Genomic DNA, 72,089 nt, shown 5'->3' with positions numbered 1-72,089 from the left:
TCTTTATCAAATTTACTGTGACCTATTTTCAATCTTATATTCGTTCAGATGTACAAAAAGTTACCAAAAGCCCAGAAGAAATATAGCCTTAATATTACATTAGCCATCCATCACTTACTTTTATGTCAAAGAGAAATCATAACCTATGCCAATCTTTGAATTTGTTCTATATTTTGAGAGGTCAGATATATTTAGATGTTATGATTCTTTTAATATATACCCATGATTGTCAATTTTGCTGATTTTCTATAATAATAAAATAATTCAATAATTGTAAATAATAAATATATAATAAATTATATTAGAATTGATTATAATATATTATTTTAATATATTTTAAAGAGATATTTTTCTTTGATTGGACTAACTCCTAAATAAATGATAGAAACTATAATTTTTATCTAATCAAGATATACACAAGAATGGCTGGGCAGGTATTAATATATTCTAATCCTTCAAACTAATCTGGCTAACCCCCTGCCAAAATCACCAATATACTTTCATTTTAGTATTGACTTTCTCTTCACCACATATGTTTCCATAATGTTGCTTGGACAGTTTCATCATGGTGAATCCTTATTTCATCCTCTCTCTATCCCACCTCTGGCTGGGATCGTAAGGCTAGTTCTACTCTGTCTGCTCTTCAGCCATTGGCTAATTAGCTTTTATTAACAATTCAGAGAATAAATGGGGAGCAGTTTTTATATAACATTGAGGTAAGAGATTCTTAAACTAAGCTTTAAAAAGCCATGTCCTAATTGCATGGAGATATAGGAACGGAAAAATCAGTATTTGAATAACATAAAGATAATTGTTTCAGAATGCACATATCATTATGACTACAGTTCCCCCCTTTTAGTTTATTAAAGTTCTTCTTCTTGCAATAATAAGATATACAATAACATCAATTATAAAACTGTACCTTAAGACTCACATTATAATGTTCAGTCAATTTGTATTTGGCATATTTGGAGAATATATTACACTATATATTCTATATTGTTGAGTTTGCTTAAATCATTTTCTATCGAAAATTACATTTATAAATGTAAGAATGGCTATTCCTATCTGAAAACATTTTATTTTTTTATTGGATATTATATTTCTTTACATTTCAAATGGTATCCTGTTTGCCAGCTTCCCCTCTGCAAATACCCTATCCCATTTCCCTTCCCACTGCTGCTAAGAGGGGACTGCCCCATGAACCAGACCCACCTTCTCCTACCTCACTGCCCCAGCATTCCCTTACACTGGGCATCAAGCCTTCACAGGACCAAGGGATTCTCTTCCCATTGACGACAGATAAGGCCATTCTCTGCTACATATGCAGCTGGAGCCATGGGTCTGTCCATGTTTACTCTTTGGTGGCTTATTTAGTCCTTAGAGTTATGGAAGTTCTGCTTTATTAATATTGTTGTTGTTCTTAAGGTGTTGCAAACACCTTTAGCTTCTTCAGTCCTTTCCATAGCCCTACTTTAGGGTATCTGTGCTCAGTCCATTCGTTAGCTGCAAGCATCCACATCTGTATTTGTCAGGCTCTGGATGAGTCTCTCTGGAGACAGGTATATGTATATCAGACTCCTGTCAGCAAGCATTTCTTGACCTCCACAAGACTTAGAGCATTTGTTGGTTGAGAGCATTTGCCTCTGTAATTGTCAGGCAATGGCAAAGCCTCTCAGGTGACAGCTACATCAGGCTCCTGTCAGCATGCACTTCCTGGAATCTGCAATAGTGTCTGGGTTTGGTGTTTGTATATGGGATCGATCCCTAGGTGGGGCAGTCTCTGGATGGCCTTTCCTCAGTCTCCACACTTTAGCTCCATATTTCCTTTAGATAGAAGCAATTCTGGATTAAAAATTTGGAGATGAGTGGGTGGCCCCATCCCTCAATTGGGAGCTTGGCCTAAACTTTGGATATGGTCTCTACAGGTTCTCCCTCCCCGTCTTGGGCATTTCAGCTATTCTCATTCCCCTTGGAACTTGGGAGGCTCTTGATTTCTGGGTATCTGGAACTTTCTGGTTGCTACCCCCAGTTCCCCATCCCCTATTGCTATGCACCTTTTTTCAATCTCCTGATGCTCTGTATATCATCCCTGTCTCCTCCCATACCTGATCATTCACCATTTTCCCCTCCCTATTCTCTCTTCCTCCCAAGTCCCGCCTGCCCTCTACCTCCTGTGCATATTTTTTCTACCTTCTAAGAAGAACTGAAGCATCCACCCTTTGGTCTTCCTTCTTCTTGAGCTTCATATGGTCTGTGAGTTGCATCATGGTTATGCTGAATTTTTGCCTAATAGCCACTTATCAGTTAGTACATAACATGTGTGTTCTTTTGTGACTGGGCTATGTCACTCAGGATGATATTTTCTTGTTCTGCCCATTTGCCTGAGAATTTCATGAAGTCATTGTTTTAATTGATGAATAGTACTCCATTGCATAAATGCATCGCATTTTCTGATCCTAAGTAACATACGCTTACGTAAGACTATAACTATTTAATGTTAAACTTGATGAGAGACTTGAGAAAGAATAAACACTACCAGAATATCCAAAAAGTACAGGCAAACAGCTTCCAAACCAATAGAAATAAGAGAGAAAGCTGGCTCCATGGGGCATTCCCCTCAAATTCCTCTATAATGTTGGAGTATCAACCATCTTCAGTCATCTAGCCCACAATTTCTGGCAGACCTTTTTTTTTGAAAAGCAGGAATTATGAAGGACTGGTTACCTTCTCTTGTCAAATCTAAGGATTTGACTTCCATGGATCCAGATTGTGCATTTTGGAAAGCATACTGCCAAAAGTTGAAGCAATAGCAGCTTTTTCCCAGTGGCAGCTTACCGTATGTTAAAGCAAACTCCATGTAAAGGTCGTTCTATATTATCACCTTCTTTGAGGTAGAATGGAAGTGCTCCAAGAATAAGATCTGTCTCATTGCTAAAAAAATGTTATATTAGGGCTGGAGAGATGGCTCAGTGGTTAAGAGCACTGACTGCTCTTCCCGAGGTCCTGAGTTCAATTCCCAGCAACCACATGGTGGCTCACAACCATCTATAATGGGATCCGATGCCCTCTTCTGCTGTGTCTGAAGACAGCTACCGTGTACTCGTATATAATAAATAAATCTTAAAAAAAATGTTATATTAATAAAACATATTTAAATGTCATATTCATAGGTCTAAGGTTTTTGAAGACTATGATCTATCTAATCTGTCTATCTATCTATCATCTATCTATCATCTATCACCTATTTATGCAAATGCTGTGTGTTTGTTAGCTATTACTCTATCTTCAAATAACGAAGCATATTTCTGTAATTTCCTTAGGTAGTAACTAACATGACTAGAAGTTTGATTAACTTGCATTACTTAATTATTCAAAACATTTTGTAATAGTAGCCTTTAAAAGGACTGGAACCTAATATTGTGTTTTTTGTTGTTGTTCTTTTTTTTCGGAGCTGGGGACCGAACCAAGGGCCTTGCGCTTCCTAGGCAAGCGCGCTACCACTGAGCTAAATCCCCAACCCCTAATATTGTGTTTTTTAAAATCCTCTAGATACAATCCCTCAAGTAAGAGTTAGAAACACATACAAGTATGTTTTTGTAAAATATAACCTTGGTTTTGCATTATTATATAAAGTTTCATACCAATATAACCCTTAATTTTGTATCAGCATACAGAGATCCAAATATCGAGGTATCCAAATATAACCATAATTTGTGTCAATATACAAAGATCTACATCAAGGTAAGGGTTTTTTATTTCTTAATGCTCTTTAGTTTAAAGGTAGATTCATTAATCTACTCTTTATTCTATTTACTCCTTAGTTATTCCAATATCCTCCCTTTTTCTTTTCATTCTATCTCCCCCATTTCCCCCAACACTGAGAAGAGTGAAAAAAGGAGAGAACAAAGAGGAGATAAATCCTTGTGTCTTACATTCTATGTCTTGTTTTTCTTTTTCCCTGATATAAGTTAGTTGAAATGTGTAGCCACCCCCATCCCCCCAAACGATGACAAACATACTCATCCAATGAATGACCAAAATCCATCCACTCCACCTCATTGGTTCCTGCTGATTTGGGGCATTGCTTTTCTTTGGGAAGTTCCCTAAAATTGGGATATTTGTCAGTCATAAGAAAGGTAACTCTAACATTTGTTGTACATTCTAGGTGCTATGAAAATCCAGGTTTAAATGAAGTCCTGATTGAAACAGTCTAAAAGGCTGGACCAACTGGGGTCAATAACTTTCTCTCAAGCTGTCCAGAAACACATTTTGATAAAACTACTGTTAAGGCAGTCTGAGAAGGCAGGATTTTGGAATAAGCATGTCACAGTGTCTCGGCATCTTTAAGGGTCAATCTCGTCAAACAGCTTTTCTTATTATTTTTCTCTGTGAACACATATACTTTCAAAAGAAATTAATGCAAAACATTTATGAATTAATATAAATATAGAATGTACAATATTCACAGCCCAATGAAGCTTTTGCTCTCTTGTCTTTCCCTTTATGCTAGTTTGGATTGTATATTCAAAGTATCATTTACTTTTCTGTCTATGATATTTGAAAGGATAACTTGACAGGTCTTTCAAATTTTATAGGTAAAGAGTTATAGGCCAAGGGTAACAGGTTCTGGATAGACTTTTTAATATTTTAGTCAATCTCAGAGTTGCCCCCATGTGGAGAGATGTTACTTGTCCAGTTTTGTCTTCTTGACTTCTTCCTAATTGTCAAGATTTTTAGGGGTAATCCTCAGTTGTTTTTGATTTTTCAATTTGGAAGGAATCATTAGGTTCCCTTTTCTTGTGGAAATCCTCTTCCACAGCATATCACATTTCCTGACTTTCATTCTGAGATTAGGGCATTCTTACTATAAATGGGCCAATTTAATTCATCAGTGTCCCCCCCCCATAATCCAATGTCTCTCAGCATCAATTGTTTACTTTCTGTTCATTTGCATTCAAAAAATTAAAATCATCAAAGTACTATGTAATCTACCTCTAGGAGACTTTGTGTCCTGTATTTTTATAAAAGTACAAATATATTTTGCTGCAATTATTTTTCCTCCAAGATTGTTTGGTATACCCATAATATGCTTTACATTATAATGTTAAAAAATTGATGCATTTTATGAGAAACATATTGGAGCATTGTCAGTTGTAATTTCTACAGGTATTCCCATAATTTTCATAACTTGTAATGATTGAGTAATTATTGAATCACCCTATCCATAACATATCAGTTGCCCATAGAAATCTTGAATATATACATCTCTCTCTCTCTCTCTCTCTCTCTATATATATATATATATATATATATATACATATATATATATTGTTTATTTGCTTTTCCTATTAATAGTTGAAGGATTTCAACATTACCTTGTACAACAGGGTCTGAGAAACCTGTACTGATTTTGATATGTGTTATACACAATGGATAATTTCTATCTCTGATTACATGTTGTAGTTGAATAAATAGTGAAGTTAATTCTAAATAATCCTAAATAAACTCATCAGTTTCTTTTTTTTTTATTAACTTGAGTATTTCTTATATACATTTCAAGTGTTATTCCCTTTCCCGATTTCCGGGCAAACATCCCCCTCGCCCCTCCCCTTCCTTATGGGTGTTCCCCTCCCCATCCTCCCACCATTGCCGCCCTCCCCCCATAGTCTAGTTCACTGGGGGTTCAGTCTTAGCAGGACCCAGGGCTTCCCCTTCCACTGGTGCTCTTACTAGGATATTCATTCCTACCTATGGGATCAGAGTCCAGGGTCAGTCCATGTATAGTCTTTAGGTAGTGGCTTAGTCCCTGGAAGCTCTGGTTGCTTGACATTGTTGTACTTTTGGGGTCTCGAGCCCCTTGAAGCTCTTCCAGTTCTTTCTCTGATTCCTTCAATGGGGGACCTATTCTCATTTCAGTGGTTTGCTGCTGGCATTCGCCTCTGTATTTGCTGTATTCTGGCTGTGTCTCTCAGGAGCGATCTACATCCGGCTCCTGTCGGTCTGCACTTCTTTGCTTCATCCATCTTGTCTAATTGGGTGGCTGTATATGTATGGGTCATATGTGGGGCAGGCTCTGAATGGGTGTTCCTTCAGTCCCTGTTTTAATCTTTGCCTCTCCCTTCCCTGCCAAGGGTATTCTTTTTCCTCATTTAAAGAAGGAGTGAAGCATTCACATTTTGATCATCCGTCTTGAGTTTCGTTTGTTCTAGGGATCTAGGGTAATTCAAGCATTTGGGCTAATAGCCAATTATCAATGAGTGCATACCATGTATGTCTTTCTGTGATTGGGTTAGCTCACTCAGGATGATATTTTCCAGTTCCAACCATTTGCCTACGAATTTCATAAAGTCGTTTTTTTTTGATAGCTGAGTAATATTCCATTGTGTAGATGTACCACATTTTCTGTATCCATTCCTCTGTTAAAGGGCATCTGGGTTCTTTCCAGTTTCTGGCTATTATAAATAAGGCTGCGATGAACATAGTGGAGCACGTGTCTCTTTTGTATGTTGAGGAATCTTTTGGGTATATGTCCAAGAGAGGTATAGCTGGATCCTCAGGCAGTTCAATGTCCAATTTTCTGAGGAACCTCCAGACTGATTTCCAGAATGGTTTTACCAGTCTGCAATCCCACCAACAATGGAGGAGTGTTCCTCTTTCTCCACATCCTAGCCAGCATCTGCTGTCACCTGAGTTTTTGATCTTAGCCATTCTCACTGGTGTGAGATGAAATCTCAGGGTTGTTTTGATTTGCATTTCCCTTATGACTAAAGATGTTGAACATTTCTTTAGGTGTTTCTCAGCCATTCGGCATTCCTCAGCTGTGAATTCTTTGTTTAGCTCTGAACCCCATTTTTTAATAGGGTTATTTGTTTCCCTGCGGTCTAACTTCTTGAGTTCTTTGTATATTTTGGATATAAGGCCTCCATCTGTTGTAGGATTGGTAAAGATCTTTTCCAAATCTGTTGGTTGCGGTTTTGTCCTAACCACAGTGTCCTTTGCCTTACAGAAGCTTTGCAGTTTTATGAGATCCCATTTGTCGATTCTTGATCTTAGAGCATAAGCCATTGGTGTTTTGTTCAGGAAATTTTTTCCAGTGCCCATGTGTTCCGGATGCTTCCCTAGTTTTTCTTCTATTAGTTTGAGTGTGTCTGGTTTGATGTGGAGGTCCTTGATCCACTTGGACTTAAGCTTTGTACAGGGTGATAAGGATGGATCGATCTGCATTCTTCTACATGTTGCCCTCCAGTTGAAACAGCACCATTTGCTGAAAATGCTATCTTTTTTCCATTGGATGGTTTTGGCTCCTTTGTCAAAAATCAAGTGACCATATGTGTGTGGGTTCATTTCTGGGTCTTCAATTCTATTCCATTGGTCTATCTGTCTGTCTCTGTACCAATACCATGCAGTTTTTATCACCATTGCTCTGTAATACTGCTTGAGTTCAGGGATAGTGATTCCCCCTGAAGTCCTTTTATTATTGAGGATAGCTTTAGCTATCCTGGGTTTTTTGTTATTCCAGATGAATTTGCAAATTGTTCTGTCTAACTCTTTGAAGAATTGGATTGGTATTTTGATGGGGATTGCATTGAATCTGTAGATTGCTTTTGGTAAAATGGCCACTTTTACTATATAAATCCTGCCAATCCATGAACATGGGAGATCTTTCCATCTTCTGAGGTCTTCCTCAATTTCTTTCCTCAGTGTCTTGAAGTTCTTATTGTACAGATCTTTTACTTGCTTGGTTTCAGTCACACCGAGGTACTTTATATTATTTGGGTCTATTATGAAGGGTGTCGTTTCCCTAATTTCTTTCTCGGCTTGTTTCTCTTTTGTATAGAGGAAGGCAACTGATTTATTTGAGTTAATTTTATACCCAGCCACTTTGCTGAAGTTGTTTATCACCTTTAGTAGTTCTCTGGTGGAACTTTTGGGATCACTTAAATATACTATCATGTCATCTGCAAATAGTGATATTTTGACCTCTTCTTTTCCGATCTGTATCCCCTTGATCTCCTTTTGTTGTCTGATTGCTCTGGCTAGAACTTCAAGAACTATATTGAATAAGTAGGGAGAGAGTGGGCAGCCTTGTCTAGTCCCTGAGTTTAGTGGGATTGCTTCAAGTTTCTCTCAATTTAGTTTAATGTTAGCAACTGGTTTGCTGTATATGGCTTTTACTATGTTTAGGTATGGGCCTTGAATTCCTATTCTTTCCAGGACTTTTATCATGAAGGGGTGTTGAATTTTGTCAAATGCTTTCTCAGCATCTAATGAAATGATCATGTGGTTCTGTTCTTTAACTTTGTTTATATAATGGATCACGTTGATGGTTTTCCGTATATTAAACCATCCCTGCATGCCTGGGATGAAGCCTACTTGATCATGGTGGATGACAATTTGATGTGCTCTTGAATTCGGTTTGCCAGAATTTTATTGAGTATTTTTGCGTCGATATTCATAAGGGAAATTGGTCTGAAGTTCTCTTTTTTTGTTGTGTCTTTGTGTGGTTTAGGTATAAGAGTAATTGTGGCTTCATAGAAGGAATTCGTTAGGGCTCCATCTGTTTCAATTTTGTGGAATAGTTTGGATAATATTATTATGAGGTCTTCTATGAAGGTTTGATAGAATTCTGCACTAAACCCGTCTGGACCTCGGCTCTTTTTGGTTGGGAGACCTTTAATGACTGCTTCTATTTCCTTAGGAGTTATGGGGTTGTTTAACTCGTTTATCTGTTCCTGATTTAACTTCGATACCTGGTATCTGTCTAGGAAATTGTCCATTTCCTGAAGATTTTCAAGTTTTGTTGAATATAAGTTTTTATAGTTAGATCTGATGATTTTTTGAATTTCCTCTGAATCTGTAGTTATGTCTCCCTTTTCATTTCTGATTTTGTTAATTTGGATGCACTCTCTGTGTCCTCTCGTTAGTCTGGCTAAGGTTTTATCTGTCTTGTTGATTTTCTCAAAGAACCAACTTTTGGTTCTGTTGATTCTTTCTATGGTCCTTTTTTTTTTCTACTTGGTTGATTCCAGCTCTAAGTTTGATTATTTCCTGCCTTCTACTCCTCCTGGGTGTATTTGCTTCTTTTCGCTCTAGAGCTTTTAGGTGTGCTGTCAAGCTGCTGATATATGCTCTTTCCTGTTTCTTTCTGCAAGCACACAGCGCTATGAGTTTTCCTCTTAGCACAGCTTTCATTGTGTCCAATAAGTTTGGGTATGTTGTACCTTCATTTTCATTAAATTCTAAAAAGTTTTTAATTTCTTTCTTTATTTCTTCCTTGACCAGGTTATCATTGAGTAGAGCATTGTTCAATTTCCACGTATATGTGAGCATTCTTCCCTTATTGTTATTGAAGACCAGTTTTAGGCCGTGGTGGTCCGATAGCACGCATGGGATTATTTCTATCTTTCTGTACCTGTTGAGGCCTGTTTTTTTACCAATTATATGGTCAATTTTGGAGAAAGTACCATGAGGAGCTGAGAAGAAGGTATATCCTTTTGCTTTAGGATAGAATGTTCTATAAATATCTGTTAAGTCCATTTGGCTCATGACTTCTCTTAGTCTGTCGACATCACTGTTTAATTTCTGTTTCCATGATCTGTCCATTGATGAGAGTGGGGTGTTGAAATCTCCCACTATTATTGTGTGAGGTGCAATGTGTGTTTTGAGCTTTAGTAAGGTTTCTTTTACGTATGTAGGTGCCCTTGTATTTGGGACATAGATATTTAGGATTGAGAGTTCATCTTGGTTGATTTTTCCTTTGATGAATATGAAGTGTCCTCCCTTATCTTTTTTGATGACTTTTAGTTGGAAATTGATTTTATTTGATATTAGAATGGCTACTCCAGCTTTCTAATTCTGACCATTTGCTTGGAAAGTTGTTTTCCAGCCTTTCACTCTGATGTATTGTCTGTCTTTGCCTCTGAGGTGTGTTTCCTGTAGGCAGCAGAATGCAGGGTCCTCATTGCATATCCAGTTTGTTAATCTATGTTTTTTTATTGGGGAGTTGAGGCCATTGATATTGAGAGATATTAAGGAATAGTGATTATTGCTCCCCGTTATATTCATATTTGGATGTGAGGTTATGTTTGTGTGCTTTCATTCTCTTTGTTTTGTTGCCAAGACGATTAGTTTCTTGCTTCTTCTAGGGTATAGCTTGCCTCCTTATGTTGGGCTTTACCATTTATTATCCTTTGTAGTGCTGGATTTGTAGAAAGATATTGTGTAAATTTGGTTTTGTCATGGAATATCTTGGTTTCTCCATCTATGTTAATTGAGAGTTTTGCTGGATACAGTAACCTGGGCTGGCATTTGTGTTCTCTTAGTGTCTGTATGACATCAGTCCAGGATCTTCTGGCCTTCATAGTTTCTGGCGAGAAGTCTGGTGTGATTCTGATAGGTCTGCCTTTATATGTTACTTGACCTTTTTCCCTTACTGCTTTTAATATTCTTTCTTTATATTGTGCGTTTGGTGTTTTGACAATTATGTGACAGGAGGTGTTTCTTTTCTGGTCCAATCTATTTGGAGTTCTGTAGGCTTCTTGTATGCCTATGGGTATCTCTTTTTTTAGGTTAGGGAAGTTTTCTTCTATGATTTTGTTGAAGATATTTACTGGTCCTTTGAGCTGGGAGTCTTCACTCTCTTCTATACCTATTATCCTTAGGTTTGATCTTCTCATTGAGTCCTGGATTTCCTGTATGTTTTGGACCAGTAGCTTTTTCTGCTTTACATTATCTTTGACAGTTGAGTCAATGATTTCTATGGAATCTTCTGCTCCTGAGATTCTCTCTTCCATCTCTTGTATTCTGTTGGTGAAGCTTGTATCTACAGCTCCTTGTCTCTTCTTTTGGTTTTCTATATCCAGGGTTGTTTCTATGTGTTCTTTCTTGATTGCTTCTATTTCCATTTTTAATTCCTTCAACTGTTTGATTGTGTTTTCCTGGAATTCTTTCAGGGATTTTTGTGTCTCCTCTCTATGGGCTTCTACTTGTTTATTTATGTTTTCCTGGAATTCTTTCAGGGATTTTTGTGTCTCCTCTCTATGGGCTTCTACTTGTTTATTTATGTTTTCCTGAAATTCTTTCAGGCATTTTTGCGATTCCATTCTGTAGGCTTCTACTTGTTCTCTAAGGGAGTTCTTCACATCTTTCTTGAAGTCCTCCAGCATCATGATCAAAAATGATTTTGAAACTAGATCTTGCTTTTCTGGTGTGTTTGGATATTCCATGTTTATTTTGATGGGAGACTTGGGCTCCGATGGTGCCATGTAGTCTTGGTTTCTGTTGCTTGGTTTCCTGCGCTTGCCTCTCGCCATCAGATTATCTCTAGTGTTACTTTGTTCTGCTATTTCTGACAGTGGCTAGACTGTCCTATAAGCCTGTGTGTCAGGAGTGCTGTAGACCTGTTTTCCTCTCTTTCAGTCAGTTATGGGGACAGAGTGTTCTGCTTTCGGGCGTGTAGTTTTTCCTCTCTACAGGTCTTCAGCTGTTCCTGTGGGCCTGTGTCTTGAGTTCACCAGGCAGCTTTCTTGCAGCAGAAAAGTTGGTCTTACCTGTGGTCCCGAGGCTCAAGTTCGCTCGTGGGGTGCTGCCCATGGGCTCTCTGCAGTGGCAGCAACCAGAAAGATATGCGCCGCCCCTTCCGGGAGCTTCAGTGCACCAGGGTTCCAGATGGCCTTTGGTGTTTTCCTCTGGGGTCCGAGATGTGTATGCAGAGTGCAGTCTCTTTTGGTTTCCCAGGCTTGTCTGCCTCTCTGAAGGTTTAGCTCTCCCTCCCACGGGATTTGGGTGCAGAGAACTGTTTATCTGGTCTGTTTCCTTCAGGTTCCCGCAGTGTCTCAGGCAGGGGTCCTGCTGCTCCTGGGCCCTCCCCCACGGGAGCCCAGAGGCCTTATTACAGTTTCCTCTTGGGCCAGGGATGTGGGCAGGGGTGAGCAGTGTTGGTGGTCTCTTCTGCTCTACAGCCTCAAGGAGTGCCCACCTGACCAGGCGGTTGGGTCTCTCTCTCATGGGGTCTGGGAGCAGAGAGCTAACTCATCAGTTTCTATATGTAAGACAACTCCTTCTACACATTGAGAGTCAGTTACTATATTAAGAGATTCTAAAAGTTTAATAACGCCATGCAAATTACATATAATCTGATTTTTTATCTGAATCAAAGGGCTCTGAGTTACATTAGTTGCTTTTCAGGAAATATATCCAGCCTTTCCTGACTTATTTGCATCAGTGTAAAGTATACCAGCTCCAGAATTTCGAGTCTCATCATTATTTCCAGAAATTGGAGTCTTTTCCCTTTATAAGGAAGTCATTTGTTTTGGGGGTATTCCTTGCTAATTTCTCCCCTCCCAAATTACCATAAGCTCTTTGCCATAGTTCATTTTCTACCTATAATGAGGCAATCTCAGCATTATTAAAATGGTATCATAATCTCCTCTGGTTTTATTCCTGCAATTTTCCTTTCACAATCAATTCAGCAATGTTTTTTTTTTTAAAGATTTATTTTATTTATTATATATATAAGTACACTGTAGCTGTCTTCAGATACACCAGAAGGGGGCATCAGATCCCATTACAGATGGTTGTGAGCCACCATGTGGTTGCTGGGAATTGAACTCATGACCTCTGGAAGAGCAGTCGGGTGCTCTTAACCACTGAGCCATCTCTCCAGCCCATGTTTTTTATATTGTATTTTAAGATTTTTTACTTTGTGTGATAAAAATATCCATTCTTGGTTTTAATCTTTGCATAAGAATGATTGTGAGAAAATGAATAAGAGGTAAAATAATGAAAATAGAGGCAAGTTTCATATTTAGATGTTCTATATGTTTATGGTCTACATTTTTTCTACCATGGTTAATTCCTTTTCTGTTTTACCTGATAATTTCCTTGGACTATTTAAGGCTTTATCACCTTGTAAGGTTTGAAATAAATTACTTAACTGCTGAGTTGTTAATCCAGTTTTAGCAAGTCGCCCGTTAATATCTCTCAGCAATGTTTGAAAATCACTAAAAGTTCTTATTTGTTCTCCTAGTTTCTCACTTCTCTGGTCGAATTTCTGAGGATTTATGCTATATCCTAAATAATTAATAGAATTTCCTTTTTGTAATTTTACAAGATCAGTTTGTAATCCAGTGGAAGGAAAAAGTCTTTGTACTTCATCAAACATTATTTCTAATTTTTTCTAGGGTATCGCTATTGAAATCAACCAGAAGATAGATTATATAAATATATATATATATATATATATATATATATAATATTAAATTATAGACTGAGAAAACTGCTTAGAAATTGTGTCTAATGATTGTTGTAGAAATTATTGACATAAGGTAGAATTATTCAACATTCTTTGTGGCAAGACTTCCAATGACATCTATATATTGGGAAATGATTATTATACATATCAACAAACAAGCATTCTCCATCTTTTTTTTGGTAAGGGTATGATGAACAGCAATCATTTAAGTCAATCACTAAAATACATAATACCTTAAATAACAGTGAAAGCAATGAGATTTCAGGCAGTAAGAACCCATTAGTTGATTGATTTACGACTTGCTGTCAGGTCTGTCAATGGGTTTCATTCACCAAATTTCCTCTTAATGACAAATATAAGAGAATTCCAAAAGTTGATAAACTCTTCAATGTGTTGACCTTCTAGATCCTCTTGTACCAGCTTGCCATTTTTCTTTTGTTAAAGACCATAGTTCTATCCAAACAGGTTGGTTAGTCAACCACTTCAGTGGTAAGGTCTGTCAGCAGTGTCTTCCCTATGCAAATTTTGAAAGTTAGATTAAAAAAAAAAAACCTTTATTAGGATCATCTCTTATTCTTTTGCTTGTCCACAAAGTTGGAGAATTGGTTGCAACAGATTTCTTCCCCATAAATTCATGGCAATATCAGCTACATATGCTGTTTCATTTCCTATTTGACCTTCAGGCCCTATATATTTAAACCATTTTATATTGTATTTTTCCTAGGATAAAGTTATAACTCCTTGAAATTGGATCGCTGTCTCTTGAAGAGGCCAATCTGGTAGCCAAGATAATGATGAGATTATTATTACATCTGCTTCAGTTTCTACTATTCCTTTCAATTTCAATATTATTTGTAAATACGTTTAGATGTGGTTTGTAATTATCTATACAAGTTTTCTAAACTATTTTTGGCTAGTTTTTTGTTTGTTTATTTGTTTGTTTTGATTTGATTTGTTTTCTCTATTGACGTTGCTTTGAATTTTATATCTGGGATTTTAATGTATATCTTTAGAGCAATGTTGTTTAAATGTTTGGAGGATAAATATCTCTACTGTTTCCCTGAATTAGTAGATTTCTATTTGGTATGGGGACCTGCAAGAGGATCCATGTATGTTTTTTGACAAGGGGTTACCTGGTTTGTCTTTTGTTGATTTACATTGAATAGACAAGTATTTGTCTTGACCACAGCTATTGACTATTCCAGAAAAGGCACAGGTTCCTTTTCAGAATTAGTTTAGTACTCTATAATTTTTTTGAATTAATCTCATTTAGCCCAATTAAAACATTGATGAATGGCTTTTCTCAAAATCTTCAGAGATCACTTCTCCTATTAAATTTGTATCATATGAATGAGATCCAGTATTGACCATGCTTCTGATCTACTCATCTATTAGTGCTGATTTTACATTCAAAACCCAAATCACATTTTTGTATTTAGAATTATCATTTTAAAAGCTAAAGATTCAATTGATAGTTATTTTTTTAGTTAGTGCATCTGATATGCTTCTATGTATAGCTGAAATCAATCTGTTAAAAAATCATTATGTGTTTCTTTAGGAACTTATATAATCTGTAAATAGTTCAAGCCTTTTTCCTGTAATTTCAACCTTGTCCCAACCATTTAAAGCAGTCATGTGATATAATGCCAAGGTTGCCTTGTCATATGTGATATGTTTCTGCACCTGGGCATATTGAAGTAGAAGTAGCTGATCTTGAGAAATATTGATATTTTTCATCCTATTTCTCTCCATTGTTTTTCAAATCTCCCTCGACTCTTATATCTTACATGAATGCAATCTTAATTGTGGACCAGGATCTAACAGTGCTTTTGTCATATCTTTCTAGACTTGGGGACATATTTTATTCTGAATTGACCAAGACATTAATATTTGTTTCATTAATGGTGAATGCATTCTGAATTTGGTTATACATTCTTTATATTTTTCTCAGACCCAGCTCATCTACAGTTTGTCACACATATCGTTCATATTTTGCTTGGTTATGAGCAGCTGCTGGTATTTTTTTGTGTATTAACCAGATAAGCTAATATTTATTTTTCTAACAATCTTTGGCTGACTTTACTGAATTTCATAATATGGTGGTGTATTAGGCTCTGGCTTTAGTTCTATTTCTATCGTGGGGTCTTTCTCAACTTTGTAATTCTTTCTAATTTTCTCTAAATGGTTTGTCTTCAATTTTCTTCTAAGGCTTGTCTCTCATTTTCATATTTTTCCTATTATTGATTACCAAGATAAAAGTATCCCGAAAGTAATATTCATAATTGATCATTTGTCCATCTCAATTAAGTCATTTCTTTCTTTCTTTTGTTTTATTTATCTTTCTCCTCTATTCGTATCTATTATTCTACCTCTTATATTGATATGCCTTATTTTCTTTTTTGTTTTTTAAAATTATTTTTCATTCAATGTAGAGCCTGATCAAAGGCATCCTCCCTCCTTTACTTCTACTCCCAACCTTAACCCTACCCTCATTTTCTCATCCTCTTATCCTCAGAGAAGGTGAGGCACACTCATGAGTACCAACTCACCCTTGAATATCAAGTCATAATTGGACTAAGTACATTTTCTTCCCTAGGCTCATCAAGTCAGTTCAGCTATGGGAAAGGGAGCCAAAGCCAGCCTTTTTCTAATTGTTAATGGAACACTCTGCTACATATATGTAGGGGGCCTAGGTCCTGCCCATGCAGTTATTGTTCAGTCTCTGCAAACTCCACTGGGCCCGGGTTAGTTAACTCTGTAGGGTTTTTTTGTATTTGTTTTTGTTTTTTTTTTTTTTGTTTGTTGGTTTGTTTGGTTTTTTGGGGTTTTTTTTTGTGTGGTGTCCTTGATCTCTCTGCCTCCCTTAATTCCTCCTCTCAGTCTTTCATATACTCTCCCCACCACTGAACACTCACACTCAGCTAAATCAGGATCCTTCAGAATCCTACCAAATATGGACTCTGCTTCTTTCTTCTAAACTGGTATACAGAGGCATCTGGACACTCTGAGAGAAATGAAGCAGAGGATGAGGAACCACAGCTGGGCCCCTAAAGGTATATCACTCCTGACCATTGGTGAAAGTTTTGTGTTGATGTTTCCCACTATTAGTGTCTGGTATTCAATGTGAAACTTGAGTATTAGTAATGGTTCTTTTATCAATGTGAGTGTGAACAAAGATGTTCGGAGTTAAGGGAGCCATCTTGATCTATTTTTCCTTTGAGGAATATTCCTCCTTGAATAGATGCTTCCCTAACCAGGTGCACTGAAGAAAATTAATCAAAAATGACTGGGAAAGAGACTATATACTCCATGAACATGCATTGTATTACGTATTAAAATGTTTACTCCAGCTTGAGTCTTGGGTCTGATTGCTTGGAAAAAACTGTTTCTAGCACTTTACTCTGAGGCAATGTCTATCTTTGTTGTTAAGGTGTGTTTCTTATATGCAGTATTTTACATATATATTTTTATACCCAGATCCTTGCATTGTTTTAACATTAGAACAAAATTTAAAATTTTTTACCTTTTCAAAAGTTTTGTTAGTTTGAATTTCTTCTCTTCTCAAGTCTGTAGTGGGGGATGTGGGAGTAAATCTGGAGAATGGTGTGGGATGGAGAGCAAGGTGCCATAGATTACTGGATTGCTCCCTCCAGGAATCCTGATCTGCCATACAGGACACATGTCTAAGGTGGCTCCTGGCATACCCTTGAGACAGAACAAAGGACCGAAGGACAGAGTAATGGATTCTTCCCCATCTCCATTTTTTGGCAATAACTACTATCACCACCCACCTTCTACCATGACTGACTCTTTCCCCTATAGAATCACGGGCAAGTTAATTAGACTCCATGGGACACTGCTTGGCCCTTGATTATGTAATTGCAAACTGTTCCTGAAAATTTGTGTATCAATCTGTTGTACTGAACAATAGAGATAGATACATACTCAATGACATTGATTGCGAGTCTCCAAAGTCCAAATGAACCTTCATGTGCTTTGTCTCCATTTTCCCCATTTTCTGATCAGTTTCCACAAGTCTATGCTTTCCTTCACAGAGCAAGACATTTCTCCCCACTTTCCCCCACCTCCAGGACCTGCCTTACCTGACCTCACTCTTTTACTTCTATGGGAAGTTATTGGGCACACTGGTGTTGGCTCATCAGGCCAGCATGAACCCCTTCTTAAAGGGATTTATCCTCCTGCCTTGCTAAGAGATTGTGTCTGGCTTGGAAAGTTTGCCTTTGTTGAAGAGCAAGTGTTTTTACTCAGCAGGGGTTTCATAAAAGAATTAGCTCTCTTTGTTTCTCTGGGGTTTTCCATAAAATTTTCCAACTGACCAAGGACCTTGATACACCTGGGGTGAGGAGGGGCGGGGTGGCAATCTATTCAGAGAGCCCTTAACTCCTACCTAAGAAACTGCAGTTGCTAAGTAACCATATTGTTTATTTTCATGAAATTTTTTTCTAAGCCTGTAATTTATGTGTGTAAGGGTGCATGATTTACTGTAAAATGATACCCTGGACTCAAATATTATGTAAACGCAAAGTGTTTATTCTGCAGAAGTCCAGCAGGACCAATTGTCCTTGCCTCAGACCAGGTGGCTGGTCATGTTCTGAGGTGTGGCTTTGCCTGGACTTGCCCAGTTCGGATCAGACAATTTGAAGCTCATCATAGAGTCAGCCTAGCCTTTTCCTGTAAAACCATGTTCCTGTACTTTCAAAAGTGATAATTTTTTACTTTATCCCAACCTGTTCCCAAATAAATGAGACAGAAATTAAGAAATTCATTTAATCAAGTTTATGGTGTAATCGCTGAGCAGTTATTAGTTTATTATAATCCATCAAGCTAATATTACTACCTCCTAGTCAAAATCTCCAATATGCTTGCATTTAGAATTGATATGACTCTCTCCACAACATATATTCTCAGGGTGTTTCCTAGATCATTTCTTCATAGAGAATTGTCTTTTTATCCTCTCTCTACCCCTTCCCTGGCTAGAATCAGAAGTCCATCCCTCAGGTCTTCACTGCTCAGAGATTGGCTGATCAGCTATTCTTAACAATCAGTGAATGCATGGGGAGCAATATTTATGCAACATTGAGATGAGAGATTTTGAGAATAAGATTTTATATTCATGTCTGGATTACACCTGGATATCATGGCAGATAAAGCATCATTTGAATTATAGATAACCTCTATATGGTGAATAATAACATTATGCCTACACTCATTAGATATTGAGATGTTAATCATGAAGCATACTTTGTATGGATTTCAAAATGATAGACATTAGAATAAAAAAGAGAATTTAAGTTATTGTGCAAATATGTTCCTGCTATATACAATCCACATATGTGTCATAGCACATGTAATAAAGTTTTGCTGATGTTCATTTATAGGTATCATCACAATCGAACTTACAAAATATCTATTAACATTTTACTGATAACACAATAAATAATGAAGTGAAATAATCAAACTTGTATGTATTCTTTTATGTGAAAAAATACATATATAATTTCATGTATCTGTATTTATCTATCTAATATATATATATTTGTATGTGTATATATATATAACTCCATATATACATGTATATATATACCAATTTTGTGGATTTTTAGCTCTGTTTTTCTTTTTAAAATTTTATTTTTCTTGGATATTTTATGTATTTACACTTCAAATGTTATCTCCTTTACCCCCATCCCATAACCCTTCTCCCATAACCCTGCGAGGATGCTCCTACTCTTACCCACCCTTTCCAACCAAAACATCCTGGTATTACCCTATATTGGGGAAACCAGTCTTCTATATATTTTTATAGGTAGAAATAAATCATAGCTATCTCTAACTGGCAATAAGTTACAAAAGTATTATTAAATAACAAAAATTAGTAAGTGAAATAGGAGTGGATGGAAACAAAATATTACAAATAAATGGTCATATTAGTTCAAAAAGAAATTTTTACAGCATGTATATGCTTAACCCAATGATAAGTGGGATATAGATATAAACAGGAAATTCTCAATAGAAAAAAATGCAAGTGAATGAGAAACACTTAAAGGAATATTCAACATCCTTAGCCATACAGGAAATGCAAATTAATACTACCTAGAATTGTTATCTTAAATAACTCACAGAATCTAAAGAAGCAGCCTGCACACATCTCTACAAGGTGCTCTATGTATACATTTCGACTTCCAGTTTAGTTTTTATAAATGATTCCCTAGTGTATTAACATGTGTGTCTTCTGCCTTCTTTTGGACTCTTTCCCTTCTATTTGTTTATTTTATCTAATTGTGAAGTATTACTTGTGTTTTATATTTTATATTGTCTTATGTTATATATTATAATACTTTAGAAGCCTGTTTGTTTCCTAATGAGAGACAGAATGGGAGTAGATCCAGTAGGGGAACTAGGTTAACAGAGGGACGGGAACTCATAATCAGAAAATATTATATTAAAGAAAGTCCATTTTCAATAAAAGAAAAAATAATAAATTTTCTAAAAAACACAATTAAATTGGAACCCTGTTCATTCCCTCATTTATTCACCGGACCAAATACATGTCATAACATTCATATTCTACATATTACATACATATGTATGTTATTATTTACCAACAAAATTGATTAGAAAGATTTTAATTGCTAATTCTATAAGGATAGTTATTGGCTCATGTCCTCCAAGACCAAGGTTACAACACAAAGGAATTTATTTGTCCCAGAAGGACAAAGGGTGGGAACTAAAAGACAAAGACTATACATAGAGGACTAGAGACAAATGGAACAGAACAGGAGGTAGGGAGGAGAGGTATTTGTCCCAGAAGTGGGGTTGGGGAGAAGGGGGTGAAGAACTGTTTCAGGATAGATAGGAGATGAATGTGGCCCATAGAAAAATGTGAGTTTATAAAGGTAAAAGGGGGAAACTTAATATTAGGATGAGATACTTCATTTTAAATGAGCATGTTAATTAGCTGAGACAAAAGAGGCCTTTGATTGCTGGCCTTCAATATTCTGAGAGCTAGACCTTGATAGTCACCTTCTGGGGGAAGAAGTGGCCATATAAGTGAATAGACCTTGTCAGATAGCTTTAGGAATATATCCAACAGTTTTAGCAAGTGAACGGAAATGGGGAGATAGGCAAGGCCTGCCAGAGTCATGTTTGCTGTTCTTGAGCTGGCTAGAGTCCCTTCAGTGTCAATCTTATGACTTCTCTAAATCAAAATGTTCTAAGTGTAATTTTACTTGATAGTTTTATTCTTTTCTTTTTTATTGGATTTTTTTCTTTGCATTTAAAATGTTTTTCCGTCTCCCAGTTTCCCGTCTATAAGCCACCTATCCCTTCCTCCCTCTTCCTTCTTCTATGAGGGTGTGCCCCCTCCCCAAGCACCTCCCCTTCCTGTACTGACATTTCTCTACACTGGTGGTTTCAGACATGGCAGGAACAAGGGCTTCTCCTCCCATTGGTGCCCCAGTTGATAATTTTAAATAATTTTAAAAGTAGACACCAAAGTCTTAAAATACAAAACACAAGACTATATATATATATATATATATATATATATATATATATATATATATATATATATATATATATATATGTTCTACCTCTTAGGCAAAATTATAACATCCCAAACAAATACAGTGATTGTCACGTCAATCTTTTTGAGCCTATATAAGCCCTGCTAAATTTCTTCAGTGGACCATATTCTCCTGGTATCCTCCATCCCCTCAGACTTATCATCTTTTTTCTCCACTTCAGTGGGGTTCTTCAAGCTAACTGGAGTTACCACATAGAGACCTCAAATTTAGACTCACTATAAACATAACGTCTACCTGTGTGTCTCTGCCGTTGATCATATCTGCTTCCAGAGAAAGCCTCTCTGATGATGACAGGACAAGGCACCAATCTCTGAGTATAGTAGAATATTATTATGGATTTTTTTCCCTCCACAATAAATCGCTGAGCTATCTAGTCTGTTTCCAGCTCATTCATATGGTGTGTAAGGCATGTACTCCATCTAGTGGCTTACGCCTAATGTTAAACCAGACATTTATTAGGCACTCCAACATGTTCTCTGCCATAATTGTCCCAACATGTAAGGCAGGCAGGGGAGATAACAGGTCAAAGGTTTTGTGGCTGAGTTGGTGTCCAAGTTTCTTTTTTGGTTTGAAACAGAGTACCTTTCTGCAACAAAAAGAGACTAGAATATAGGTGTAAAGGGCCAAGGCAGGTTCAATGAGCTATATGGAGGCTATCCTTCAACAATGGGGTCTACTGTCACTATGCTGAAAGTGCTCTTCTGTTCTTGTACTGGTCTGAGTTGTTTGAGGATCTCCACCAGATCTCTTTGGCCAATGGCTAAATATATAGAACAGAGAAAGAATATTAAAAGCTGCAAAGGAAAATGCCAAGTACCCTATAAAGATAGATCTTTTGGAATAACAGCAGATTTATCAAGAGATGCTAAAAGCCAAAAGATGTTGGATAGATGTCATGCAGACCCTAACCAAAAACAAATGCCAGCCCAGGATACTAAACCAAGCAAAACTCTCTATCTCCATAGATGTAGAAACCAAGATACTCTATGGAAAAACAAATTTAAACAATATCTTTCTACTAATCCAGACACACAGAGGATACTAGTAGGAGAATGCCAACACAAGGAGGGCAAGTACAACCAAGAAAACACAATAAATTAATCAGCTCACAAAAACACAAGAGAAGAGAACCACACACACACACATTACTCATTCTCACAACAAAAAGAGCAGGAACAAACCATAATTGTTCTTTAATATCTCTTAATATCAACAGACTCAATTCTGCAATAAGAAACATAGTCTAACCGACTGGATACAAAAATAGGATCCAGAATTTTACTGCATAAAATGAACACACTTCTGTGTAAAAGACAGACACTACCTCAGAGTAAAGGACAGGAAAACAGCTTTTAAAGTAAATGGGCCCAAGGAACAAATGTGGATATTGGAATCCAAAAGATGTCCAATTCTAGATATAAAAAAATAAACATTCAAGCAAAGGTTATCAAAGGAGATAGGACATAACTTTATATTCATCCAAGGAAAATTCCACCAAGACGATGTCTCAGTTATGAACATCTATACCCTAAATGCAAGATCTCTCGCATTTAGAAAAAACACTTTATTAAAGCTTAAAACACACATTGAACCTCACATAAGAAAAATGTGAAACTTCAACACAACGCTGTCATCAATGGACAGATCATGGGAACAGAAACTAAACAGAGACAGAGTTAAACTTACAGAATTTATGAACCAAATGGACTTAACAGATATTTACAGAACATTTTACCCTAAAACAATATCATATATATATATATATGTGTGTGTGTGTGTGTGTGTGTGTGTGTGTGTGTGTGTATCTTCATGTCAGCATTTCATGGCATGTTCTACAAAACTGACAATATACTCAGACACAGAACAAGCTTAAGCAAGTGTAAGAACTTTGAAATTATTCCATGCATTCTATCAGATCACCATGGGCTAAGTGTGGACTTCAGTAGCAACAAAACCAACAGAAATCTCATGTACCCTTGGAAACTGAACCACTCTCTACTCAAGAACTTTGTCAGGAACAAAATAAAGGAAGAAGTTAATGACTTTTTGAGATTCAGTGAAAGCCACAGCATATAAAAACTTATGGGACACAATGAGAGCAGTGGTTGTAGGAAAATTCATAGCACTAAGTGTCTTCATGAATAAATTGGAGATACTCTTTACTAGTATAGCAGAACTAAAAGCTCTAGAACAAAAAGAAACAAACACAGTCAAGTAAATACCACAGCAGGTATTAACCAAACGTAGTCCTGAAATAAACCAATTAGAGACAAAGAGAACTATTCAAAGAAACAACTAAACCAAAAACTAGTTCTTTGAGAAAACAACAAGATAGATTAAACCCTTAGTCAAACTAACTAAAGTGAACAGATATACAAAGTCAGAAGTGAAAAGTGAGACAAAAACCATATAAACTGAATAAATTAAAAAATCATCAGATCATACTACAAAAGTCTATATTCAACAAAACTAGAAAATCTAGATTAAATGGATGATTTTCTAGACATATATCACATACCAAAGTTAAAATAAGATCAGGTAAACTATCTATACTGTCTCCTAACCCCTAAGGAAATAGAAGCAGTCATTAAAACCTCCTAACACCTTACCCACCATAACAGGACAATACTAGATGGTTTTAATCATGAATTCTTCCAGACCTTGAAAGAAGAACTAAAACCAATATTCCTAAAGGCATTCCACAATATGGAAACATAAGGAACACACCTAATATATGAAGCCGCAATTACTCTGACACTGAAACCAAACTGAGACATCACAAAGAGAATTTTAGAGCAATTTTGCTTTTGAATATCAATGCAAAAATACTCAACAAAATTCTCTGGAACTTAATCCAAGAATACATCAAAAAGATCATTTACGAAGATCAAGTAGGCTTCATCCCTGAGATGCAGGGATGGTTCAATATACAACAATTCATCGAAGTAATCCATTATATAAACAAAGTCAAAGGAAAAAAATCACATGATCATCTTCTTAGAACTGAGGAAGAAATTAGGGAAAGAACTCTAATTACAATAGCCACAAAAATATAAAATAAATTGGTGTAACTCTAACCAAGCAAGTGAAAGACCTTTATGACAAGAACTTCAAGTACCTGAAGTAAGAATTGAAGAAGAACTCAGACAATGGAATAACCTCTCAATAGTATTAACAAAGTGAAAGTGGCCACTTTACCAAAAGCAATCTACAGATTCAAGGTAATCCCCACCAAAATTCCAACACAATTCTCCACAGCCATGGAAAAAGGGTTTCTCAACTTCATTTAGAAAATGCAAACAGCACAAGAAAGTGAAAAAAAAATTCTCAACAATAAAAGAACTTCTGGGGAAGTCACCATTCCTGGCATCAACCTGTATTACAAAGCAATATTGATAAAAGCTACATGGTATTGGTACAGACATGGTGATCAGTGGAATAGAATTAAATACCCAAAAATAAACCTACACACCTATGGACACTTGATATGTAACAAAGAAGACACAAAATGGGAAAAAAGATAGCATCTTCAACAAATAATTCTGGTCTAACTGGTATTCTACTAATAGAAGAATGCAAATTGACAATCACCTTTCACAAAGCTCAAGTCCAAGTTCATCAAGGATCTTAACATAAAACCAGATATAATGAATCTAATAGAAGAGAAAATGTGAAAGAGCCTTAAATCCCTTGGCACAGGAAATTTCCTTAAGCATAATACTAACGGCTCAGGCTCTAAGATCACCAATTGACAAATGAGTCCTCATGAAACTGAAATGATTCACTAAGGCAAAAGACATTGTCAATAGGACAAAAGGGCAACCTACAGATTGGGAAAGGATCTTTATTAACCCTACATCTGATACAAGGTTAGTATCTAAAATATAAAAAGAACTCAAGAAGGTTAACTCCAGGAAACCAATTATCCATTTAAAAAGTGGGGTACAGATCTCAACAGAATTCTCAACAGAGGAATCACAAATAGCCATTGAATCACAAATGTTCAACAACCTTAGTCATCAGGGAAAGGCATATCAAAATTATCATTAGAGTCTACTTCATATCAATAAGAATGTCTAAGATCAAAAATCAATTGATAGCCCAGGCTGTTGAGGATGTGGAGAAAGAGGAATACTCTTCCATTTTTGATAGTTTGGAAAACTCGTACAACCATTCTGCCAATTAGTGTGGTTGTTCCTCAGCAAATTGATAATAATTCTACCTGAAGACCCAGATATACTCCTGGTTCTCTACCCAAAAGATATTTTACCGTAACACAAGGATATGTGTTTCATGTTCACAGCAGTCTTATGTCTAATAACCAGAAGCTGGAAATAGCCCAGATACCCTTTAACCAAAGAAAGAGTACAGAGAACATGGTTCATTAGAATACAGTATGTGAAATGACACAGATCCAAAAGGAGCCACATGGTGTAAATTCACTGGTTAGTGGATATTAACCAAAAAAAAAAAATAGAATACTGATGATACAACTCACAAACAATAGGAAGCACAACAAAAAGGAAGGCCCAAGTGTGGATACCTCAAATCCACTTAGAAGGAGGAACAAAACTGTCATGTGAGACAGAGGGAAGGAGGGACCAAGGTGGGAGAGGAAGGGGGAGTGAAAACGGGAAGAGGATAAGGTATGGGGGGAGACAGGTGAAAAACCCTGATGACTCAGGAGAATAAATGGAAATATGCAGATTTAGGGGGTTACAAGTGGGTGAAACCTCTTGAAAGTCTCAAAGAACTGGAAAGTGATAGGCTTCCAGGACCCAATTGGGTTGACCTTAGCCAAAATACCCAGCAGTGGGTAGATGGAACCGAAAGAGACAACTTCCAGTAGATAGACATGGCCTCCAGTTGGGGCATGGGGTCCCTCACCCATCTTATAGTGTTTGACCCAAAATTTTTCTGTCTAAACCAGATGCAATAACAAAACTCAAGCAGGCAGCTGATGGAACGGTCATCCAGAGACCAGCCCAATTTGGGATGTATCCCATGTTCAGGGATCAAATTCTGATGCCATTAATTTTGTAACTTGATAGCCAATATATATAGGGTAAAAATTTCAGTGCCCTAAAAACAAAAAAAAAGGATTAAGAAAATGATTCCTAATAATATATTTTACTATTGTTAAAGATTATAACCTTATTCAATTATCATCATAGAAACTTCCCTCTGTAACAGAGAGAGACAGATATAAAGACCTACTGTCAGACTTAATCCTGGGTGAGAGTCCTTGGCACACAGAACTCTAGGTGTGATTTCTTTATCAAATCCCTCCTCTCAGAGCATAGGGAATACCATGGAAGAGGAGACAGAAGAAACCTGAGAGCCAGAAGGAATGAAAAATACCAAGAGAACAAGGTCCACTGAGTTAAGTAAACAAATTTCTTAGGAATTCACGGAGTACTCAAACACAAAGCACAGGGCTTACATAGTTCTTTTCCAAGTAATTTGAATATATATATATATATATATATATATATATATATATATATATATATATATATTCCTGTGCTGTGTGTGTCTGAATAAGGGGGTCTAAAATTCTTATGTTAACTCTTCAGCACCTATTTCTTATTAAAGTTCAATGAGATTGTTTTGTGTTTTATTTTATATTTTATTTGTCATATTTGGTTATTATGTCTTAGATGCCTCTTCTACTATCATACGAAACAAATGCAGTGGACTTGTATGTTAGGGAAATCGAGGAGGAATTAGGAGTGGAGGAAGAGGGAGGAGATACTGTAGTCCAAAAACATTGTGAATGAATGGAATCTATTTTCAATAAAACAAAAAACATGAACAGAGTAAATCCCACCTTAGATGACCCTAGGTGAGTTCACTTTATAGTTTAAAGGAACTAGGACAATGCTCGGTCATACACAGAAAATTTATGTCACTCTAATTCTTAGCTAATTGCAACATTTTAATTAGTATTCAAAGTAATAGATTCTTAAATTTTTGATTTACAATTTAACAGGTTAGAAAGGGTGTGGTGGTGTTAATTTCTCAATTATCTCAGATTTTGATAACCTAGGCTGGATATTTTGAACCATATGTGCTACATACTACATATTTTTAATTATTTATCTTGGTACTATAATGATCTGTAGTAAATACAGATATGAAATCAAACTATTTCAAAAGACAAGATTGATAGCACATTTATTCACCTTATGAATAGAATTCAGACCTTTTCTTGGATTTTATACTCATACAGACATCAAAAGCAAACACTGTTCTATTTCTGCATCAACACCATACATAGAGAACCCAAAACCAGTTATGTGCAGTGTTAAAACCCTCTCATTCATTAGAAGCTGAAGTGCTCTTAATTTTATTAAACGTATTTTCTCTTTCAAACTAAGCTGGCATTTCACTGCTAAACTTAAGTAGCAATGAAAAATATCTATGAATCTGAATCAAGCCAGTCAATTCCAGAACATACTACTGTGTAGTAATTCTCAACAAAATTATTTTTGAATAAATTTGACATTTCCTTCCTTTTCATCAGGGTGATTCCCGTACTGCTACATTATAGGTTTCTGAAATTCTTATCTTAATATTCAATGTTTATCAGATTTATGCTCACAAAAGGTTCTTGTTTCAATAAATAAGTCAAATACATCTCAAATACCACTACAAAATTTTTAGTTCATGATTATATATCCAATTATCTTCTTATAAAAGCATATAGATGGAACTCTTCAGAAGTAATAGGCATTGTATTTAAATTTGATAGATATTGCTATTTAAGGAGGAGTTCTTTATTTTAAACAATATTTTTATTAATTATATTATGAATATTTTGAAGACTAGGTCTCTTTATATAGCAATAAATATTCTGGAACTGGTTATGTAGATCATGTGTTTGAACTCAAAGTATGTGCTTAGCTCTGCCTATTGAGTCCTGGGATTTAAGGCTTGTGATATAAAACCAGGCTAAGTTTTTGAGAATTTCATATAATGTATTTTGATCATTGCATTAGATTTAGAAAAGCATTATGCATCAACTTACTGCCTGAATAGGACCCTCCATATTTGTTTATAGATAATAATTTCAAAGAACATATTTTTATAATTTTTGTTAGTATATATAATAAAGATTTTACTGAGAAACAGCTAGAAAAATTCACAATATATACAAGTTACAATGAATGAAATTTTATTCACACACTCCAGAGTCCTGAAAATTCTTCTCAAATTAACCCCTAAACTTCTCAGTGTGTCCCCATAGTCATGGCAAGAAATCTAAGTAGTTTTAAAATCTCTTAAAGAAAGATCCATAATATATTTCAACTTTCATTTTAGAGCTTGGCTGACTCTTCTTACCTGATTATTTTCATCTCTCAATTTTCTTAAATCTAAATACATAATAGTTTCACCACTGAAAATGTCCTGTCTTAAAACAGATTTTACTTTTAATTTTTATCCTTTCTTTTAATGAACTAGGTATATGAACATCTTGATTGAACCTGTAGTTATCATTTTCTAAACAGCTTTTAGACACAAGTCATGTGCTTGCTTTGTTTCCTTTTGAGTTAATTATTCCATAGGTATCTATATATGTGTTGTTAGATGGGCAACGTTAGTTCAAATTTGTAATATACAGGCTTTCAAAATAATCCTCTTCCCTATCTTGTTCGGTAAGGTACACATACACACACACACACACACACACACACACACACACACACACACACACAGACCAGATTCTTTCCCTTCAGATTATACACTATATAAAATGAATGAGGTCTGTTCTCTACATTGTTTGCATCACAGAACATAGAAAGGCACAATATAGATGTGAGCTCTTCATAAATATTTTATGATCTCTCCTGGTTGACTTTCTTATTACAATCCCTGAGGGGCCAGAATTGGATTCCCAATCCTGCAGTCTTACCTGAGAAAGAGGGTTCATGCTGATTTTGATAACTGCTAGATCAGAAAGTGAGTATGCCTTTCTCACTGCTGGATACTTTGTCTGTGACCAAAGGTTGTCTATTGATGTCCACACAGAGCTCTCATTAACACTGTAGAAGTAATACATGCACTCCACCAAGATATGTACCCCTCAGTGTTGAAAAATGATCATTCCTAAAATAAACTCTTTTTACATATAAATTGTAATTTACAGGAGGTCTCCCTCCTGAGCAGTGCAAAAATAGAGAAGAAAACTCTCTTGTGGATAATGAGTATATGCAGAATTCTTTAGTGGATAATCACAGACACTGGCAAAGGCAGGATGCATCTGTGCATGCATAATAACAGTCTCCAAAGCTGTGCTGCTTGGAGCATGCCTTGTTGCTGTGCGTAAAAGAAATTAATCCAGGGATGAAAAGTTATTATGGCACTGGCTTAACAAACTATAAAATAAACTTACTGTAATTACATTTGATAAGAAGTTAAGCATGTAGCATAATCAATGAATTTGAAACAGATGAGTCCGAGAGGATATGAACTACCCAGAGTGACAATTATTTAGTAATGCCTCAGGATATCATCTAGTTAGAAAACTGGTTGGAACTTAAACGTGATTGGTAAATTGTTCACGTTTACAATGTAATACTTCTCTTTGGTAAATAAAAACCTCTCCCTGAAGTGGACAACCAAAATTAGGTTTGGGACTTGAATCTGGTTTGGACAGGTTTTCTGAAGAGGCTGACTTTTCCCTCTTTCTGTTTCATGCCTCAGTCGCTCCCTTGTTCTCTTTCCAATTACTGATCTTACTTTTCTATACTTTAATCTTTCTACCTGACAGGACTTCATTCTGTCTCCTTTTAAAATATTTCCATATGCATCGTTCATTTTCTTACACCTCACAAATGTAAAACATGTTTTAACTTTATTATTGTTCTTTGTGGTTTCTTGCATGTGCATAAGTGTACATGTGTGTGAGTGCTTGGACATGGTGTGTGTGTGTGTGTGTTGTGTGTATGTATGTTATTGTGTGTATGCATGTGCACGTGTGTGCATATTTGTGAGTGTGTGTGTGTTGTGTGTATGTATGGTATTGTGTGTATGCATGTGCATGTGTGTGCATATTTGTGAGTGTGTGTGTGTGTGTGTGTGTGAACATGCTTTGCTTGTTAGAGGAAGGCTACATACTAGGGATCATACTCGGGTGAGTATTGCAAGATAAGCACTTACCAATATATCTCTGAGACATCCTATAGGTCTTTACACAACGCTTATGTATGAATGTTCCATTATGGTATTTCCACTGTGTACCCTCTCTCTTACTCTCACATTATTGAGACTTCCTCCTCCAACCTTGACCATAGATGTCATTTTTATCTTTCAGTTTAAATTGAGTTTCCTTCATTCTTAGTAACTCGTGATACACTGTCCTCCAGGAATAACATCCTGATACTCCAGAATGATCTCTTGTAAGACTTACCTAGAACCCATAAGGGAAAGATCCTTCCACAATTTCCGTTTATGTCTCCTTTAGTAAGTTCTCCACAATATTTGTGTTCCCCAAGAATGTATGCTTCCTCCTGTGGGCTCCCATCTGCATGCTCATCTGTTAATGCCAGACTTTGGCCAAACAAGGCAAGTTTCTAGTTTCTCCCTTCCATCATTCTATGATGTTTATTCTTGGTGTTGTTCATGTCCTGGGAACTAGAAATAGAGCAGTGAATACAAAATGCAGAACTAGGTTTATTCAAGGCTTTTTCAATATACTACTTCCTAAGATCCATATGAGACACTTGTTTGCTAAGATTTAGTGGGTATGAGACAGACATTGGGTTATTCAACTGGACTTGTATTTGACATGATTTCCACTTCGGTTCTCTTAGACCGAGTAAAACATGCTTGAAAAATTAATGACCATGAAAACAACCTTTTCAAAAGATGGCAGAAGTGAGATAGTTCAAAGTAGATAGAGGGTAAGTAGGAGACAGGAAGATATGATGCTTCATTGGAACTATGTTTTTTCAATAAATATGAATGATGAAAAAATATGGAGAAGCAAGAGAAAACGTGAGGTGTAAACAGCCCGCCACTTCCATCTTTCGTCACCTTAAAAGATTATTTTTTAGTCCAACTTTCAATAAAATAACATATTTTTTACACGGGATCTGAATATTATCCATTATGTTCACCGAACTGAAAGAAAATAGCATGGTTTTCAAACAACATAGACCAAGAAAAGTACTGAATAAATGTTAACTTAAGATTTTGTATATCAATTTATTGCTTAAAATAAATATAGCTGGTAAACATTGCCCTTAACAAATGTAATTGTATCTTCCTGCAATACAAAATTCTCTTTTATTATTAATATTTTGAAAAGCACAACTCCCACAGTAAGTATAGAAAACAGCTCCTACAATTCATTTTGTAGCAAATACCTACCCAAGAGATTAAGTAACTCAGCAAGTAGCAATTGACTCATGTAAACATACTTCCGTGATTTAGCTATGTAATCTACCTCAGGTATTTGAACATTTATAAGCTATTCTGCCTGTTGTTGAAGCTTATTTCAGAATAATGAGATAGATTATTTAACTGAAGCATAAAAACATTCTTCAAAACAAGACACACACACATACACACACACACAGAGATAGATAGATAGACAGAGAGAGAGAGAGAGAGAGAGAGAGAGAGAGAGAGAGAGGTGTGTGTGTGTGTGTGTGTGTGTGTGTGTGTTGGCCCAACCTTTTTTAGTAGAAATGCAAAGATATACTGTCTTATTTTGATGCTATATAGACAAGTAGATGACTTCTTAATTCTTTGTGATGATCCTGTAAAAGTTCCTAAAATTATATTAGTTATAATAGGACTTCTATTAATGTCCTTTCTGATGTCAGAACTGCACTGAGAACTCAGCCACTCTTCAAGTATAATGAGTTAATCTCTTCAAGACAGCAGGCCAGCATCTACAACTTGGAGCACAGCCCAAACAGTTGTCAAACTATTGACCAAAGGTCATAAAAATGTAACTAACATTTGCTATAACTGCAAGGATATAAGAAAACATACTGACTGGGCTTATCTATACAAAACTTCACAAATACTTAGGCACAAAAGTTATGGTTTTTATCTCTCTTTGAACCTGTAAAGCTGCTGATAGATGATAGATGTTTAGCCAGGTAATTACTATTAAACGCTATGCATGTAAACATTCTCTTTTGTAAATTTCTTATTCAATTTATGATTTGAATTTATGTGTAAACATCTGATGAACTTTTTACCATGTGATCATGTATTCTGAAAGATGTATAAGTGCTGAAGACAAAGAAATGCTGGACTCAAGAAGAGCTTTTTGGACAGAACTGAACTCATGAAGAACTTAGAAGAAAAGGCATAGCATTGGGAATAAAGGTGTTAAGACTACATGTTTTATGATTGTTCCAGCAGAGCAGGAGGAAAGAGCAAGATTCAAAGATAAGAGCAAGAAGAACTTTTTGAAGGAGAACTTTTGTAGAAGCTTTCTGGAGAACTAAGATCTTACAAATAAAAGCTAACACCATTTTTCATGGTGTACCTTTTTCTTCTTGTGACTTCAACTAGAAGGCTGGAAGTTGACTGTAGAGTTCCTGCAGAGATAAGACAAAGGCTACTTTAATTCATCTCCTGCTGTTTGATGATGACCTGCTAAACAGTTTCTTGCCTCAGAGAAACTCAGAAGGCAGATCAGCTACTGAAGCAATGCGTCTTAGATTTAAGATAGGTAAAAATTTCATTATTAAACGGCACCCCAAAATATCTTGTAAGACAAAGTCTTAGCCCTGCCAGAACTCTTCTCCATGGCTGCCTCAAGAAAAACAACAAGAGAGAAGAACTGCTGGGGTTGTTCCCCAGCATGTCTCAATATTATTTAGGTGGCATTTTGAGCTTTGGTAACTTAGGAAGCTTTGAATATTTTTTATTTGTTTGCTTTTCTTGTTGTTTCTGCTTTTTGAAAGCTGCTATATTAAAGTATGTTGGCTTAAAATAACTGAATTAGCTATATTGGTCTTCCTTCAGAGGAACCAGGTCCACTGCTGTCTCACCATCATTCCTTCCTCCAGTTCTAGAGTATTCTACAGCTATGGACCTCTTCTGAAGACCAACATGTACTTGATATCCATAAGCAAAGCATTCATATGCGTAAAATAAGTCAATGTTTTTAAAGGGAGATCAAAAAATGTTGTAGTCATACAATTCATTTGCAAATAGGAAGTACAAGAGATGCAATCACTTTCTATGTGAGTCTAATTTCTCATATTACTAAACTCAATCCTTCAGCCTCCAATATTTGGACACAATGTTTTTACAGTTCTGTCTCAGGTATCTGAGGTTCTGAAATACATTATTGTGCATTTTAAGATGATTCTCACTTATCTTATAACCTACAGTTAATACTTGCTTCTTTTCAGTTTTATCTGTTGGCAAGAACTTGGCCAGTTGTTATTTGTAGAAGTTGGACATTAGTGAAACTGAATTTTGCTATACTGGTTTTGGAATTGTATTTCTCTAAGGTTTCTTGGATTGCTTTGGAGTGTTGTTGAAATTACCATGAATTAGTAAGCCAGAGTAGTTCCATTCCCACCTTGTAAGCTGATAACTCTTGAGGACATTGTTATTACAATGAGATAACATATCTTTTGAAGATAATTCATATAATTATATCATTTTAGTTTCATTCATTATTAAACTATTTAGTTACACCATAACATAGCAGACTCTGTTCACTATTGCCTTAACTCTCTGCTGATGTAGTTTCCAGATAAACTTCAAGAATTCTGTTCATCCCATAGAATAGCATGACATCCACTATAGGGGTGAGAACTTCTATTTCAACTTTTCTGACACATTCTATTATTTTGTTACAAAGATACCACTGACTTGGTATCTGAGTCCTATCACATCTATTTCATTTGAAAATACTTTTGACTACTCATTTTAATATTCTATTCTATTTCTTAAAGAGCTTAGGAAAAATAATGTGTGTGATCCTGTATGAAATAGGTAGCTAACTTTTATTCCAAAGGATACATAGTATATACAAAGATATACAAGATAATTTTTTTCATTTTTCTCTTTCAAAGTTAACCACTCAGTCATAATAAAACTATTTAATTTCCATCCTGTAGCTGGTAACTTATTAGGTTCAAAAGATATGATTTACAAAGAAATTATGATAAATTATGATAAAGATTTAGTTACATAATGATTCAATTAAATACATTTCTACATTTATAATTTTGAAGTTATGTTCTATGTATCCAATTCTAATAATGCACCTTTGTCCATCATTTTAAATATTTACCTAAAATTGATATGTCACAATAAATATTAATGGCTCATGTAGTTAAAAGTGTTTTATCTTTAACTGTAGCATTATAGATTATAGATATAGATATAGATAGAGATAGAGATAGAGATAGAGATAGATAGAGATAGAGATAGAGATAGAGATAGAGATAGAGATAGAGATAGAGATAGAGATAGAGATAGATATAGATATAGATATAGATATAGATATAGATATAGATATAGATATAGATATAGATATGAATGAGCAAGAGATAGTTTTCCTCAATTTTAAATATAATACTGATTTACAAAAAGTTATTGATATATTTTAAAGTTCTGAAAAAAATCACATATATAATATCTTATCAATATTTATCATTTAATATGTCTTCAAATTCTACTTGTCTATTTTTAGGTTTTATAAAGTAGGAAGCATAATTGATAAGACTTTTTTAAAGGAACAAGAAAATATATTATAAGCAAACAAAGATAGTAGAAATCTACTACCTTTCTACTTTCCCCTAGGATATTGCTGGTCATAAGATTGTATCAAATATTCAATAACAGCATGAAATAATCAACAGTCATGTGCTAGAGGAACCTCAAGTTCAGTAGGAAAGAAATATGTTCTAATGGATTAAAAATAGTTCTGAAATTTGTACATGATTTCTCTCTATTTAGTATATAATTAAGTAAATAATATTTGCTTGTCAGTGCAATAACTTAGATAACTATAAAAAACACTCCATAGTGTATAAGAAAATTTAGTTGGGATATAAAAGCTGTGTAAGGATAAAACTATGAAACAGTATCATATTTAAAAGAAACAATAGTAGGTGGGTAGGTGGGCAGGCTTATAAGAAAGTATTTGACAAGCAAATTCAAGGTACTAGGCCATATCTCATAAAATGTGTACACACACACACACACACACACACACACACACACAAACACACACAGAGAGAGACAGAGAGACAGAGAGACAGAGAGACAGAGAGAAACAGAGAGAGAAGTTTCTTAAAATTTGTTCTCTCTCTCTCTTTCTCTCTCTCTCTCATTTTCTTTCAGGTTTGCAAGGCAAGGTTTCTGTATTATATAGCTCTAACACTGCCTTAGGAATCATAGATATTTACCTGCCTTTGTCTCCCGAATGCTGAGATTAAAGATGTGTACCACTACATCAAGCCCTTCATTTTTTTTTGTCTGGGTCCAATACCCTTGAAAATTTAATTTTAAGAAATAATGTTGCTTGTGGTTTCATGAATAACATACTAAATAAAATATGTCAGATATTTCAAGATTACTAAATGTATAAAATAATTCATACATAAAATTTCATAGAAACAGAGGACAAATAGGGGAATTTTAGCTTAATATTTCTAAATGAAAAATGTAACAAATATAATAAATCATATTTCTTAAGGTACTGGCAATTTACTTCAAATTCTTACATTGATCTTTATCCTTATATTCATAAACGGCATTCAAGAATTAGCACAATGCCATTGGTTGATGTTCATGAAGAATATTTTATATACATGTGGCTACTTCATGAGAGTCTAATGAATGTTCTTGCAAACGTATTTCTTTCTTACATATTTTAATTAAATGCTTTTGTTTACTAACAAATTATTTTTAAAAGGAGACTATCTAAAATATGAAAAAGTGCAATATGGTTTTAGTGATTATATTCAAATGATAAATCTTGCCCAAAAGAATAACAAAAAGATCTTTGTAACTTAATCTTACATTAAGTGTTTGCTCAAATCACAATTTAATATTTTCTTTATTAAATAATAATATTTACATATAAGGTGGAATTCGAAGGTAAATCCTGTTCAGTGGTCTTTGCTTTTTCTATTAATAAAGCCTAAAGTAGCTAATGATGAAATCTGGGCAATATAAATAATACTGACTCACACAAATGAGTCATGAGATCCTGTTGTCTCTATTCTAACCTCTTAGACTGCTTTACTCTAAAGTCTTTCAGTCGTTTGTATGATGTTGATCATGTAGAATGCAGATGCAGTAAGGAAAGTTATATTTACTATGTGCAGATGGACAAGAAAGACAAACAGAAGCTTACAGTGTAGACTGTTTTCTCTATGTCCAGGGAAACTTCCTTTGTGGAAAAAGTACTTCTTCATCCCCACTGACACAGGAGAGCTGAGGCATCCTAATAACAAGAATAAACATTTGAGAGAAAATACTTTTCTTCATTTACCTTTTCCATACTCTGCAAGGAGTGTCCGCTTTATTAGTAAGTTATTTTCTTATTTTACTTGAATTTTTAGAAGGTAAATTGCATTTATATTGAATTTCAACAACGTGTTAAAAACTCCTAAGTCAGCATCATATGAAAGAGGTAGTTTTTTCTTCATTCTTCAAGTTCAAGTTTGATTATTTACTCAAAATAGGAGTGTAAACAGGACTTTTCGACTACAAAGGTATTAGGCTATATTTGAATGTCTTAGAAATAGTCTTGTGTAGAAGACATCCATTAACTTAGTAGAAAATAAAATGATCTCTTTTGTTATGTTTACTGCTTTTACAAAATAACACAAATGCTATCACAAACATAATCCTTAGAGGAATAAAGACAACATGCTTTGAAGCAAAATTTAAATATTTAAGTTAGGAGGTATCTGATTATAGAAAACTAGGGTCTCTTCTCAAAAGGTAGCCTTTTACTGCCAGATCTATAAATCCAGGTGATATTTTACCTAAAATATCTTGCCACTATATTAAAAATGAGGATCATATTTTTTGATCACAGCTTAGTTGTAGAATACTAAAAACATTATCATTGAACATGACAAATATGAGGAATCAAAAGAAATTGTTTTCTAATAGTTTACAATTAATTTCAGGTCAAGTTAATATAAGACTTAAGGTTTCCTCAAGAGTAAAGTTGTGGAAGGACTTGAAGTTCTTGTCATATGAATTTATTACTTGATTGATTACAGTCACACCCATGTATTTTATATATAATTTATGACAAGAACTTCAAATATTTGAAGAATGAAATCAAAGAATATCTCAGAAAATGGAAAGATCTGTCATGGTCATGGATTGACAGGATCAATATAGTAAAAATGGCCACCTTGGCGAAAGCAATCTACAGACTCAATGTAATCTGCATCAAAATTCCAACTCACTTTTTCACAGTTACAAAGAGCAATTATGTGGAATAATAAAAAACCCATGATAGTGAAAACTATACTCAACAATCTTGTAACTTCTGGAGGAATCGTCATCCCTGGCCTCGTTTTATTACAGAGCAGTCACGATTAAAAACTGTATGGTATATGTGCAGAGACAAACAGGTAGGTTAGTGAAATAGAATTGAAGACCCAGGAATAAGTCCACACACCTATGGTCAGGCCATCTTCAATGAAGGAGCTAAAACCATCTAGTGGAAAAAGGACAGCATTGTCAACAAATGGTGCCAGTTCAACTGGAGGCCAGCATGTAGAAGAATGCAAATTTACCAATTCTTATCACCTGTAAAAAGCTTAAGTCCAAGTGGATCAAGGACCTCCACATCAAACCAGATACACTCAAACTAAAGAAGAAAAAGTGGGAAAGAGCCTCGATCCCATGGGCAGTTGGGAAATTTTCCTTAGCAGAACACCAATAGCTTATGTTCTAAGACCAAGAATTGACAAATGGGACTTCATAAAATTGCAAAGCTTTTGTAAAGCAAAGAACACTGTCAATAGGACAAAACAGCAACCAACATATTGGGAGAAGGTCTTTACCAATCTTACATCCAATAGAAGGCTGATATCTAATATATACAAAGAACTCAAGAAAGTTGACTCCAGAGAATCAAATAAGTCTATTAAAACTGGGTACAAAACTCCACAAAGAATTCTCAGCTGAGGAATATTGAATGGTCAAGAAACACCTAAAGAAATGTTCAGTTATCAGGGAAATGTAAATCAAAACAACCCTGAGATTCTACCTCGCACTAGTCAGAATACCTAAGATCAAAAAATCAAGTAACAGCAGATGCTGGCAAGGATGTGAAGAAAGAAAAACACCCCTCCATTGTTGTTGGGATTGTAAGCTGTTACAACCTGAGAACTCAGCTATATCACTCCTGGGCATGTACCCAAAAGATGCTCCAACATATAACATGGACACATACTTCACTCTTCTCATATCAGCTTTAATTATATTAGCCAGAAGCTGGGAAAACAAAACAAAACAAAGAAAACAAACAAAAAAAACAAACAAAAAATGATGTTCTTCAACAGAGGAATACATACAGAAAATGTACATTTACACAATGGATTACTACTCAGCTATTAAAAACAGCACCTTCATGAAATTCATAGGTAAATAGATGGAACTAGAAAATATCATCCCGAGTGAGTTAACACAGTCACAAAAGCACACACATAGTATGCACTCACTGATAATTGAGTAATAACATAATGAATGATGATAATAATGAATATTAGCCCAAAAGCTCAGAATACCCAAGATACAATTCACAGACCACGTGAAGCTTGAGAACAGGAAGACCAAAGTGTGGATATTTCACTTTTTAGAAGGGGGAAAAATACTCAAGGAAGAACATGCAGAAATGAAATGTGTAGTGGAAACTGAACGAAAGGCTGTTCAGAGATTTCCACACCTGGGGATCCATCCCATATTCAGATACCAAATCCAGACTATATTGAGGATGCCAAGAAGTGCTTGCTGACAGAAGCCTGATATACCTTTCTCCTGAGAGGCTCTGCGAGAGCCTGACAAAAACAGAGGTAGATGCTCACAGCAAATCATTGGACTGAGCACGGTGGTCCCCAGTGGAGTAGTTAGAGAAAGGACAGAAGGATCTGAAGATGTTTGCAACTCTATAGGAAGAACAAGAATATCAACAGAACAACCCCCCCCCCAGAACTCCCGGGGACTAAGACACCAATCAAAGAGTACACATGAGGGAGTCCATGGTTAGCATTGTCTGGCATCAATAGGAAGGCTTGTTTCTCCAGCCAGGGAAATGTCAGGGTGTTAAGGTGGAAGTGGGTGGGTAGGAGGGGCATCATCTTTATAGAAGCAGGGGGAAGGGGGATGGGGCATGGGAGTTTGGGAACAAGGATAACATTTAAAATGTGAATACATAAAATATCCAATAAAATTGTTTCAGAAGTATATGAATATATATACACTTCCAGAATTATATAATATATAATTGTGTATATTATATATATATGATTTTGGAAGGATTTATATTATTTACTTTTATATTATCAAAGTATGAATATGTGCCTAAAGTGACTACTTAGGAATAATAGTATGAACAACACAGAAATGCATGATAAGAAGGTAAACTTAGGTCCTAAACTGCATTAAGATCTGCTGGTGAAAGAAAGGGAAATGATGGAGTACTTGCCCCTTTGACACTGGAGAATTATAATGGGTAAATATTTCTACCTTCAAACTCTATCATAAACGTATCATACTAGAGGACAAGGAATCACTGAATTTATTTATAAATAACCTTAATAAATATTATTACAATGCATATTTGTTCGCTGTAATTCCTTGTAGTTAGACAAAAAAAACCTATTCTCTGAATATGTAAATAGTACAATTTGCCTTTTCAGAATATGTAAATAGTACAATTATCACCCCGGCCAGATACCTTTATTCTTTCTTTGAGAATGTCTATAAGAAAAGCAAAATTGGAGTAAAACTTTGGAAATCTTTATAGTTAACCATTTAAAAGAAGTAGAGCCTTGTAAATTAACAAGACACTAAAGTCGGTCCGTGTAAGAAATGTCAGCATGATATGCAGCTAGGCTGCCTGCATACTGTGAATCTCTCTATCAGATAGCATAAGTCTCTTTGAATGTGACCTGTTATCTAGGTGTGAGGATCACAGGAGAAATAATTGCTGAAGGATTCATCCAGCTGAGTCTCTATTTTATCTTAGTATTTATGAAAAAGTAGATAAAGGATGGTACTCAATCGACCAAGATCAGAGTTTATGGCTCCTTCTGGATGTTAGTCTTGAACTGGTGCAATCAGGGTTGCCTTAGCGCAAGCTGATAAAACATAAGAATCAACAATTTAATCTTTCTTACAACAATAATTATTATAAAAATAATAGTATTTACATTCAGTAAAAAAAGGAAAGAGAGCAGTTAGCTACTTTTTGTAACACTTCTTTAATTTTACTTTAAATAATTATGGTATGCAATCTTACGTCATCTGTAGTAAATGGGATAAAAACATATTCAATTTATTGGGAGACAAATTAGTGTAAACAGAAGATAATGGAAAAAGGATGAGCAGAGAATTTGTGAAAATACCTTTAATTATACTATATGATACAGTATCAATGTGATTAAAAATAAGTTTGCTAAGAAAGCTGAGTAATCTTTGCCTTTGATGTGTTGTATTAGAAACAATGTTAAAAACTCAAAATGCTCAAAATGCTTGCATATATTTAGTTAAATTAAAAATAAAATATCAAAAACCACTATCCTTTGTCAGTCTTACCTAGTTGCCTACTGCAAAGTGTAAGAATATGTGTTCCCATATTTTATTTAATAGTATATTAAATTACTAATAGTATATATTCACGGACCAATACTAAAATACTGATATATTATACAAATGAGGATACATAAAGATATCCAGAAGTGATTCTTAAACATAAAATGATAATTTTTATTACTTTTATTTTTTTTATAATTTTATTTTTTTAGTTTTTTTATTTACTTAATACTTAATAATAATTCTTTGGTTTCCAGGCAAACATCCCCCTCCCCGCTCCCCTTCCTTATGGGTGTTCCCCTCCTAACCCTCCCCCCATTGTCGCCCTCCCCCCAACAGTCTAGTTCACTGGGGGTTCAGTCTTAGCAGGACCCAGGGCTTCCCCTTCCACTGGTGCTCTTACTAGGATATTCATTGCTACCTATGAGGTCAGAGTCCAGGGTCAGTCCATGTATAGTCTTTAGGTAGTGGCTTAGTCCCTGGAAGCTCTGGTTGCTTGGCATTGTTGTACATATGCGGTCTCGAGCCCCTTCAAGCTCTTCCAGTTCTTTCTCTGATTCCTTCAACGGGGGTCGTATTCTCAGTTCAGTGGTTTGCTGCTGGCATTCGCCTCTGTATTTGGAGTATTCTGGCTGTGTCTCTCAGGAACGATCTACATCCGGCTCCTGTCGGTCTGCACTTCTTTGCTTCATCCATCTTGTCTAATTGGGTGGCTGTATATGTATGGGCCACATGTGGGGCAGGCTCTGAATGGGTGTTCCTTCAGTCTCTGTTTTAATCTTTGCCTCTCTCTTCCCTGCCAAGGGTATTCTTGTTCCCCTTTTAGAGAAGGAGTGAAGCATTCACATTTTGATCATCCGTCTTGAGTTTCATTTGTTCTAGGCATCTAGGGTAATTCAAGCATTTGGGCTAATAGCCACTTATCAGTGAGTGCATACCATGTATGTCTTTCTGTGATTGGGTTAGCTCACTCAGGATGATATTTTCCAGTTCCAACCATTTGCCTACGAATTTCATAAAGTCGTTGTTTTTGATAGCTGAGTAATATTCCATTGTGTAGATGTACCACATTTTCTGTATCCATTCCTCTTTAGAAGGGCATCTGGGTTCTTTCCAGCTTCTGGCTATTATAAATAAGGCTGCGATGAACATAGTGGAGCACGTGTCTTTTTTATATGTTGGGGCATCTTTTGGGTATATGCCCAAGAGAGGTATAGCTGGATCCTCAGGCAGTTCAATGTCCAATTTTCTGAGGAACCTCCAGACTGATTTCCAGAATGGTTGTACCAGTCTGCAAACCCACCAACAATGGAGGAGTGTTCCTCTTTCTCCGCATCCTCGCCAGCATCTGCTGTCACCTGAGTTTTTGATCTTAGCCATTCTCGCTGGTGTGAGGTGAAATCTCAGGGTTGTTTTGATTTGCATTTCCCTTATGACTAAAGATGTTGAATATTTCTTTAGGTGTTTCTCAGCCATTCGGCATTCCCCAGCTGTGAATTGTTTGTTTACCTCTGAACCCCATTCTTTAATAGGGTTATTTGTCTCCCTGCGGTCTAACTTCTTGAGTTCTTTGTATATTTTGGACATAAGGCCTCTATCTGTTGTAGGATTGGTAAAGATCTTTTCCCAATCTGTTGGTTGCCGATTTGTCCTAACCACAGTGTCCTTTGCCTTACAGAAGCTTTGCAGTTTTATGAGATCCCATTTGTCGATTCTTGATCTTAGAGCATAAGCCATTGGTGTTTTCTTCAGGAAATTTTTTCCAAGGCCCATGTGTTCCAGATGCTTCCCTAGTTTTTCTTCTATTAGTTTGAGTGTGTCTGGTTTGATGTGGAGGTCCTTGATCCACTTGGACTTAAGCTTTGTACAGGGTGATAAGCATGGATCAATCTGCATTCTTCTACATGTTGACCTCCAGTTGAAACAGCACCATTTGCTGAAAATGCTATCTTTTTTCCATTGGATGGTTTTGGCTCCTTTGTCAAAAATCAATTGACCATAGGTGTGTGGGTTCTTCAATTTCTGGGTCTTCAATTCAATTCCATTGGTCTATCTGTCTGTCTCTGTACCAATACCATGCAGTTTTTATCACTATTGCTCTGTAATACTGCTTGAGTTCAGGGATAGTGATTCCCCCTGAAGTCCTCTTATTGTTGAGGATAGTTTTAGCTATCCTGGGTTTTTTGTTATTCCAGATGAATTTGCAAATTGTTCTGTCTAACTCTTTGAAGAATTGGATTGGTATTTTGATGGGGATTGCATTGAATCTGTAGATCGCTTTTGGTAAAATGGCCATTTTTACTATATTAATCCTGCCACTCCATGAGCATGGGAGATCTTTCCATCTTCTGAGGTCTTCTTCAATTTCTTTCCTCAGTGTCTTGAAGTTCTTATTGTACAGATTTTTTACTTGCTTGGTTAAAGTCACACCGAGGTACTTTATATTATTTGGGTCTATTATGAAGTGTGTCGTTTCCCTAATTTCTTTCTCGGCTTGTTTCTCTTTTGTGTAGAGGAAGGCTACTGATTTATTTGAGTTAATTTTATACCCAGCCACTTTGCTGAAGTTGTTTATCAGCTTTAGTAGTTCTCTGGTGGAACTTTTGGGATCACTTAAATAAACTATCATATCATCTGCAAATAGTGATATTTTGACTTCTTCTTTTCCGATCTGTATCCCTTTGACCTCCTTTTGTTGTCTGATTGCTCTGGCTAGAACTTCAAGAACTATATTGAAAAAGTAGGGAGAGAGTGGGCAGCCTTGTCTAGTCCCTGATTTTAGTGGGATTGATTCAAGTTTCTCTCCATTTAGTTTAATGTTAGCAACTGGTTTGCTGTATATGGCTTTTACTATGCTTAGGTATGGGCCTTGAATTCCTATTCTTTCCAGGACTTTTATCATGAAGGGGTGTTGAATTTTGTCAAATGCTTTCTCAGCATCTAATGAAATGATCATGTGGTTCTGTTCTTTCAGTTTGTTTATATAATGTATCACGTTGATGTTTTTCTGTATATTAAACATTCCCTGCATGTCTGGGATGAAGCCTACTTGATCATGGTGGATGATTGTTTTGATGTGCTCTTGGATTCCGTTTGCCAGAATTTTATTGAGTATTTTTGCGTCGATATTCATAAGGGAAATTGGTCTGAAGTTCTCTTTCTTTGTTGTGTCTTTGTGTGGTTTAGGTATAAGAGTAATTGTGGCTTCATAGAAGGAATTCGGGAGTGATCCATCTGTTTCAATTTTGTGGAATAGTTTGGATAATATTGGTATGAGGTCTTCTATGAAGGTTTGATAGAATTCTGTACTAAACCCATCTGGACATGGGCTCTTTTTGGTTGGGAGACCTTTAATGACTGCTTCTATTTCCTTAGGAGTTATGGGGTTGTTTAACTGGTTTATCTGTTCCTGATTTAACTTCGGTACCTGATATTTGTCTAGGAAATTGTCCATTTCCTGTAGATTTTCAAGTTTTGTTGAATATAGGCTTTTATAGTAAGATCTGATGATTTTTTGAATTTCCTCTGAATCTGTAGTTATGTCTCCCTTTTCATTTCTGATATTGTTAATTTGGACACACTCTCTGTGTCCTCTCGTTAGTCTGGCTAAGGGTTTATCTATCTTGTAGATTTTCTCAAAGAACCAACTTTTGGTTCTGTTGATTCTTTCTATAGTCCTTTTTTTTTTTTTTTTCTACTTGGTTGATTTCAGCTCTAAGTTTGATTATTTCCTGCCTTCTACTCTTCCTGGGTGTATTTGCTTCTTTTTGCTCTAGAGCTTTTAGGTGTGCTGTCAAGCTGCTGACATATGCTCTTTCCTGTTTCTTTCTGCAGGCACACAGCGCTATGAGTTCTCCTCTTAGCACAGCTTTCATTGTGTCCCATAAGTTTGGGTATGTTGTACCTTCATTTTCATTAAATTCTAAAAAGTTTTTAATTTCTTTCTTTATTTCTTCCTTGACTAGGTTATCATTGAGTAGAGCATTGTTCAATTTCCACGTATATGTTTGCATTCTTCCTTTATTTTTATTGAAGACCAGTTTTAGGACGTGGTGGTCCAATAGCACGCATGGGATTATTTCTATCTTTCTGTACCTGTTGAGGCCCGCTTTTGACCAATTATATGGTCAATTTTGGAGAAAGTACCATGAGGAGCTGAGAAGAAGGTATATCCTTTTGCTTTAGGATAGAATGTTCTATAAATATCCGTTAAGTCCATTTGGCTCATGATTTCTCTTAGTCTGTCGAAATCACTGTTTAATTTCTGTTTCCATGATCTGTCCATTGATGAGAGTGGGGTGTTGAAATCTCCCACTATTATTGTGTGAGGTGCAATGTGTGTTTTGAGCTTTAGTAAGGTTTCTTTTACGTATGTAGGTGCCCTTGTATTTGGGGCATAGATACTTAGGATTGAGAGTTCATCTTGGTGGATTTTTCCTTTGATGAATATGAAGTGTCCTTCCTTATCTTTTTTGATGACTTTTAATTGAAAATTGATTTTATTTGATATTAGAATGGCTACTCCAGCTTGCTTCTTCTGACCATTTGCTTGGAAAGTTGTTTTCCAGCCTTTCACTCTGAGGTAGTGTCTGTCTTTGTCTCTGAGGTATGTTTCCTGTAGGCAGCAGAATACAGGGTCCTCGTTGCATATCCAGTTTGTTAATCTATGTCTTTTTATTGGGGAGTTGAGGCCATTGATGTTGAGAGATATTAAGGAATAGTGATTATTGCTTCCTGTTATATTCATATTTGGATGTGAGGTTATGTTTGTGTGCTTTTCTTCTCTTTGTTTTGTTGCCAAGACGATTAGTTTCTTGCTTCTTCTAGGGTATAGCTTGTCTCCTTATGTTGGGCTTTACCCTTTATTATCCTTTGTACTGCTTGATTCGTAGAAATATATTGTGTAAATTTTGTTTTGTCATGGAATATCTTGGTTTCTCCATCTATGTTAATTGAGTTTACAGGATACAGTAACCTGGGCTGGCATTTGTGTTCTCTTAGGGTCTGTATGACATCTGTCCAGGATCTTCTGGCCTTCATAGTTTCTGGCGAAAAGTCTGGTGTGATTCTTATAGGTCTGCCTTTATATGTTACTTGACCTTTTTCCCTTACTGCTTTTAATATTCTTTCTTTATTTTGTGCATTTGGTGTTTTGACTATTATGTGACGGGAGGTGTTTCTTTTCTGGTCCAATCTATTTGGAGTTCTGTAGGCTTCTTGTATGCCTATGGGTATCTCTTTTTTTAGGTTAGGGAAGTTTTCTTCTATGATTTTGTTGAAGATATTTACTGGTCCTTTGAGCTGGGAGTCTTCACTCTCTTCTATACCTATTATCCTTAGGTTTGATCTTCTCATTGAGTCCTGGATTTCCTGTATGTTTTGGACCAGTAGCTTCTTCTGCTTTACATTATCTTTGACAGTTGAGTCAATGATTTCTAGGGAATCTTCTACTCCCGAGATTCTCTCTTCCATCTCTTGTATTCTGTTGGTGAAGCTTCTATCTACAGCTCCTTGTCTCTTCTTTTGATTTTCTATATCCAGGGTTGTTTCCATGTGTTCTTTCTTGATTGCTTCTATTTCCATTTTTAATTCCTTCAACTGTTTGTGTTTTCCTGGAATTCTTTCAGGGATTTTTGTGTCTCCTCTCTATGGGTTTCTACTTGTTTATTTATGTTTTCCTGGAATTCTTTCAGGCATTTTTGCGATTCCTCTCTGTAGGCTTCTACTTGTTCTCTAAGGGAGTTCTTCACGTCTTTTTTGAAGTCCTCCAGCATCATGATCAAATATGATTTTGAAACTAGATCTTGCTTTTCTGGTGTGTTTGGATATTCCATGTTTATTTTGGTGGGAGAATTGGGCTCCGATGATGCCATGTAGTCTTGGTTTCTGTTCCTTGGGTTCCTACGCTTGCCTCTCTCCATCAGATTATCTCTAGTGTTACTTTGTTCTGCTATTTCTGACAGTGGCTAGACTGTCCTATAAGCCTATGTGTCAGGAGTGCTGTAGACCTGTTTTCCTGTTTTCTTTTAGCCAGTTATGGGGACAGAGTGTTCTGCTTTCGGGCATGTAGTTTTTCCTCTCTACAGGTCTTCAGCTGTTCCTGTGGGCCTGTGTCTTGAGTTCACCATGAGGTCACTTGCAGGGGAAAAGTTGGTCCTACCTGAGGTTCCGAGGCTCAAGTGTGCTCGTGGGGTACTGCCTAAGTTCTCTCAGCGGCAGCAACTGAGAAGTTCTGCGCTGCTCTTTCCGGGAGCCTCTGTGCACCATGGTTCCAGATGGCGTTTGGTTTTTTCCTCTGGCATCTGGATGTGCACAGAGTGCAGTCTCCTCCGGTCTCCCAGGCGTGCCTGCCCCTCTGTAGGTTTAGCTCTCCCTCCCACGGTACCTGAGGTTCCGAGACTCAAGTGTGCTTGTGGGGTACTGCCTAAGTCCTCTCTGAGCCGGCAGCAACCGAGAAGATCTGTGCCGCTCTTTCCGGGAGCCTCCGTGCACCAGGGTTCCAGATGGTGTTTGGTGTTTTCCTCTGCCATCTGGACGTGCACAGAGTGCAGTCTCTTCTGGTTTCCCAGGCATGTCTGCCTCTCTATTACTTTTATTTTTACATTCCAGTTGTTACCCCCTCCCACAGCTCCACCTTTTATTCTTCCTCTGCCTTGTCTCCAAGAGGATGCTATGTTTCCCCACACACCAGGCCTCCCCACTCCCAGGGGAGCTGAATTCTCTTGAGGATTAGGAGCATCTTTTCTCACTGAGGCCAGACCAGGTTGTCCTCTGCTGTTCTGTGTTAGGAGCCTCTACCACCTAGTGTATGCTGCCTGGTTAGTGTCTCCGCGTCTGAGAGATCTCAGAAGTTTGAGTTGTTTTAAAATTCATTGTTGACTATTAGAATTATCTATAATTGTGTACAAATGAAGTGAAAGGCCATGCTTTACACTAGCATACACCAGTAGGCAGCATGTTTTCGATTATTTAAACTATAAATATTATCCCTAATAATCCCTCTACTCTGCTTCAATATAAATTTGCTGTTATTTAGCAAGCAAGTAATTGGAAATGTTATACAAACAATTTTCATGTGTAGTATCAAATTTACCAGCTGATTTCACAGTGAAGAGCTGGATTCGACAGCGTCAGAATCAATAACATGAACCGATTCATAATCAGATTAATTCTCCTAAAGTAGAAAACAACATTTTCTTGCATTTTAGAAGCAATCTTAAGTATTGTGTGAATTTTACAGAAAAAATAATTTTAATAGTGTTATGAGTAACTGACAGACTTCAAAAGGAAACACATTAGAGTATTAACTATCAACTGTACTTTAATCAATGCAGCATGCAATCTTGGCAGGAGAGGTAAAATATTCTCATACTTGGAATTGACAACATAAGCATTAATAATTTATTTGAGGCCATTTATCATTTTTAGAAAATCTTGAACATGAAGAACAATGGAAACTCTGAAGTAAAGGAAACTAAAATGTTACTATTCTAATTGATATCTCAACTAGGATTGAGATACAAAAATAATATAATATATAATAACTTATTATTGTAACATAGAGATAAATGATTATTTACTACATGATTGATAGTTAAATGTGTCATATCATTCTCAAATTACACCAAATAAGGCATGATATAACTACCAATTTTCATTCTTACTTTTTAAAGTAATTGTGGTTCCTTAACCCAGTAGAAATTTCTGTCATAGATAAATTAATAAAACAAAATCCCACTATTTTATTTTACTTTTATCACTACAAAGATAATACTATGAAATTAGAAATGTCTCAAAACACTTATGCTCTTACCTAAGATAAACTATTAAACACACACACACACACACACACACACACATTCACATACTAGCATATTTCCATATATACACACACTGTGCCCTGTGTTTCTCATTATTTTTTTTTCATAATTCTCACTTCCTAGATTTTGTTTCTAAACAATTCAATTGCATAAGAAAGATGAGGGTGAATAAAGAGTTAAGGGATAAACACAGGTTTTAAAGGTTTAAGGTATAGTAATAGCTAAAATTACTAATTCTAATTTTTATTAACTCATATTACTTTTCTATCTTTAACAAGTAACAAACTTCCTCTGTATTTAGTTTGGTTTTGCTGTTCACTCACAATTCTCCTTATAGTGCACTTTAACCGAAGTCTGTAGTGTGTTTTATGTGTACTGAATGTTGAAGAGAAGAGCGGTTTCCTTTCTCTTATCAATGTCACTGCTAGGTTCTAAGCTTACACTGTTATTTTTATTGTTATGTAAGTGTATTTTTACATGAGCAATGATAATGTACTTTGTTTTAAACTAAAGAAAAATATGCAATAATTATCATCATTCTGTTCAAGTAATAACAGAATATTATGAAATCAAAAAATCATCTTTTTGCATCTATATAAATCTAATACTGGTCATTATAATAATTCAAATATTATCACTAGGTATATAAAAAGAATTGAGTACTGAGTATTTCTTTTGGAATTCAAAATCTCTACAAAAGTCCTCCCAAGATTTTCTTAGATTTGACAGCATATATATTATCAGAATTTCAAAATGAGCAAATTGCAAATACCAAGTGCGTAACTATATGTAAGAACATAGATAAACTAAAAATCTAAGCGCATGTTTGTCTTCTGTCCAGTAAGCTTACTACACAACATTTGATATTTCTCATGCCCTCTTTTGTCTTTCGTTTCCACACTAACCATCATGAGTTTTTTAAAATGGTAGTGCCCCAGGACATGTATGAGAAATGACCAATGGGAGGAGCCCTTCATCCTGCTAAGTCTCAACCCAGCACTGTAAGGGAATGTCAAAGCAGGGAAGTGGGAAGGTTAGGTGGATGGGTGGGGAACAACTTTATAGAAGTAGGGGTAGGGGGATGGGATAGGGAATTTATGGATGGAAAACCAGGAAAGGGGATAACATTTGAAACGTAAATAAAAAAAATCCAATATAGGGTTGGGGTTTTGGCTCAGTGGTAGAGCACTTGCCTAGCAAGCGCAAGGCCCTGGGTTCAGTCGCCAGCTCTGAAAAAAAAAAAAAAAAAAAGGAAAAAATCGAATAAAAAAAGAGAAATGACTAATTTAACTTTTAGTTTTTCTTACAGCTTTTGTAACATTTTGCACAATATACTAATGGCATGTCTCTTTTATCTTTGTTAAAATATTACATTCCACTAATTTATATTTAAAGTTGGTTATCTGCCTTGGGAGGTTGGATTTGTTTAAACAGAATAACTTCAGAAAGTGTACAGTAGTTTATGTTTCAAAAATGAAGTGAATTAGTACCAGAGAACAGCTGACATTCAAGGGAAAGCTAAGGAGACACAGAATAAGTTTTACCATATTTTTCTCTACTGATTTGTCTTAAGTGTGGTTCCACATCAGGTCGTCTGCACTCACCATTGCTAACAATCAGGCACTCACATTAAAACAAAATAAAACCATTATTTTTTGGTATTAACGCTTTCAGATTTCATAACATATGCAGGTATTTCAGTTAGCTTGCATTATTTCTTCTCTCTCAGTTTCTGTCTGGCTCTGTCTCTATCTCCTCATCGCTGTTTCTGTCTGTCTATTGTAGCGAACTATGTCTCATTTCTAGTGCACTTAGGTGCATCCTCCTGGAGGAGGTGACAATTAGGAAGAAGAATACCTCTGAAAAGAACTGAGCCAGCCTCTCCCAAAGGCGGCAAGGGCCAGGAACTCCACAGTTATTGGTGGGAGCTCAGGGACCCTTCCCCACTTTCTCTTGAGCTTTGTGTAGGTGTAGGTCTTAACACGGGAAATAAAATCTTTCCTAATCTGAGAACAGTAACTATCAAGAGAAGAAATTTTCTTCCCAGTCATTCTATGCTGCTGGTTAACCATTATCTCCTGTGAAAACAAGCTTCTCTTGTGAAGACAAAAATAACACTAATCTGTATGTTAAGCGTAAGTGTTTAGAAGGCCTTCCCCTTTTAAAATGTGAGAGTCAATCGTGAAATGAGGAGTAGGGCAATAAACTGAGAGCAGAGGGAGTGGGAAATAAAATAAAAATACTTGTCCATCAAAGAATACTATTTTTGTCTTCCATATTAAATTACTTAATAGTATATTATAAGGCTTATAAACCTAAATGCATAACAAGACAAATTGATAGCCTTGAAAAAGTGCAAGTTACAGAAACTCCATTGGGGAAAAAAGGGGAATTCATGATGGTCTATGAAATCTCAAGTGTGGGTTGTAGTGCAGTCTAATGCTATGTCAAGAAAATGTAGCCTCTGAAAGGGTGCCAGAAATTCAAGTTTCATGACACACTTTGATTTTTATCCACACCGATACTGACAGAGGCAAACGAATTTTCATCTAAAGACTCTACCTTTTCTGTATTTTTCTAAATTGGATATTTTTTATTTATGTCTCAAATATTATCCACTTTCACCCACCCAACCACCCACTCTTTACTGCCTACCTGCCCTGACATTCCCTTTCACTGGGGGTTCCACTGTTGCGGGACCAAGGGCTTCTCACTGGTGCCCAAAATGGCCATTCTCTGCTACCTATGCAGTTGGAGCCATGGATCTGTCCATGTGTACTCTTTGGGTGGTGACTTAGTCCCTGGGAGCTCGGGTTGGTTGGTATTGTTGTTCTACTGGTATTGCAAGCTCCTTTATGTCCCTTAATCCTTTCTTTCACTCATCCAGTGAGGATGCCGTTTTCAGTTCAGTGGTTGGCTGGGAGCATTCACCTCTGTATTTTTTATGTTCTGGAAGAGCATCTCAGAAAACAGCTGTATCAGGCTGTTTTGAAAGCTTTCAACAAAGTATTATCCTGTTTAATTGCAAAGTATTAAAATGTACTATTCCAATACAGTTCCCTCAAGCTGATATGAAGATCAGGAAAAACAAACAAAAATAAAAACTCAATTAAAAAAGATTAAGAAACCATCTAGACCCAATAAACGTGTCTTAGAGTTTTATTGCTCTAATGTACATTATGACCAAGACAACTCGAATAAAGTCAAACAGTTACTTGGGGCGGGCTGGCTTATAGTTTCAGGCTTTCCATCTATTATCACCATGGTAGGAAGCATGGCATCATGCAGGCAGACTTTGAGCTGGAGGAGTCAAGTGTTCTACAACTTGATTTAAAAGGAACCAGGAAGAGATTCTCTTTCCACACTGGGCAGAACTTGAGTATAAAAATCTCAAAGGAGGGGGCAGACACTCCTTAGAAGCCAGAGGAGACTATTCCCTGACCACATTTCTGACTCTAGAGGAAAATGCCTAGCGCCATCTGGGCACACTGTGCACAGGGACCCAAGAGGCAGACCCTTCCGCGTTGCTGTCCTCACAGAGAGCTGAAACCCAGCCCTGAGAAAAGACTTTAGGCACGAGACCAGAGGTAAGACCAACATTTCTGCTTCAAGTGACCTGAATATTGGACTCAGGACAAATAAGGCAAAATTCCACTGGGACCAGACACTTCCGGTTTCTAGCTGGAGCCCAAACCTTGCTAATCCCAGCCCACAGCTCCCTGCTCCCGAACGCCATGGGCGAGAGACCTCAACGCCCAGACTGGTGTGCACTCCTGAGATTGCAGGGCAGAAGAGGCCGCCAGTACTGCCCACCCTTGCCTACATCCCTGGTCCAAGAGAAAACTGTATAGGTCCTCTGGGAACAGGAAGATAGGGGCACTCAAGCTGTAGGATCGCTGAGGTCCAGACTGCACCAGGATCTGAAGGTACACAGTCAAACAGCTCCCTGCACCCAAATCCCAAGGGAGGTAGAGCTAGACCTTCAGAGGGGCCGATACACCTGGAAAGACTACTCTCTTCCTAGAACTAGATTTTAAATTACATTTGATCATGATGATGGAGGACTTCAAAAAAGACATAAAGAACTCCCTTAGAGAAATACTGGAAAAGACAAATAAACAAGTAGAAGCCTATAGAAAGGAAACGTAAAAATTCCTAAAAGAATTACAATAAAACACAATCAAACAGGTGAAGGAATTAAAAATGGAAATAGAAGCAATAAAGAAAAAACAAAGGGAGACAACCCTGGATATAGAAAATCAAAGGAAGAGAAAAGGAGACATATATACAAGCATCACCAACAGAATACAAGAGATAGAAGAGAGAATCTCAGGAACAGAAGATTCCATAGAAATCATCAACACAACTGTCAAAGATAATGTAAAACTGAAGAAGCTACTGGCCCAAAACATACAGAAAATCTATGACACAATGAGAAGATCAAACCTAAGGATAATAGGTATAGAAGAGAGTGAAGACTCTCAGCTCAAAAGACCAGTAAATATCTTCAACAAATTTGTAGAAGAAAACTTCCCCAACCTAAAGAATGAGATGCCCATAAACATACAAGAAGCCTACAGAACTACAAATAAATTGGAAAAGAAAAGAAACTCTTCCCATCACATAAGAGTCAAAACACCAAATGCACAAAACAAAGAAAAAATATTAAAAGCAGTAAGGGAAAAAGTTCAAGTAACGTAAGAAGGCAATCCTATCAGAATTACACCAGACTTCACAACAGAGAATATGAAAGCCAGAAGAACCTGGACAGATGTCATACAGACCCTACGAGAACACAAATGCCAGCCCAGGTTACTGTATCCAGCAAAACTCTCAATTAACATAGATGGAGAAACCAAGATATTCCATGACAAAACCAAATTTAGACAATATCTTTCTACAAATCCAACCCTACAAAGGATAATAACTGGTAAAGCCCAACACAAGGAGGCAAGGTACACCCTAGAAAAAGCAAGAAATTAACCATTTTGCAGCGAAACAAAGAGCAGGAAAGCACACAAACATAATCTCACCTCCAAATAAGAAGATAACAGGAATCAACAATCACTATTCATTAATATCTCTCAACATCAAAGGACTCAATTCCCCAATAAACAGACACAGATTAACAAACTAGATAGGCAATGAGGACCCAGCATTTTGCAGCCTATAGAAAACACATCTCAGAGACAAAGACAGACACTACCTCAAAGTAAAAGGCTGGAAAATAATTTACCAAGCAAATGGTCTGAAGAAGCAAACTAAAGTAGTCATTCCAATATCGAATAAAACTGATTTTCACCCAAAGGTCATCAAAAAAGATAAGGAAGGACACTTCATACTCATCAAAGGAAAAATTCACCAAGATGAACTCTCAATCAAATATATCTATGCTCTAAAAACAAGGGTACCTACATACATAAAAGAAACCTTACTAAAGCACAAAGCACACAATGTACCTCACACAATAATAGTAAGAGATTTCAACACTCCACTCTCATCAATGGACAGATCATGGAAAGAGAAATTAAACAGAGACATAGACAGATTAAAAGAAGTCATGAACCAAATGGACTTTAACAGATATTTATAGAACATTTTATCCTGACACATAAACATATACCTTCTTCTCACCACCTATTGGTCCTTTCTCCAAAATTGCCCATAAATTGGGCACAAAACAGGCCTCAACAGATACAGAATGACAGAAATAATCCCATGCATCCTATTAGACCACCACGGGCTGAAGTTGGTCTTCAATAACAATAAGGAAAGAATACCCACATATATTTGGAAGTTGAACAATGCTCTACTCAATGATAACCTGGTCAAGGAAGAAATAAAAAAAGAAATTAAAGACTTCTTATAATTTAATGAAAATGAAGGTACAACATACCAAACTTATGGGAAACAACGTAAGCTGTGCTAAGAGGAAAACTCATAGCTCTGAGTGCCTGCAGAAAGAAAGAAGAGACAGCATATGTCAGCAGCTTGACAGCACACCTAAAAGGTCTAGAAAAAAAGAAGCAAATACACTCAGGAGGAATAGAAGGCAGGAAATAATTAAACTCAGAGCTGGAATCAACAAGTAGAAACACAAAGGACTATAAAAAGAATCAACAGAACCAAAAACTGGTTCTTTGAGAAAATCAACAAGATAGATAAACTCTTAGCCAGAATAACCAGAGGACACAGAGAGAGTGTCCAAATTCACAAAATCAGTAATGAAAAGGGAGACATAACTACAGAATCAAAGGAAATTCAAAAAATCATCAGATCTTACTACAAAAGCCTATATTCAACAAAACTTGAAAATCTGGAGGAAATGAACAATTTTCAAGGCCAACACCAAGTACCAAAGTTAAATAAGGAACAGTTAAACCATTTAAACAACCCCATAACTCCTAGAGAAATAGAAGCAGTCATTAAAGGTCTCCCAACCAAAAAGAGCCCAGGTCCAGAAGGGTTCAGTGCAGAACTCTATCAGACCTTCATAGAAGATCTCATACCAATACTATCCAAACTACTCCATAAAATTGAAACAGATGGAGCGCTACTGAATTCCTTCTATGAAGCCACTGATACTCTTATACCTAAACCACACAAAGACCCAACAAAGAAAGAGAACTTCAGACCAATTTCCCTTATGAATATCGATGCAAAAATACTCATTAAAATTCTTACAAGTCTCTGCTCCCAAACCACGTGGGAGAGAGACCTCACTGCCTGGTCAGGTGGGCACTCCTGAGGCTGCAGAGCGGAGGAGACCACCAACACTGCCCACCCTTGCCCACATCCCTGGCCCAAGAGGAAACTGTATAAGGCCTCTGGGTTCCTGTAGGGGAGGGCCCAGGAGCGGCAGGACCCCTGCGCCTGAGACACCACTGGAACATGAAGGAAACAGACCAGATAAACAGTTCTCTGCACCCAAATCCTGTGGGAAGGAGAGCTAAAACTTCAGAGAGGAAGACACGCCTGGGAAACCAGAAGAGACTGCACTCTGCACACATACCTCAGACGCCAGAGGAAAACACCAAACACCATCTGGAACCCTAGTGCACGGACACTCCCAGAAAGGGAGGTGCAGATCTTCCTGGTTGCTGCCGCCGCAGAGAGTTCGTGGGCAGCAACCCGCGAGCAAACTTGAGCCTCGGGACCACAGGTAAGACCAATTTTTCTGCTGCAAGTGACCTGCCTGGTGAACACAAGACACAGGCCCACAGGAACAGCTGAAGACCTGTAGAGAGGAAAAACTACACACCCGAAAGCAGAACACTCTTTCCCCATATGGCTGAAAGAAAACAGGAAAACAGGTCTACAGCACTCCTGACACACAGGCTTATAGGACAGTCTAGCCACTGTCAGAAATAGCAGAAAAAAGTAACACTAGAGATAATCTAATGGTGAGAGGCAAGCACAGGAACCCAAGCAACAGAAAGCAAGACTACATGGCATCATCGGAGCCCAATTCTCCCACCAAAATAAACATGGAATATCCAAACACAGCAGAAAAGCAAGATCTAGTTTCAAAATCATATTTGATCATGATGCTGGAGGACTTCAAGAAAGACGTGAAGAACTCCCTTAGAGAAACACAGGAAAACATTAATAAACAAGTAGAAGCCTACAGAGAGGAATCGAAAAAATCCCTATCCTCAACAATAAAAGGACTTCAGGGGGAATCACTATCCCTGAACTCAAGCAGTATTACAGAGCAATAGTGATAAATACTGCATGGTATTGGTACAGAGACAGACAGATAGACCAATGGAACAGAATTGAAGACGCAGAAATGAACCCACACACCTATGGGCACTTGATTTTTGACAAAGGAACCAAAACGATCCAATGGAAAAAAGATAGCATTTTCAGCAAATGGTGCTGGTTCAACTGGAGGTCAACATGTAGAAGAATGCAGATTGATCCATGCTTATCACCCTGTACAAAGCTTAAGTCCAAGTGGATCAAGGACCTCCACATCAAACCTGATACACTCAAACTAATAGAAGAAAAAGTAGGGAAGCATCTGGAACACATGGGCACTGGAAAAAATTTCCTGAACAAAACACCAATGGCTTATGCTCTAAGATCAAGAATCGACAAATGGGATCTCATAAAACTGCAAAACTTCTGTAAGGCAAAGGACACTGTGGTTAGGACAAATCGGCAACCAACAGATTGGGAAAAGATCTTTACCAATCCTACAACAGATAGAGGCCTTATATCGAAAATATACAAAGAACTCGAGAAGTTAGACCGCAGGGAGACAAATAACCCTATTAAAAAATGGGGTTCAGAGCTAAACAAAGAATTCACAGCTGAGGAATGCAGAATGGCTGAGAAACAGCTAAAGAAATGTTCAACATCTTTAGTCATAAGGGAAATGCAAATCAAAACAACCTTGAGATTTCACCTCACACCAGTGAGAATGGCTAAGATCAAAACTCAGGTGACAGCAGATGCTGGCGAGGATGCAGAGAAAGAGGAACACTCCTCCATTGTTGGTGGGATTGCAGACTGGTACAACCATTCTGGAAATCAGTCTGGATGTTCCTCAGAAAATTGGGCATTGAACTGCCTGAGGATCCAGCTATACCTCTCTTGGGCATATACCCAAAAGATGCCCCAACATATAAAAAAGACACGTGCTCCACTATGTTCATCGCAGCCTTATTTATAATAGCCAGAAGCTGGAAAGAACGCAGATGCCCTTCAAAAGAGGAATGGATACAGAAAATGTGGTACATCTACACAATGGAATATTACTCAGCTATCAAAAACAAAGACTTTATGAAATTCGTAGGCAAATGGTTGGAAGTGGAAAATATCATCCTGAGTGAGCTAACCCAATCACAGAAAGACATACATGGTATGCACTCACTGATAAGTGGCTATTAGCCCAAATGCTTGAATTACCCTAGATGCCTAGAACAAATGAAACTCAAGACGGATGATCAAAATGTGAATGCTTCACTCCTTCTCTAAAAGGGGAACAAGAATACCCTTGGCAGGGAATAGAGAGGCAAAGATTAAAACAGAGACTGAAGGAACACCCATTCAGAGCCTGCCCCACATGTGGCCCATACATATACAGCCACCTAATTATACAAGATGGATGAAGCAAAGAAGTGCAGACCGACAGGAGCCGGATGTAGATCGCTCCTGAGAGACACAGCCAGAATACAGCAAATATAGAGGCGAATGCCAGCAGCCAACCACTGAACTGAGAATACGACCCCCGTTGAAGGAATCAGAGAAAGAACTGGAAGAGCTTGAAGGGGCTCGAGACCGCATATGTACAACAATGCCAAGCAACCAGAGCTTCCAGGGACTAAGCCACTACCTAAAGACTATACATGGACTGACCCTGGACTCTGACCTCATAGGTAGCAATGAATATCCTAGTAAGAGCACCAGTGGAAGGGGAAGCCCTGGGTCCTGCTAAGACTGAACCCCCAGTGAACTAGACTGTTGGGGGGAGGGCGGCAATGAGGGAGGGTTGGGAGGGGAACACCCATAAGGAAGGGGAGGGGAGAGGGGGATGTTTGCCCGGAAACCAAAGAATTATTATTAAGTATTAAATAAATTTAAAAAAAGAAGTACAAAATCTGACACATTTATATAAAGAACATGTGGAAAATAATTTGGAGATAAATTTTTAATCATGTTTATTCAGTTTTGAAATTTTGAGCAGTAAGTATAATTTTAACATTCCATTTTCGCCAAATGCCTGTCAATTTTTGTTAGAGGGATTAAAAGGTTTAATTATGTACAATTTACTACTATAAATTAAAATATAAAGTATAAAATAAAAAAAAATTCTTACAAAACGAATGCAAGAGCACATCAAAGCAGTCATCATCACGATCATGTAGACTTTATCCTATTTATGAAGGGATTGTTTAATATATGGAAAACCATCAACATAATGCACTATATAAACAAACTGAAAGATTAGAACCACATGATCATTTCATTATATGCTGAGAAAGCATTTGACAAAATTCAACACCCCTTTATGATAAAAGACCTGGAAAGAATAGGAATTCAAGACTCATACCTAAATATAGTAAAAGCCATATACAGCAAACCAGTAGCTACCATCAAACTAAATGGAGAGAAACTTGAAGCAATCCCACTAAAATAAGGGACAAGACAAGGCAGCTCTCTCTTTCTCTACTTACTCAACATAGTTCTCGAAGTCATATTCCAAGCAATCAGACAACCAAAGGAGATCAAAGGGATACAGTTTGGAAAGGAAGAAGTCAAATATCACTATTTGCAGATGATATGATAGTATATATATATATATATATATATATGTGTGTGTGTGTGTGTGTGTGTGTGTGTGTGTGTTCCCAAAAGTTCCACCAGAGAAGTACTAAACCTGATAAACACCTTCAGCAAAGTGGCTGGGTATAAAATTAACTCAAATAAGTCAGTAGCCTTCCTCTACACAAAAGAGAAATAAGCGGAGAAAGAAATTGGGAAAAAGACGCAATTCATAATAGTCCCAAATTATACAAAATACCTCGGTGTGATTTTAACCAAGCAAGTGAAAGATCTGTATGATAATAACTTCAAGCCTGTGAAGGAAGAAATTGAAGAAGATCTCAGAAGATGAAAAGATCTCCCATGCTCATGGACTGGCAGGATTAATATTGTAAAAATGGCCATTTTACCAAAAGCGATCTACAGATTCAATGCAATCCCAATCAAAATTCCAAACCAATTGTTCACAAGTCAGACAGAAAAATTTGCAAATTCATCTGGAATAACAAAAAAAACCAGGATAGCTAAAACTATCCTGAACAATAAAAAGACTTCCAGGGGAATCACTATCCCTGAACTCAAGCAGTATCACAGAGCAATAGTGAAAAAAAAAAAAAAAACAAAAAAAACAACAACAACAAAAAACAAAAACAAAAACAAAAAACTGTGTGGTATTGGTACAGAGACAGACAGATAGACCAGTGGAATAGAATTGAAGACCCAGAAATGAACCCACACACCTATGGTCAATTGATTTTTGACAAAGGAGTCAAAACTATCCAATGGAAAAAAGATAGCATTTTCAGCAAATGGTGCTGGTTCAAGTGGAGGTCAGCATGTAGAAGAATGCAGATCGATCCATTCTTATCACCCTGTACAAAGCTTAAGTCGAAGTGATCAAGGACCTCCACGTCAAACCAGATACACTCAAACTAATAGAAGAAAAAGTGGGGAAGTATCTTGAACATATGGGCACTAGAGAAAATTTCCTGAACAAAACACCAATGTCTTATGCTCTGAGATCAAGAATTGACAAATGGGATCTGATAAAACTACAAAGCTTCTGTCAGGTAAAGGACACTGTTGTTAGGACAAAATGGCAAGCAACAGATTGGGAAAAGATCTTTACCAACCCTTCAACTGATAGAGGGTTTATATCCAAAATATACAAAGAACTCATGAAGTTAGACTGCAGGGAGACAAATAGCCCTATTGAAAAATGGAGTTCAGAACTAAACAAAGAATTCACAGCTGAGGAATGCCGAATGGCTGAGAAGCACCTAAAGAAATGTTCAACATCTTTAGTCATAAGGGAAATGCAAATCAAAACAACCCTGAGATTTCACCTCACACCAGTCAGAATGGCTAAGATCAAAAACTCTGGTGACAGCAGATGCTGTCAAGGTTGTGAATAAGGAGGAACATTCCTCCATTGTGGGTAGGATTGCAAATTGGTACAATGATTCTTGAAATCAGTCTGGAGGTTCTTCAGAAAATTGGACATTGCACTACCTGAGGACCCAGCTATACCTCTCTTGGGCATATACCCAAAAGATGCTCCAAAAAATAACAAAGATACCTACTCCACTATGTTCATAGCAGCCTTATTTATAGTAGCCAGAAGTTGGAAAGAACCCAGATGTCCTTCAACAGAGCAATAGAGACAGATAATGTGGTACATCTACACAAAGGAATACTACTCCACTATCAAAAACAATGACTTTATGAAATTCATAGACAAATGGTTGGAAGTGGAAAATATCATCCTGAGTGAGATAATCCAATCACAAAAAACACACATGGTATGCACTCATTGATAAGTGGATATTACCCCAAATGCTTGAATTACCCTAGATGCACAGAACAAGTGAACCTCAAGAAGGATGACCAAAAAGTGAATGTTTCACTCCTTCTTTGAAAGGGGAACAAGAGTACCCTTGGGAGGGGATAGGGAGGCAAAGTTTAGAACAGAGGCTGAAGAACGCCCATTCAGAGCCTGCCCCACATGTGGCCCATACATATACAGCCACCAAACTAGATAAGATGGATGAAGCAAAGAAGTGCATGTTGACAGGAACCAGATATAGATCTCTCCTGAGATACACAGCCAGAATATGGCAAATACATAGGCAAATGCCAGCAGCAAACCACTGAACTGAGAACGGGACCCCCATTGAAGGAATCAGAGAAAGGTATGAAAGAGCTTGAAGGTCCTTGAGACCCATATGAACAACAATGCCCACCAACCAGAGCTTTCAGGGACTAAGCCACTACCCAAAGACTATACATGGACTGACCCTGGACTCCAACTGCATATGTTGCAATGAATATCCTAGTAAGATCACCGGTAGAAGGGGAAGCCCTTGGTCCTGCCAAGACTGAACTCCAAGTGAACGTGATTGTTGCTGGGAAGGCTGTAATGTGGGGAGGATGAGAAGGGGAACACCCATATAGAAGGGGAGAGGGAGAGGTTTGGGATTGTTGGCCTGGAAACCGGAAAAGGTAATAAAAATTGAAATGTAAATAAGAAATCCCAGAAGCACTTGGTAAACACCTTCTTTGATAAATCCGTGGTTGTCTTAAAGCAATTCAAAGAGGAAGCTGGTGCACTTTTAAACTCACAAGCAAGAACAGCAAGAACAACACGGCCATGAGAGGTACAAAGCAACCACAATACTGAGGTTAGTTGGTCTCTTGGCTACCTTATGCTACAAATAATGTTCTTAATATTTTTTAGGGAATTACGCAACACAGTTTGTATTAAACTTATAGGACGGATTATCTTATTTATAGAACATACGTTTCCTATGCCATCTATAAGATACAACATGGAGAGGTTAAACTTACATTCCTATATATGTGCAATGAATGAGCACCAAGGCCAGGCCACCGTGCAGGCCATATGTGTCCCAGTTATGTTTCTGGGAATCAGGGAGCCAAAAAGAAAATAAGAAAAAGAAATATTCAATTTAATAAATATGGAGAAAAAAATCTCAAAGACTGTATTTGCTGTTGCCCACTTTCTGCAATTAGGCTACAACTACTCCAACAAGACCACACCTCCTAATAGAGCCACTCCCTATAGTTCAGGAAATCAAACATGTGTGGGAGCCAAATGTATTAAAACCAGTGCATTCCATTTCCTGACCCTCATAGGCCTGTAGCCATTGCATAGTTCAAAATTTGTTTTTTTCCATTTCAAAAGTCCCCATAATCAATCACAGTTTCAACAATGTTTAAAAGTCTAAAACTTCAAAGATTTTGGAGATTAATGTAATCTTTTATATGTAATCCCCTCTAATACCAAAATCAAAGAACAAATCACATAGGCTTGAAATTCTCAAAAATTTCTTCAATAAGTGTTCTCTTTTCTCTTTTTCATTGGATATTTTATTTATTTATATTTCAAATGTCATTCCCTTTCCTGGTTTTTCCTCCACAAGCCCCCTATCCCATCTCTCTCTCCTGCTTCTTTGAGGATACTCCCCCACCCACCCATCTACTCTGGCCTCACCTTCCTAGTATTTCCCTACATAGGGCATTGAGCCTTCACAGGACCTAGAGCCTCCCTTCCCACTGATGCCAGGTAAGGCCATCCTCTGCTACATATGCAGCTGGAGCCATGGGTCTCTCCATGTGTATTTGTTGATTGGTCATTTAGTCCCTGGGAGCTTCAGGGGCAGGTGTCTGATTGGTTAACATTGTCGTTCTTCCTATGGAGTTGCAAACCCCTTCAGCTCTTTCAATCCTTCCCCTAACTCTTCCATTGGGGTCCCCATGATCAGTCCAATGATTCAATAGTAAGTGTTCTTAAACCTTTTAATCTCTCTTCTACCAAACACCCACCAAATGTAGTACAAATACAAGGTTAATAGGGCATATGGGATTGTGGATCTGTCTGAACACAGTTCTTTGGGGGTGATTCTAGTCTTCATTGTCAGGATATCATCAGTTCAGTACATAAATCAGCAGTGGTAGCTTAATCCAGAAGAAGCTGAGAGATTCTGTCAATCGGCCAGAATCTCTGCAAACCATAAGAAACTGCCAAAATATGAGAAATTCTTTGGTGCCTTTCCCTCTGTGAAGTCATGACAAGTAATGGTCAGGGAATAAGGCAACGTGAACCAATGCCAGAGTATCATCAGTGAAGACCAGTGTGAGGAAAGTACGATGAAGACCAGCAAAGAGTATCAAGGCAAACTAAGAGCAGAGCATAATCCACTGTTTTTTGTTTGATATGTATAGCTTTTGTAAATATCACATGTCCTTTCAAGTGTCTGTTCCAGCAAAACATCACATGCCCGTTTTCCAGGCACCGTCCAAAAAAACACCACATTTTAGTTCTCAGGAAAACACTCTCCCATAAGACAGTTTCCAGAAAATAATCACATGTCACAACTGAGTTCCCAAAGAAACTAGAAAATTTCACTTTAAAAAGTATATACTTTCAACATCATATGATATGCGTTTTCATTCCAGAACTTTACAATAAAAAGATTCTAAACTAAAGCAAGACCAAAAAAAAAAATGCTGAGAAACTTTCAAACTCTTAACCTCCATGTCTGATATCCAATTCCTTTCAGCTTTGTTGACTGTGACACAATTTTTTCTCTTGGGCTGTTTCCACTCCATAGGAAAAGTTATTCTTATTTCACACCTGTGGCATCCTGAATATCTTGGAGTCGCCAAGGCAACTCGAAATTTACAGATTCTTGATGCAATGTTTGGGGTCTGCACATGATTGTCGGGCCTTCTCAAAAGGGCTGTGTAATTTCTCCAGCTATGCCTTCAGTAACACTATAGGCAGTGCTAACTCAACTCCACTATTGCTGCTATTCTAGTTGGTTATTTTATGGTACTGGAAAGTGGGATCATCTGTTGCAACTAGAACAAAATTTTATCAGATTTTAACGAAAGTCTGTCAGAAGCGCTTTCTCTCTCTCTCTCTCTCTCTCTCTCTCTCTCTCTCTCTCTCTCTCTCTCTCTCTCTCTCCCTCTCTCTCTCTTCTTCTCTCTCTCTCTCCCTCTCTCCCTCTCTTTCAGAGCTGAGGACTGAACCCAGGGCCTTGCTTTTCTGCATGAACCCTTAATGTGATTCTTTCACATTATCAGGATTCAGCTGCCAGCTCAATGTCTGTCTCTGAAACACAACTTATTTGTGTACTACAAAAACACTTCCCAGTGGATTTCACCTCAGTGATGGTAGTCTCTTCTTAATCACCACTAATTTCTTAACTCCAGGAAACAAGGAAACTTGACCCACTAACCCTTGTATTATTGACTCAAAAGCCAGAACCATACATATACAGCCACCCAATTAGACAAGATGGATGAAGCAAAGAAGTGCAGACCGACAGGAGCCGGATGTAGATCGCTCCTGAGAGACACAGCCGGAATACAGCAAATATAGAGGCGAATGCCAGCAGCAAACCACTGAACTGAGAATAGGTCCCCTATTGAAGGAATCAGAGAAAGAACTGGAAGAGCTTGAAGGGGCTCGAGACCCCAAAAGTACAACAATGCCAAGCAACCAGAGCTTCCAGGGACTAAGCCACTACCTAAAGACTATACATGGACTGACCCTGGACTCTGACCCCATAGGTAGCAATGAATATCCTAGTAAGAGCACCAGTGGAAGGGGAAGCCCTGGGTCCTGCTAAGACTGAACCCACAGTGAACTAGTCTATGGGGGGAGGGCGGCAATGGGGGGAGGGTTGGGAGGGGAACACCCATAAGGAAAGGGAGGGGGGAGGGGGATGTTTGCCCGGAAACCGGGAAAGGGAATAACACTCGAAATGTATATAAGAAATACTCAAGTTAATAAAAAAAAAAAAAAAAAAAGCAAAAAAAAAAAAAAAAAAAAAAAAGCCAGAACCACGTGGCTAAGGGGCCAAGTTCTGCTATTTGCTGTGTCTGAAACATGGGCTCCTTGTAAATCTGCAGCCGTTTTCTGTTATCAATGATTTCTATTACTGCCTAAGCTTGGCTGTCCAAAATCTTTCCTATATGCAGTGTATAAACTCAGAAACCTCAATGCCTCTGTCTCCTGAATACTGGTATAAATATACTGAACAAGGGCTTGACCTAAGCTTTTTTTTTTTTTTAACCTGGAACTTGCTTTGTGTACACAGGCCTTGAACGCAAAGATTGTCTTGACTTTGTCTCCTGGGATTAAAGGCCTATATCCCTAATCCTGGAACTAAACTTTTCTTTAATTCATTTTAAGTTCTAGATTAAAGTTTCTTCCAGATATAGTCAAGTTGACAACCATTGTAATCCATCCCTTTTCTATTTGACACACAATCCTTATGTCTTTATGTCCAAAGGAAAACAACAACTAGGTCATAATAATGGCTAGCATGATTTAACTGCTTGTTCACCTGCAAACACATATACTTAATTAGGTGGGACTGCGCTCCAATGTCTCGAGTCCCTTAATTGCATTTAACATCCGTGAATACAGCACTTAGCTTCATTTCATGTCCTGGTCACCCTTTAATCATTGAACCACATATGTTGTATTCTCATTTCAGTTTGCAATGCTTGATCAAATGCTGTTCATAAGAGTAAACCACAGGACACAGTCTATGCTAGGTTTCTTGAGACCTCTTTTATCAATGTAATTGATATGAATTTCTTCATCCTTAGCCTCGGGTAGACAATTCAGGCAAGGGCAAAAGTTGCTACATTCTTTAGCAAAATATCACAAGAATGATCTCTATGCAACATAGTAAAATTCTTCTACTCTGAAACTTTTCAAACTGAGCCAATGGAATTCAAATCACTTAAGGTAAAACTTTGAAATGTTCTTCCTAGTTTGGTCCTGCAGTCCTCTTATAAAGATTTTACTTCTTTCTTAACCCAAAGTCCTCAAATCCATATTCCTCCCAATAAAAGAATTGTCAGGTCAGGTCTATCACAGCAATATCCTACTCCCTGTAATCAACCTCTGTTTTTTTTTTTTTTTTTTTTTTTTTTTTTTTTTTTTTTTTGCTGCAATGATATACCACAATGAAAGCAACACTTATAAAGGAAAATATTTAGTTGGGACTGGCTGGCTGGCTGGCTGGCTGGCTCACAGTCAGAGTTTCTTTATATAAGCATGATGGTGGGAAGGATGGCATTATGCAGTCAAACTTGGTGCTGGAAGAGACAAGAGTTCTATTTTGTGATCTGAAGGCAACAAATAGGAGATTCTGTTTCCACACTGGGCAGAACTTGAGCATAAAAAATTCAAAGCCTACAACACAGTGACACGATTCCTGCACAATGCCACAGCTACTCAAAGTAGACCATTCTTCCTAATAGTGCCCCTTACTTATGGGTTAAACATTCAAACACATGAATATCCAGGAGTCAATGCTATTTAAAACTACAATATAAGGTTGGTAACATATTTTATTTTGGCTAAAAAATAACAAATCGAGACACTACTTAAGAGAAATAAAAATTATTATCTCTGGAAGCCTTGACTTTATTACAATAAATAGAGTGTGGTTTTAATATCTTATTAGTGTAAGAAAAAAATTCATAAAAATGTACAATCTACCAATTTGTTTATCCTAATAAGAGGTAAACCTATATGTATCCACTGTGTAAATAAAAGATGTTTTCCAGTCCTACAGATTCATATGCAAGTAGTAATATGTATAGCTTGACATCTATATATGATACATATGATATATATATATATATATATATATATATATATATATATATGATTTGAAATGACTTGAGAGATCGCAAAGAGGGTTGTTGAGATTTGACAGGAGAAAAGGAAAGGAAGATTACAATCTCAAAAAATAAAATAGTAAAAACAGAACAAGCAATTAAAATTTATTTCTGCATTTCAATCAAATTAAATTATCTATGTGCATTGATTAATTATATGAAGTATTTTAAGAAATGTAGCAGATGCTTAATAAAATTATATAATAAAGTTGAAATTTGGGAAAAAATTTAATTTCAATTTAAATAAAATTTATATTCACTGAACGTTGTTAGTTTTTATTGATAGAAAAAATGAAATGGTTGTGTATGTGTGCAAAAACAGAGAAATCCTATCTAGCTCTGTAATATTGATCATAACTCTGTAATGAGTTTCTTTCAGATTAATCAACCTGAAAGAAATACTCACATTCAGAAGCTTATTAAACATAAAATAGAAGGAAAGTATATGGTTTAGTGAGAATTTAAATTTAAATGAGACTTTAGAAAAGTGAGACTTTTTCTAAAGGGCAACCATATGACAATTAAGTTAGATATTTCAATAAAATTTGGGCCATAAAATTATGGTTTAAAATTTTTTGGAAATTAAGGTTTTAAAATGTTTACATGAAAATATAAGTGCAAAAGACAGGCAGAAAAGCAAATAAAGGAATGTGGAGACAGAGAAAGGAAGACAGCTCTAGAATATTCAAAGATCCTACACTCAAAAACATATAAACTAGTTCAAAGAAACAAAAATTGTAGACTTTACTGTAAATATTTAACGATCTTATAAAACGTATTGTATATAGTAAATAATGGAAGTATGAGATTTAAGTAAAAATAAATCAAATGGGAAATAATGTATTTGTTTTCCTTGAAAACTTATTTGAGGCTCTCAATAAACAAAGGAATCACTTCCTATTTTATACTTTTACAAAACTTTTATTTGGTTCTTTGTGAATATTATGTCATATAGCCCAGTTCCACTGAAATCCTCTTCCCCTGTACCTACTACCCACCATTGAAACTTCCCCCTCAACAGAGGAAATAAATAAATAAAAATATCATTGTGGAAGTTTTAGCATGTCACAATGCTTCCCACAATATACCCTTTTGTCCGAGCTTCTTTGCTTGAAAATTTTCATTACAATGACTTGGTCTGATAAGATGTCTCTGGTTTCTACCACTCTATCAATACTGGAACCTCACTGTGACTTCTTTCCAATATCCCGTTGTTTCCCTGTGTCATGGAGATCCTGTAAATTTCTTTCTGTAGGACCAGATCCTTCATGAACTGTATGAGGTAGATTTTGGGGGTGAACCAAAGCTCTCCTGTTGTCATAGATAGCAAGGTACAAGAGAATAGAGGAGGGCATCTCTTCCTTGTTTGTGCAACTGCCCAGCAGACAAAAAGGAGGAAAAACTCTCTTTTTCTCAAGACCCCAGGTTCAAGTGTCCAACCCACCTCCAGGGATGAGGGTAAAAGGAAGGGATCGCTCTGCCAGAGATGCAACCACGCTGAAGACAAGAAGCAAGGCTCTCTGGCTAGTCCACATTCACACCTTTGGGCTAATTCACCAGCAACTCAAGTATGCAGGGTCAGGTTTACTGTGCTAAAAAGGTGAGGTGCAGGACACATTCTAGCAGGTGCTGCTGCTGGTAAGCAGCAGATCCAGTTCTTCTGCTCTCACGACTCTAGGGCAAGGTCTCCTACCTGCTTCAGGTAGGGGTTGAACAAGGATCAGGGTATCACTCTATCATCCACGCCGCCCTATGTGAGAAGATTGGTAGGGACAGCTCTCCTGTAGTTGCATCCTCAGGATCGGATCACTTTCACCTTCAAAGTGAGGGGCTGCTTTCTGGAGTACTGCATCGGGCTAGGGGTGAGGTCAAGTCTCCTGTCATTATGCCTCAGGGACAGCTCTCCCAGAATGCCCAGGTGAGGGGTAGTGCCAGTTCTACACAGCTGTCAGGCATCAACATGTCCCAGGGAAGCACTCCGACCGGGAACTTCTGCCTGGTCTTTGGTGATAACATATACTCCTGCAGTTGCAGGGCCATGGAACCCAGACATGGCCTCTGATGGCAACAGAGCCCAGGACCTCACCAGGAAGCATCATGGGCTACTCACATCACTCACTACCTTGAGTCTCCAGTTTTGCCTCTCTTCATTGGACGGGCATCCTTCTGTTTCTCTTTCTCTTCCATTTCTCCACCATGTACTTGCTCCTCTTAATGACACCCAAGGTCTCAGAGTTAGTGGGGTCATTTCAGGATTGCTTTGTCATGTTTGTGCATTATGGTGTCATAATAGTAGCCCTCTAAGACTAGCTCTTTGACTATGCCCCTTAGCACTGGTCTCATGGTCATCTGAGACTTGATCTCTTCCCAACCTACCCATTTGGTCCCTTGTGAGAAGGATGTTTGTTTTCTTAGGCTCACTCTGCTTTGGGGCCCAGTGTTCTAGGAGGGTTCTTCCAGTCTGCGCTTTGTTTCCCTGCCCAAGAGACCGGACTACTAGTGGTCAACTCAGGCCAGATCTCTCTCTGTTCAGGTCCCCTGTGCTGGACTGGTTATTTCAGACTCACTTTAGACTACTAATCATTCAGATGTTCATAGGTCAGAACACTGAACAAAGACATAGCATCTTTTCCCTCTTCCAACTACTTTTTCACATGTGACATAGCATGCACTTCTGAAATGCCTTTAGATGAAGAGTGTTTCACGCAATTATTTATTAATGTGTAATTTATGGGAAATTTTCAGGGCTTCTGCACAAAAAATTATTGCTTTTGAATATGGTAATTAAATGTTAAATGCAAAGTTTAATGAAGACAGAAATGGTGACATTTTTGGGACATATTTGAAGCATCTAGCTCTTTCACAATTGAAGATTAAGGATCACTGGTTACTGTTGTTCATATATACCACAGAAATAAATTTTCAATCATATAAAAAATAAACATGTTTGGAGCTCACATACAATTATGTTCCTCATATATTGGCACTACTTATGATTGAACATAATCATTCTGCTCATATAAAAAAGGTGATAGAAATAAACTTCTTGAAAACAGAATGAGTAAGACGATAGGCTAAAATAATCCAATGTGGAAGGTACAAAAAGGTATTGTTCTTAGAAGGATTTGGGAGTTGCAATTACTGTATCAGGGAAGGAGAAATAACACATATTTTAAGCATATAAATGGTACTTAAACTAAAACAGGATTGCTTCATTTATTGTTCTTTTAAGTATTTAAAAATTTGACTAACTAATGATATCTTCCAATGTGAATGAAATTAAAAATGTTGGAATATATTGTTGCAAAATATAAAAAATAGAAAAAGTACGGTTGTCTTTTATCCCTGCTAGGTCCGGCACTGCAGTGCCCCAATATAATCTGATAGATATCTTGGGGAAACACATCCCAACTACGTGTCTCCAGCTGCCGCACACTTTCCTACACTCAAACTGTCACATAAAAGAACACACAACACAATAACCTTTGATCCAATTGATAAGGTATAATTGCCCACCTAAACATACAAAGCCCAGTACCATCTATCCCTTAAGAACATTAATAACAACCTGTTATGATTATTCAGAATCACTACATCACTTGCCATATTGTCCTGCCCTGGCTCCTCTCCTTGTCCCGCCTGTCTCTTCCTCCTGTCCATTCCAATCTCCTCCTGTTCCTTCAAACTTTTCTCCCAGCCATCCTTCCTTCTCATCCAATGACAAGCCTCCTTCTTTCTTGTACCTGCCTCACCTGTGATACCATCCCACAGGAACAGTCAAAGCTAGATGTTTTCTACTAAAATAGTAAAAAATTAGATAATATAGACAACACAGTTCTTCAAACATATAGACTACTTCAGCGTCTAAAGTTACAAGCTGCTTTGAATACTGTAGAAAAATCCGAGTTAAGATCTCTTTAAGATAAATGTTGGTGTTGAATTAAGTTTAAAGATCCCTTTGACATAATATAGCTAATGAGCACACAACAAATGTGTGCTTATACAAGCATTAAAAAAGTCATAAGAAAAACGCTTTAACAGAATGTCTTGGAGCATCAGTGTGTGCTTTGATTTATGCTTACTCAGTCTCACCTTGCCTCTATTTATTTAACCTTTTGTGTCTCAGAGGTTTTCCCATCTGAGGGAAAATGCAATAAATGCAAAAGCTCAACATGTCAAAGCCTTCAAGCACACCTGGATATGTAGTTACAACACATATAAAGCACTTTCATCAATTAACACTTAGTGTAACAAACCAAACACTGTTGGTTTCATTTTGTTCTAGATAACCACTTCTTAGAAATATTAGGTATTTAAAATAAAGATTACTTAATGTAATGTTTACCATGCTTCTTAAAACACTTGTAGGTCAATGTTTGTAAAAAAATACTCACTTTGGTGTATTATAAAATTAAAACCATACAAATTTGTAAATGAAAAATTATGCCTGAATAATGTCATCTTGTTGACTTCAAGAGAGATATGTGGCCATATTTAAACAGGTTAGTTATCCATCACAATTTACAAGTGAAACAGATTAAAGAAACTAACTTTATTATTCTATATTGTTTTAATTTTAAAGCATTACTTTAGCAACTCTTTTTCTCTATTTCTTATCTATTCCTTTTTCACAAATATTATTCATTTAACAACCATAATTATGGAAATAAAACATTTTCCTTATACAATAACTTAATAATGTTTGCTTTAGGTGTTATTATTTACTCTTCTCAAAAGACCATAATTATACAATGTTTACATCATCTTACCAATTTGGAAATTAAGACACTGTAAGCTTTTATGATGTTACATTGTACAGAGTACAAGAAAAAGATAAAAGAAGTACTTTGATATCATGAACAATATACCTTCAATTTTAAATTCTAGTTACAATTTATATGACTCATCACATTTAATTTTAAATGATATCAAATTGAAATTCAAAACATTTTTAATGAAATAATACAAACAAGTCACTAAAGGCTTCAGTTATATAAATGCTATATTTTCTAGCATTACAGAACTAATGTCTTAAAAATATTAAGATTAAAGAGAAGTTTCAGCTTTGAAAGTAAGATATCCCTTAACCTAGATTAGGAGTTTGTTTTGATAGTGCACGTGGAACAAAGAAAATATTTCATTAAAATGTATAAGAGACAAACATTATGATCCATGTATTACAAGTCTCATGGATTTACAATTGCCTTCTGGAATAGATGAGGGGAAAAAGCTGTTGCCATGCTTGAGCAGCTGACTTTCTTTAAATGCTTGCTTTGACGGAGTGCTGGATGCAAGCTCTTTGGCAAGTTTCCCAAGTTTCCAATTTCTTAATTCTCTCATGAGTTAAACTTTTTACTTATGTCTGGATCTTTGTGGGGTGATATTTAAAACAGGAAAAAATAAGAATAAAATTGAACAGTGCAGCAGTGCAGCAAACACAAAACTCTACCAAAGTCATGTAAAGTATATTTGTCAATTAAATTTTTTCATGTGAAGAAGTTGTAAATTATACGCACACTCAAGAAAATATGTTATAATAATGAACTAAGGGCACAGTGTGTTAGCTGATATGGATAGGATATAAAAAATTGTATCTTAAAATGTATAGGTATTGTTTCTACATTAATCAGG

At 36.7% G+C, this 72,089-nt stretch overlaps 1 long non-coding RNA gene and 1 other non-coding gene across 3 annotated transcripts; both read right to left on the bottom strand.

Annotated features, from left to right (window-relative positions):
- Positions 1-30,303: 30,303 nt before the first annotated feature.
- LOC102547864 (uncharacterized) lies at positions 30,304-68,692 on the bottom strand. 2 transcript variants are annotated; one of them, XR_015638400.1, is made up of 4 exons: positions 68,581-68,692; positions 36,209-36,298; positions 32,369-32,420; positions 30,304-30,495 (listed from the first exon to the last, which is right to left on the bottom strand). It is a non-coding gene; the product is annotated as an uncharacterized LOC102547864 (long non-coding RNA). The 2 variants fall into 2 exon arrangements; XR_015638401.1 differs by having other exon boundaries at positions 68,569-68,677.
- Positions 68,693-69,023: 331 nt separating this feature from the next.
- On the bottom strand, positions 69,024-69,154 carry LOC120097252 (small nucleolar RNA SNORA17). The gene has a single exon (XR_015639209.1). It is a non-coding gene; the product is annotated as a small nucleolar RNA SNORA17 (small nucleolar RNA).
- Between the last annotated feature and the right edge of the window lie 2,935 nt (positions 69,155-72,089).

This window comes from Rattus norvegicus, chromosome 15 (genome assembly GCF_021556685.1).
Source record: "Rattus norvegicus strain SHRSP/BbbUtx chromosome 15, alternate assembly SHRSP_T2T, whole genome shotgun sequence".
Lineage (NCBI taxonomy): Eukaryota > Metazoa > Chordata > Mammalia > Rodentia > Muridae > Rattus > Rattus norvegicus.
This window is presented reverse-complemented; position numbering and strand designations above follow the sequence as displayed.